Here is a 72,089-nt window from a genome sequence, read left to right on the forward strand (position 1 = left end):
GTGGCATATCAATTACTGGAACTTGAGAAAATCCTAAAATAAAACAACCATAACAATTAAAAAATATTTATTGTTTAATGATGTCATTCATTTCAATTTTGATGTTTAATTTGATTAAAATGTATTATATAAAATATAAACTAATTTGAAATCAAGTATAGAAGATGTTTCCATATATTAAGTTACCTTTTAAGTTGCTGTCACTTATCTGCCATTGAGACAAGCGCATTGGAGACACCATAGTTTTGGTAAATATATTTATTTGCTCTTCTAAAAATTTAAAAACATATTTGAGAAATTGTATTCTCTCTCTCTGTCTCTCTCTTTCTCTCATTTATATATATATATATATATAAGGTAAGTGTGGGTATTAAGGCCCACCTAAAAAAATGAAAATGTAAAGAAATGCTGATTTTTTTTTGCTGCCAGTGATAAAACCAGATAACTCTAATATTTTAATGTCGAAAAAAGTTTCACAATTTATTTTTTCCCTAAGTTTGGATTAGTGGGCCTTATTACCCGCCGGGCCTTAATACCCACACTTACCTTATATATATATATATATATATATATATATATATATATATATATATATATATATATATATATATATATATATATATATATATATATATATATATATATATATATATATATATATATGTATATAAATATATATATATATATATATATATATATATATATGTATATAAATATATATATATATATATATATATATATATATATATATATATATATATATATATATATATATATATATATATATATATATATATATATATATATATATATATATATATATATATATATATATATATATATATACACTAAACATGATTGTTGACTTATGATCTGCTATAAGAAAAAAGTTCATGAAATTTAATGACTTGAAACTTATTGTTTAACTGAGTCCTGGAGTCCTTGTCCACATGTACCTAAGGACTCCGGGTTCAAGAAACGATTGTTCCTCTAACCTAAAAGTCTTCATTTTTTTCCTATTAGTTCCTGGATACCAAAAACTAGGTTCAAGTAATCTTTTTGTGACTTTCAAATCCAGAGTCTTTTTTGGGACTCCGCATCTCTGATATATATATATATATATATATATATATATATATATATATATATATATATATATATATATATATATATATATATATATATATATATATATATATATATATATATATATATATATATATATATGTATATATGGAAAACCGTCTAAGCCATACACATGTGGAAGGGTAATTTAATGCCAAATCAGCAAAAGAAACAAAAAAATGTTTTATGATGACTCAGAATTTTTTTTTAAATGCATTTTTGTCATTAAATAGCAATATTTTTTGGACGAAATGAGGTATCATTCAAGAACCGTAAGGAGTTAGAGGTTCCAAATTTCAGATCATTTACCTCTCAAATTAGGAAACTCAGGGACATCAGGAGTTGTTGTGATTGGTTCTGTTCTCAATAGTTTCCTTTTTTTTGTTTTTTCTTGGACAGATGCTCCAATCTTGAAGTTGATACCATCATCAGATTCATGTTCACTTTCTACTAATCCGCTATAGTCTACTTTTCTAAAACAAAGCAAAATATCAGTTTTATTAATTTAAAAATAAAAATAGATATGCTTATATCATATGTTAACGATATGTTTCACATAAAAATACCGCTTCCTTAGGCGACTTTCATTTGCAATACTTTTTTTGTCATTCTCTGTGAGATTAAGATCAGACTCATAACTTGCAACCTTCTCTTTTTCTAAAGCCCTCTCATAAGTTGCTATAAATAGTACAATAACTAAAGTAAAAACTTGTATCATTTGTAACATTTTAAATACACAACAGCATTTGGCAAAAGCTAACATACCTGCTTTTCCAAGCACTCTAATTCTGTGCTCATGCCAAGTTTGTTCTGGTTCTACTTCATCCTTAACCATTTTGTTTATTTTATTTTGGTTTCTGAAAAAGGGTAGATAGCAACAACAATCTTCTTCTTCAGAACACAGCCAACCTTTTGGAATTATACCCTATTCACGGGTTTCTTTAAGGTCTTCTGGATAATCAAGAAACTCAACTATAATAAAAGCCATGATATACTTGAGATAAAACCTATTTGAAAAAAAGTTATTATTGTTTATTATTGATCAACTGTTAACATTATTAAGAAGTATTCCTGAAAAACAAATAAAATTTTCTGAATAATATTATTATTTTTTCTTTAATTGTACAACTAATAACACATAGGAAAAAATATGGAAAAATATTTCACAGGAATGTCGGAATTGTTATAATTAATTTTTTAATTTCTGTAGTTATTTTGTAACCAGGAAGTTGCATTAACTACATTATTTTTCAAAAAAGTTCAATATAAATAATATCAAAATACAGCAAACTATAAAATAAGTTAAGAAACAAAGTTTATTACAAATACAACTAAAAAATATTTAAGAGACAAATTTTGACTAGATAGTAATATAAAATAAAAAATAAAGTTTTTTGTAAAAGATTTAGCAACTCATACTCATGTACTAAAAATAAGACTTTAATGAGCTTTCACTTTGACAAACATTATGCAAGATAGAAAACAAAAAATAACTACCAATAATATAAGAAATTTATCATTACCAAACATTATGCAAGATAGAAAACAAAAAATAAACTACCAATATATAAGAAATTTACCATTACCAATATTTTACAACCTATAATAATGATCAAACTTTTTTAAAAAAAGTAATCATGGAAATATATTATAATATATAATATATTATAATATATTCAGAAATGAAGCATAGGTACAGCAACATAACATTGCTTGTGAGGTAAAAGAACATATTTGTGTTTTATTTCTGATAAAGAGCATTTGAAGAGCTGTTTTCTTAACAACGACACCATGAAAATTTCCAAATTTTTAGAATCACATGGATATGTGAAAAAATTTTTTCAAAAGATTTATGCAAAATAACAATCTGATCATCAGAGCATCTTGTGATATTTTGCACAACAATTATTGCCCCAGATAATAATCTAAAGCAGCTGTCACCAAAACCAACTTTAACACAAAATTTTGAGGTATATAGCTCTTTAAATTGATTAGAAACATTCATTCCCAAATTTGAACACAATGGACCATCAAAATGTTCTTTCTTCAGCTCATGTTGTACTGTCAAAATTGAATCAACTTTACTAAGCTTCTGAACAAGATTTTTTTCATACATTCTTCTCACAACTTGTTGAAGTGGTAAATTTGGCCTCCGAACTAATTTCTTCACGTGTTGCAAAAAATTCTCAAAGGGAAATGCTGAAATATTGTCCAGAGGGCCAAAGTGTTTAGCATCTTGGGCTAAATGAATCAATCCATGCATATTGTATGTTAAAAATTGAGGACAATATAAGTTTCCTATATCTTCAACAAAAATTACAAGCAAATTATGAGCATAATCCGCATATATGTGACACAATGATTCACTCAATAAAATATTTATTGCAACACATAGCAGCATAAAATTTTTATATAAACGCTCTGACAATATGTCTTTCAAGCAAACCATCCCTGTAAACAGTAAAAACTGCCTAAATTCAGATGCCTTCCATCGTTCAAACTCTCTAAACGATCTTGGTTTGCGTGCAAACTCTGAACACACATGTGGTCTCAAAATGACTAACTTTTCTGATAACTGCTGAATCACCCGAGGCCCGAGACGTGTATTTAAAGGTCCCTGTATCCATGCATATATCAACTTTCGCCTAACACCTAGGCAAACAAGATGCATGTAATCATGAGGAACCTGAGTAATCAAACCAATAGATGTTCTATTCAACGGGCTTTCCATTATGTGGTGACTGCAATCTGACATCGTAGCAAAAGACAAGTCTGTTCTTAATTTTGCATTCATTTCCGGAAATGTAACTCTTCCATTAAATTTACCACGTTGCTCACATTTGTCACAACCACTGTAAGCATTGTGAGCCTTATTACATTTTATAAATGATCTTGCCGGTGTATCACAAATAATTGCTGAAATTTTTACTGCATAATGGTACCCATTAATTATCAATCCATGATTTTCTAGTTCATTAACTTCGTCAACCAAGTCCTTAAGGAATGCACCTACATCCTTTGGTTTACTATTATTACAATATAGTGCAATCAAGAATGGTTCTTTATTACACTGAAGAATACCATTAAATATTTCTATTAATCCTAGAATCGGCCACAACTGCATCATTGAGCTTTTAAATAGTGGCAATCCATCTACATTGATTTGAATAGATATAGTTTGATCTACTAATTGCTTAATGTGTCCACCTGACAATATTCCATTTTTTATTCCTATGTAGCAGTATGAATTATCAATAACCAAATGTGGAAACTTTGATGTCTGAAGGACTGTTTTAGCACATTTTGGTAGATCAGGAAAAGTTTTTTGTAAAAGATTTAGCAACTCATTTAACGCTGATTGTGTAATGCTATGTTTAGTAGACCAACAAGCCAAATCAGAAATTAACTCTTCAGTTTCTTTGCTAATTTTACATTTGTTATTATAAAAAGATTCATCTGAATATCTATTTTCAAATTTATCTTCACTTGTATCAGAATTACAATCTTCAAAACTCTCAACAACTATCGGATTCAGTATCAAGTCATATGCGGTATCTGTACTTAATTGTAACTGATCTGGTTGAAATAAAAAAGCTGAGTCAGAAACACTATCAACTGTTTCCACATCCTCACATAGTTCATGTATATTTTTTTTACTAAAGCACTCGTCAGTAATAACTGCAACCTCTGCACGGATCCTTCTCCATCTGCTCCAGTAGCTTGACATACTTAACCTGGGAGTAACCTTTAATACAATACATTGTTTAACCAATATAAATAAACATTATTGTGCTAAATATGGTACCACACCTTTCTGCACATCACTCTCTGATGCACCTTTCGTTGAGGGATTTCTTCGTAATGCTCCTGCAAAAGTTCATCATAAAATAATACAGTTATGTTCAGACTTTGTTCACGTTATAATAGTAAAATTAAATATTACTAAATAAAATATTTTTATACACTATATAATTCTAGTAATTAAAATCTCTTTGTCAAATAGAATAAGTAGTTTTTATGGATTGAACAACTGTTTCTGAAAGTAATGTGCTAAATTATAAGTGAAGGATATTTTAAAATAATCAAGTTTCGCTTACTTTTCAAAACTTTTCGAAATTTCAAGTCACGAAAGAGTTTCTTTTCATTTTCACCAAGTCCGGAGCAATTAAAATATTTTACTACATCATTTTCCATTAGAGAGGAAACCATCCTTTTGATGGCTTCCTTCAGATCCTGACCACCCTTTAAAGCAACACCATGCATCTAAACATAAAACCGTCGAAATATAATTAAAATGATTAAATTGATTGATTATTTCATTTTCATTTTGGCAATACCATAAAAATCAATAAAAACTGTAATTAAGATCAGACTCTTACCATGATATTTTTTAGGAGAGGGGGTCATTTTTTGAAAAAAACGGCCTTTTTGATTAGAAAACAACAAACCCCTCTCTATGGGACGGGCCTGAAAATGAAGAAAAATTAAAACTAAGAGTAAATTCCACTATAAGTTGTGAATTATTGCTTAGTTCAAAAAATCTTGCATGCTTTTGATACAAAAGATGTTGTCATTACATCAAATTATTTAGAGAAATTTAATATAAAGTAAAGTACTTACAGGTTTTTTAAATACAAGATTGTCTCTAGTTATATTATCTTCAAGCTGCTGCAGCTGTTTCAGGTCACACACAAGAAGACCAAGTACTTCAAAATTGTTTCCATCTTCATGTATCCCACCTTGCGACAAAGTCTGCAACATAGTAGTGTTGTAGTTGGTCTGCTTCTGAAGATTATTTATTTGGCTTTTCAGTTCAACTAGAAGAGTAAATATACTAGCCACGGTTGCAGGTGTTGCAGATTGTTAACAAGCCACAGTTGTAGGTGTTGCAGACCGTTGACCAGCTATATGTGGTATTGATAACACAAAACCTCGTTCAATTGCTACAGGGAGTGGCTGTGAAGTTGATTCTGTTATGGCTTCCTCATTGACTACTGGAGACAGAGGTGTTAAAGAGCATTGACTAGACACAGGAAATGGAGGTGCTTTAGGAGCAGGTTTATGAGATTTCTTATTCAAACGACTGTTGCTCATTTTGCAGAATCTTCCCTTTTAAAAATTTGGCATTGGGGTTGTTTCTGTTTAAGGAGTTGCTGATAATCCTTGTCAGAATACTCATTAGTATCATAATTGCCATCTTCCATATATTTCTGAATACTAAACACACACAAAAAGCAATAATAAATTACATGAAATGCAATATTTTTAATATACTTGGAAATTTAATTACATTATTTGTCTTCTAATACATTTAAAACAACAACTATTTTGTTTAGTTAATATTAAATATTATATTAATATATATATATATATATATATATATATATATATATATATATATATATATATATATATATATATATATATATATATATGTGTATATATATTAATATTATATATTTATATACAGTTATGGCCATTGAAATCCGACCACTGCTGAATATAAAGAAAAACAGTCTATGCATGCGAATAATCAATTTATTTTCTTCCCTGACATCAATGATTAATTAATTAGCTTTTAGCCAATCACATTAGCATTTATTTTATTGCACTGTAAAATTTATTAAGCTATATATCTCATTGTAGGGTATGGATTATCATTTAACTGTCACAATCTAATTATGACTACGATGGAAGGTCTTCGTGCTAATATTAAACTTTTATGGGAGGATGGTGCAAGTGAGCGTCAGATATCAGCAAAATTGCGAATGCCAAAATCTACTGTTCATGATATTATACAACTAATCAAAGACACGGGATCCACTGCGCCCAGAAAACGTTTTGGTAAAGCTAGAATTACTAGCAAACAAACAGACAATATGATACGCAGGGCTGCTGTGAGAGATCCAACAATATCCAGCACACAAATCAGAGCAGATCTACCTAATGACGTTACAGTCAGCACTCGAACAATTAGAAGACGTTTATTGAAAGATGCAGGTCTACGTTCTCGTCGTCCAGCCCTCAAACCGCGACTGTCTTTAAAGAACATCCGTGATAGGATCGCATTTTGTAGAGCTCACAGACACTGGTCAATAACCAAATGGCGCCAGGTAATGTTTAGCGACGAGACACAAATAAAGCAATTCACTCCGCATAAGTCATTAGTTCGTCGCCCACCTAATCAGCGTTTTAATGCAAGGTATACCGTACCAGCTGTCAAGCAATGTCCTTCAATTATGGTGTGGGGCGCAATAGCTTCATCTGGTCGATGTGGTATTTATTTAATGCAGAAGGGACAGACTGTTAACTCCCAAAAATATCTAAAAATCCTTCAAGAAAAGGTTCCAAATTTGATCGAAATTCGTCGTTGCAAAATATTCCAGCATGATGGTGCACCGAGTCACCAATCTCGTCTTGTAAAATCTTGGTTAGAGGATCACAACGTTCAGGTTTTGGGTCCTTGGCCGGGATCATCCCCAGACTTGAACCCAATCGAAAATTGCTGGGTCAAGTTAAAGTCAGCAGTATTCAGAACTAATCCTACATCACTGGACGATCAAGCGCACAAAATTCGTCAAGCTTGGATTACTGAAATAACGCCAGAATATTGTCAGGCTCTCGTGGATTCAATGCCAGATCGCATTAATGCAGTCTTAAAAGCACATGGTGGTGCCACTAAATATTAAAAACATTGAATATGTACGATATGTTACATTATAATCATTAATTGTTGCTGCTATTCTTTTATTGCTATAATACAATTGTTTATTACTACATTAAACTAGTTTTAAGTAAAATGATACTGGTGGTCGGATTTCAATGGCCATAACTGTATGTATATATATATATATATATATATATATATATATATATATATATAAAAAAAAAAATATATATATATATATATATATATATAAATATATTTAAAAATATATATATATATATATAAATTAGTAAAAACACTTATCTAATTTTCGATTACTTCAACACTGTGTTTCACCATCAGTAGGTTCATCAGGAAGAATGTCTAAACATAAAAAAAATTTCAAATTATAGAATAATTATTTCACAGAAAGTTAGAATATGTTATAATTAATTATGTAATAACTGTAGTATTTTGCAACCAGGAAAGTGCATCAACTACATTAGATAATTAAAAAATCATGAAAAGAATTCTTTAGAATTAGGATAAATTCGGACTGGTCATTTGTTTTTATAATTTTTTAAAAAGAACTTATTTTCATGTTTGCATTTAGAAATTAATTCTGATTTTTTATTCAGTAAGTTTTCTTGATCTAAATAAGTAATAATTTCCAATTTTTCTTGTAAACATAGTATACATTTTTTGGAAATGTTGTTATAGGCAGGCGCAGTTTTTAGGATAGACCAGTTAATTTAAAATTAATATTTTTTTCTTTTAGTTGCCAAATATATTTAGACAGCACAGTCTCTTTTGAGTAATTTTTATGTTCGAAAGATTGTTTGTGATTGGCATAACGTTTTTTCAATTTGCCCTCGGTTAAGCCAATATAATGTTTATCAGGGTTGTTTTGCGAGGAAACAATGCATTTGTAAATAATATTTTTTGATAAGCATTTGGCATTCATAGGGCAGTCAAGTTTTTGCTTGCAGTTACAATTTTCAGTATTTTTTTCTTTGAGAAATTCATTTTTATTAATCAATGCAAAATTATGGCCTTTTATAATTCTTTCAATATTTTTTGTACAGCTATACTTTAATAGCTTACTTTAATAGTGTTTCTATTAAATATTTTGTGCAATTTATTAGAGGGAGGGAAATGTTTGTCAAATAATTTTAAAAACGCTTTTCCAATGTTTGTTGAAACATTTTTGCTGTACGGTGGGTTGAACCAAATTATATTCCTATTTCTATTTCGCTTTTTTGCAACTTTTGTTTGAAATTTAAGCTAAAAATTTTTAAATCCGCTTTTTTTAAAAGCATCTTCATACATGCGTTTGAAAGAGTTAAAAATATTTTCATTAGAGGAGTTTTGATTAAGTCTATTGTTAATTAAAATTGGAATTTGTTTTAAGATTTGAGGGAGATGATTCGAATTTGTATTAATATACGATAATTCATCATTAGGTTTTTTATAAGGCCTATAAGAATTTTCTGAGAGGTTAAATGTGACATCAAAAAATTTCATAATTTTTCAATTAATTAATCTCAATTTGAAAGCCAATGTTTTTAAAAATTTCTATAATTTTTTTTCTGACTTTATCAAGTTGAGGCCCTGATTTTTTTTGCATTATTATTAGGCCATCATCGCGGTACAAGCCTAATTGATTAAAATGAACTATTTTAGCTAGAGAATTTAAAATATATAAGCCTACAAATTTGCAAATTTCTGCTCTGTCGTAACTTCCCATTGTTACATCGAAGTATTCGTGCGTGGTTTTTTTTTTCCACGTCTCATTATTAAAATAGAGTAAAGTTTTTCTGCAATGTTTAGTTAGACGAATAGTGTCGTCTGTAATTTCAGTGTAGATTTTTTTCCACATATATCAAAAGGATTGATTAATAAAAATGAGTTTCTCAAAGAAAAAAATAGTGAAAATTGTAACTGCAAGCAAAAACTTGACTGCCCTATGAATGGCAAATGCTTATCAAAAAATATTATTTACAAATGCATTGTTTCCTCGCAAAGCAACCCTGATAAACATTATATTGGCTTAACCGAGGGCAAATGGAAAAAACGTTATGCCAATCACAAACAATCTTTTAAACATAAAAAATACTCAAAAGAGACTGTGCTGTCTAAATATATTTGGCAACTAAAAGAAAAAAATATTAATTTTAAATTAAACTGGTCTATCCTAAAAACTGCGCCTGCCAACAACAACATTTCCAAAAAATGTATACTATGTTTACAAGAAAAATTTGAAATTATTACTCATTTAGATCAAGAAAATTTACTGAGTAAAAAATCAGAATTATATATGTATATATATATAACACTAGATGTGATGATAGGGCGACAGTGTATATTTCGTAGTTCTAAGGCTACAGTTTTTATTTTTTTTTTTAATATATAAGCGACAATTATATTTATTAAATATAAGCTTCAGTAATAAAATATTATGTTTTTAACTTGTTAAATTGAAAATTTTGTAACATAATGAACATTTTGTAATAAAGGTCGCCTTACCGTTTTACAAACACTATTTATATAATAAGGCGACTTTTATTTGTCGCTTTATTATACCAGATTAACATTTTTATTCGAACTATGTATTCATTGAAAATTTTGACGTTCGAATTTTGAATTCAATTACTTACATTAACTTTATTGTTTACAAATATCGTTGTAAAGATTAAAAGTAAATAAAAAAGTTAGGTTTGTTAAAAAATATATAGTTTATTATCTTAGTTGAACATATAAAAATTTTATAATACTGAATCATATTTAAACATCATAATATTTTTAATCCAAAATTCATTTTAAACGTTTATTTAAACTTTAGACAGGGCCGTTTTGTCGCATTAATGTCTAAAAATATCTTGTATAAATCTATTTATATAAAAGATATCTTAAAACATTTTTGCTAATAAATACTTAACTTATTTTTCTTTACATAAAAATTTACTAAAAACTATGAAATTCTATTCCTTAGCATAAAGAAAAATATGCCTTGTTCTCCAATAAAGTAGCAAAATGTGCTATTATTTTTGATGAACTTAACTTAAAATATCTCAACAATAGAAATATTCTTTGCAAAATTCTTTATATTAGAGTTAAATTAAAATCAAATATTAACTAAATGTTATGTTTATGCGCGAATCGGTATCATGATTTATTACTCCGTCAGCTAAATACATTACGGAGAATATATACTTGAGTAGACAATTTTAACTCTATTTAGAATGTTGTCCCACACACTCCACGAACCCTATTAGGCAAATTTTAAAAAAAAAACAGAAGATTTTAAGTGGAAATCAGAAGCATTGGCAAATACAAAGGGGTAGAGGTTGTTTTTTTTTTAAAGTTTTATCAAAATAATATTGATAAAATTAAAAAAAAAAGGAAAATATAAAAAATTTTGTTGCAAATTTAGATTTTTAAAAGTTATTTACACACACACATTCAATATACTTATTAGAAAACTAACTTATAAACATTTTAAATAATGAAATGAATTAGTGTTTTTATTTGAGAAAACGGGGCACTTTGTTTTTTCTTTTAGTCGCTCTACTCCCCCTAGGACAATGACATGGATCCGCTACTGATTAGAAGTAGTCTATTTAGATAGATAGCATAAAAAAAGAACAAAGAACAATCATTTGAGAAACACAAGAACTATGAATTACTTTATGAAATAATAATAAAAAAGACTATGAAATACTCTATGATAGAGTATTTCATAGCTATCTTTTTATCATTATTATTTCATAGAGTTATTATCATATATTGTTTTTATGTTTATACATTGTTATATGCGTTATACATTGATTTTTTAAATTCGTTAAAATTGGTTGGGAACAAGAAAATTTTCAATTTTGCTTTTTAGGTATTGGCAGGCCATACTTGACTTCCCTGCAACAAAGTTAAACGTAACTCTAACTACAATCCAATTTGAAAAAATTTCAACAGCAATACATTCCAAGAAGAATTTGTCTTTTTTATTTACTAATTAGATTGCTTACATTTAAGGTGGTTTACCACGAAATAAAGTGAATGTTTTTAAAAAATTTAAAATTTTCATTTTTGATTGTTTTAGAACAATTTTTTACCACTAAATTTATTTCTAAAATTGATTTTTAAGTGTATTGAACAAAAAAGGTTTAATTTAAGTTTTAAGTTAGGTGGTCAAATATATTTAGCATAGCAACGGCCCCTAACAACACACTTTTCTCTCTTGTTTTGGACTTATTTTTGTATACAAAACATTTTATTTAAAGACTTGAATTCCAGTATGATAACCAAGTTTGTTCTATATAGTAGATTGCAATAAAATAAGCAAACTACATTTACTTGTGTTATATAGGCAGGGTCCTACCAAACGACAAAGACGTGTGCAGGGAGGGTGCACCTGAAAAAAACAAATTTTACTGACGAAGGTTTTTTTTTTTTTTTCGGAAGCCAAATTGTAGTTTTAACCAAAAGTCCCAAATCTACCAATTTACCGACAGAAACAGACGGAGGAGGGTGCACACACCTCCGTCGGTACGGCCCTGTATATAAGCAATAAATAAGTGATAGAACTTTATGTGTTAATGTATTATTATTAATGAAATTGTATACGGATTTTTAATTGTTTATTTATATTATTTTAGTTAATATAAAATGTATTGGGAAATAAAAAAAATCATACGAAAAAGGTGAAGAAAACATTCTCTGGTAACCAGAAGCGGATCTCCAATTATGCTGAGTAGGCTGAAGCCTAGAGCCCCAAAGAGAAAAGACGCCTCCAATAAAAAAGAATCTCAGCACTTTTTCAGATATTTAGAATATTTGGCTTCTGGGGCTCTAGGGTAGGTTCCCCAAAAATTCGATTAGCCTAGGGCCCCAAAAAACCACGATCCACCACTGCCGGGAACAAGTTCTTCAAAGCAAGTGATAACGAAAATAGTAGAAACAACTTTACAAAATTAATTATGTAATGATAGGAGGCTTTGCAAAATTAAATTAAATGTGAAACAGTGTTCAAATGATTTTAATATGATTATGTATTTCCCTATTCTCAAAGAAGTTTTGCAAGTTGGTAGCTGTCCAGATTGTCAAAGTGGACTAACTATAAAAAATTATTTCACGAAATTGGATTTATTTTATAGTTTGAAAATCAAATGCACATCTTCTTCATTTGAATATTGCACTTTTAAAAGTAACACCATGGACAAAAACACACAAAATAAAGATAGGAGTGCATTTGATAATAACTTAAGAACATTTGTTGCTTTTCATAAGGTTGGTCAAGGTTTCGTGAGATTGGTCAAGGGCATGAACCAATGAGTGATTTTGCTTATATAGCAAATACTAGTTGCGTGAGTGTTAATGATTTTCAACGCAATCATAAATTGATTCAAGTTGCCTATGATTATGCTGCTAAAGATTCTCGAAGATTACTGCAAATGAAGTTAAAGAAAACTCTGTTGAGATATTCCCTACTGGTGTTCCATTAATACTAGTTTCTCTTGATGGTACCTGGCAGTAACGAGGACATTCTTCTCTTAACGGTGTAGTTACTGCTAAAAGTAAAGGTGGATGCGTTGATGCAGATGTATTAAGCATGTAACTAAAATTCGCTATTGGAACTATTTTATTAAATATTCTGCAAAAAAAATCGTTTAACAAAATAAAATTATTTTATGGTAAACCACATTAATTATGTTTTGAATATTTTATAGAATTGTCTCATATTACGGTTCAATACTGCTTTTTTTTCATCAAATTTTATGTTGAAAATATATTTAACATGATACATTTTAGTTTTTTTAAAATCTTTTTTTATTCAGGAATATAATCATAAAACTGTGTCTATTTTTTGTAATTACTTTTCTGAAAATATCAATTTGATATTACATTATCAACTTGAGTGTATATTCCCAATATAAAATAAAAAAAATGGATTAGGCATTTATACCTAATATGATCAATACTATATCAATTAGGAGATTATAATTTAACCTGGTTATACAAATCCAAAAGATCTTGGTGTGGCCATGGACTCTTATTTAAATTACAATAATCGTATTGCAAATATCTTTCGTGGATCAAACATTCGACGATATTTAATCCTCAAGTGTTTTAAAAGTCGTAATCCACGTGTAAAAGCCTACACTACCTACATAAGACCAATTTTAAAATATTGCTCTCCGATTTGGTTGTCAAACCGCATCGAATTTATCAAAGCAGAGAAAAGATTGCAAAGATGTTTTACTAAGAGAATTGCTAACTTAAATAACTTTTCATATCCAAATCGACTTAAAATGCTTGCTTTAGAACTACTTGACATTCTGAATAATTTAGTTTATCTAATTATATCAAGTTTGTTTTTATTTAACAACAATATTTACAATCGAGGTCACAAATTCAAATTACGCAAACTAAAGTGTAAACTCGATGCCCGTAAATATTCTTTCTCACTCAGGGTTGTTAATACTTGGAATAACTTGCCGTCTGACGTCGTTAATGCCACAAAAAAAAAAGAGCTTTAAAATTAAAATTAACTCCATCAACTTCGAAAAATACTGCTCCGGCTAACTAGTTTTTGTTTTATAACTGTGATATTATGTATTAAATATAATAGATATACTTTTAGTAATAATCTAACACATGTTTTATATGATGGTAGGGCACGTTGTCAGAGTCCTTAATATTTTATGGACCTGCGTGTCCTTTAGAGCGTGTATCACTGTTCTAATAAATTTTAATCTAATCTAATGAATCATATGTTTGTTTTCTTATTAATCAAGTTTAATGCAAAAACATTAGTCCTGATGGTAACCACTAACAGTAAACTTTTGATATCGATTGGTCAATTAAAATTTTGTAGTTGTTTTTACATGGTTTCCATTTACTATAAATTTTAATTCTAAAAACACGCGCAAATGCAAAAGCTAGCAATCGGGAATTTTTTGGCCAAAAATTAACGCCGAGAAAACGATTATACGATAATTAACTCTCAAGAGGTTGAACTTTCTCCAGTAGTATTTCCTCCCTAATAAAAGTTTCGTTGCTACGGAGCTGATCTATAGCATAGGAAAAATATTAAAATTAATTAAAAGAGTTTCTAATAAACAGAGGCTAATTAAAGAATTTGGAGCCCATGGGCTGATAATTCAATAACGCTTCCTTCGCCCAGGCAACTCGTTTATATGAAACTAGTGCTAGATACCCTAAAATCTAAAGAAACTATTAGTACTAGTTATTCCTTTTTACTAAGTAACTTTTTATATTTAGAGTTCGCCGATAACTTCTTTATTTTGTTAAGAAACTTTTAGTTCTAGATTAGGGGAAAACGCCTTACAATAAAAAGTATAGATGGTTTTCAGTAAAAATTTTATTGTGTTGTTTATTTTCAGCAATATTACAATGGAATTGTTTCACATTTACATTAAATAAATTTGATCTTTTTTCCTAAAAGGGTGTACGTTTATGCTAAGACGCAACAGAATGTTCATGTATCTATTAGTGCTATATCTAATGCAAAAGGTGAAACGTCAACAGAGGGAATACATATCGCAAACAGACTTAACGAGCACTTCAAATCAGTTTTTGTAGATGATAGTAAAAGTAGTTAGTTACCTATTTTTGAGAGAAGGCATTATCAAGAAGACTTAGGCGATATAACTATTAACTTTGAAGCGACGCTAGCTTATTTGAAAGGTTTGAACCCAAATAAATCTATTGGTGCTGATAACATTAGTCCAAAGGTACTTAAAGAATGCGCAGCTCAAATGACTTACCCTCTTACTTTACTTTACAATAAAGCACTGTCCGAAGGCTCAACACCTACAGCTTGGAAACAGTCACACATCACACCGTTGTTTAAAAAAGGTAATCGTCTTGATGCCGCTAATTACAGACCAGTGTCTATGACATCAGCTCCATGCAAAGTAATGGAAAAGATTATCAGGGAACAGATAACTAAATATCTTGAAAAAACGAGCAGCATCTCACATAATCAACATGGATTTATGTCCAAAAAAGGATGCACATCTAACTTATTGGAGAGTGTCGACTACATCACGAAAGCGTTAAGTAAAAGAAATTTTGTCGATATTGCATTTTTGGACTTCGCGAAAGCGTTTGATAAAGTTTCTCACCGTAGACTACTTCATAAATTGAAAGCATATGGGATTAATGGCAATGTTCTAAAATGGATTGAGTCATTTTTGATTAGTAGAAAACAGCGAACTGTTTTAGGTGAACACTCTAGCGACTGGACCGATGTTCTAAGCGGAGTTCCTCAAGGGTCTGTACTTGGTCCAACATTATTTATCATTTATGTAAATGACTTAACGGATAAGTTAAAATCAGTTCATAAAATCTATGCAGACAATACTAAACTGTTACAAGAAATAAGACCTAAGTTTCACGATGCTGATTGCCTGATCCTACAAAATGATTTAAACATTGTCACAGAATGGTAAAAGGAATGGCTGATGGAGTTAAATGTTCAAAAATGTAAAGTTATGCACCTTGGTTATGGAAATAGTAAACATGAATATGTAATGAATGATGGAAATGCATCACTTACTCTTGAGGCAACGGATATTGAGAGGGACCTGGGTATCTTCATATTTAATGATCTAAAATGGAATCAACACATACAGGTTGCAACACGTAAAGCGAGTATGATACTTGGCCTATTAAAAAAGACATTTAGATCAAGAGATATGGAAGTTTGGAGTAAGTTATACACTACGTATGTTAGGCCGCACCTGGAATTCGCTATTCCGGTATGGTGTCCTTACTTAAAAGGTGACATCAAAGAAATCGAAAAAATTCAGCGCAAAGCAACACAAGTACCTCATGATTTAATAGGATTACCTTACGCTGAAAGGTGTCGTCGGCTCAATTTTATTACTTTGGAAACTCGCAGGAGACGTGGCGACTTAATCCAACAGTTAAAGCTAGAAAACGGTTTTGAGAGTATCAATTGGCATAATCCACCAATTCGCAGATCATCTTCCAATGTCCTAATGCGTGAATTCACATATAATAATGCTCGTCACAATTTTTTTACAAATCGTATTGTCAATGATTGGAATAACTTGCCGTCAGCATGCAAAAAGGTTCCGTCAGTTAACGCATTTAAGAATAGAATTGACAAGTATTTTTTTTCTCCAGCTGCAAACAGTACATCTTTTACTGAAGATGAGCTACACGTTTATTAATTAATTCGTGCTTTAGCAGCTACAAATATTGGCTTTTTAGATACTATTTGTCATAGATGTAAACTTGAATTAAATGAAAGCAATCTTTTTTCCCTTTTCCCAATTTTGATATCAACTTACTTGCTATGAACAACAATTGCTTTTTTTTTTACTTAAAGTTTATATTTCACAAACCATAAATTTTTGTATAATTTTGTTTGTTTGGTTTTTAATTATTTGTCATTTTATCTACGAGGACTTATTTAAATATATTACTATTACTATTACTATTTTTTGTCGCTTTGTTTAAAAATATCAAAAATATAAAAATCCCGCGCATCCAGTAGTATTTTGTGCGGAATCTTAAATGCGGTGAAATAATGCGGTATCCCGCGTGATTGCAATACCAATATATGTATTTAATGCATGTGTCAGCCATCTATCAGTGTATAATCTATTTTAAACTTTATTTTATGTGTGCAATGTTATTATTAAATGCAATGTTAAATAAAAAATGTTCTAATGATAAATGGATTAAAGGTGCCGCTTTGAAATTTTCACAGAAAGAAGGTTATTTTTGTATAAGAAACACTATTGTTATAATTTTAAAATGTTATTAAATACCTTTATAAATTATGAAGGTATTTAACAACATTTTAAAATTATAACTATAGTGAAGGTATTTAACTACTTTTTAAAATTATAATAAAGTTCATTATAGTTATAAAATATTTAAGACCTTTTATTTACTCACAAATATAATATATTAAATCATTAATTGAAATTGCTTGCTTCGTGATTCTTAGTATAAATTCTCCCCAATAGTCTTTTTTGTGCTACAATCTGTTATTGATGCCTGTTATTGATGTTTGGACTTACGATTAATTAAAGTTATTAATGGTAATATAAAATAATTATTTTGTTTGGCAAAAATAGAAGTATTTAAATACATTAATAGAAAGATAAAATACAAATATTAAACTTAACTTACATATAATATTATTTTTAAAAATATAAATCGTAGATATCAACGTAAATTTAACATATAAAAAAACCTTGATATATTAAATGTTCTTGAAACAAGTAATATATGTTTTATTAAACTTTTTGCTTAATATTAATTAACATTATTTAATTAATCAGTCCCAAAAATTATTATACAAACTACTTAATTAAATAATGTTTTACTTATTATACTATATATACTATATGTTTTACTATTATGCTCTAATAGTGACTTTTTATTCAATAAAGTTTGTATACATTCTCCTAAAATATAAATTCTTATAAATTCTTTGATGAATCGGACTAAATAGGTTCTTTGATGAATCAGACTAAATTAGGATAAATTCTTTGATGAATCAGACTGAAAAAAAAAATAGTAAAGAAACCCTTTAATTCTTCAAAACTTGTAAAAAACATTTTTCTTTTAAAATTTTTTTGTTAATAGAACTTACTATTATATGCTCGTCACTCTGAAATATGCATTTGTTTCATTCTTTTTTTTTGTAGATTTAAAGTTTTTCGACGCTCATTGTTTATTCTTGTTCTAATTTTGTGCAGATCAACATTGTAGCGCTTGCTGAATTCTTTCATATACTTCAATTCTTTAAAATAAAATTTTTATAATTATGTTAAAATAAATTGTTGTGATCATTGGGAAAGTGCTTCCTTGATAGGATTAGATATTTTTTTGTGGAAACGATAATAACTTCATAGAAAACCCTCTAACTTTTTTAAGCTCATAAAATTTTGCAGGGTTCTAGTTGAAGGTGCACCGGATATTGAACCTTTCCTTAAGTTCTATAAGTGTTCATAATGTGAAAACAAGTCTTGCAAGTCTATTATAAATGGATTTGAGAACTTGTTTTAAAAAATCAGTTAAGAACCGGTATAACACTGATAAATGTGCTGATAATGTACCCAAAATATATTTTACAGCTGATTTTTTCAATTGTTCTATACCAGTATTTAACTGATTTTTTTTTAATTCTTGAATACTGTTGTTTTCTTGTAAACTTGCACTACTTGTTTTTACTTTATAAACACTTATAGACCTTGAGAAAAGTTGACATATTTAGGAGACATATTACAATTAACTTAAAATATAAACATTGCATTTTAAATTGACCTGGAAAACAGTTCTGGTTTACACCATTAATAAATGAGCCAAATGCACAGTCAAAGTGATTTATTTGATATGTGTTCCATTGAAAGTATGAACGACCTAAAATATAAATATGTTCTGTTAAAGAGACTACCAAGTCCAAAAATATATAGATATATAATAAATATAAAATAGTTATGACAATGTTTATTCTTTCGCTCTTAGTGAATTAATCATGTTGTAGAGAATATTTTTTTGAGTAAGATGATGTCAAATTTTATTTTTAAATAAAAAAAAATTGTTATAAATTTTTAAGTTTTCAAATGCATAATAAGATTTTTATAATTTTTTTAAAAAGTGAATTTTTTAAGTTATAAAGTTATACAACTTTTTATGCAAACAAGAATCTTTTTTTAAAATTAAATTTGCTATTTAAGAAAAAAAGTTATGAGTTAAAAAGGAATATGGGTTTGAATGAAATACGCCAATAATAAGTGAAGAAATTGCTCACTTTTAAAAGCTGCTTTTATTATTTAAGTCTCAAGTGACCAATCAATCTCTATAGATTTTTTGTATACATTTTAAATCAATCTTTGTTCAATTTATTCTAATATTAAATCTATCATCACAAGAAGGAAAAAGTGTTTTTATTTGGTTGCTTTTTTAATTGTTTGTATTGATTGTTTTTTTAATTGTTATTGTGTTTTAATTACACATAGATCTGCATATTTCAATCTCCCCCAATGTCAGGGTAGAACTGATATTCTCTACAACTTCTACAAATATTTTTCTTGTAAAAAAGAATATATTAAAATTCTTAACTATTTCATTTTACTCTATATTTCACTGCGTCAGACTTTCTTTGACTAGGTAAAGAAATTAATTTTAATTGTTTTACGTTCATACTAGGTCTTGAAAATAACATCGCTGATCTTTCAGTTTTCTTTTAAAGATCTTTAAAACATTAAAAGTTAATTTAGACCGCAATCTTATTTTTTCATTTTTTTTAGTTTAAACTGTTAAAAAAATATGACATTTTATTTGAAATTGAACTAAGACTTTTTATGATTTTTATTTCCCACTTTATGATAAGACCTGATATTAAATATTATGTAAAAGTAAGCGTATTTAATCAGGCTTTTTAGTTAAGGCGTGCAATTGCACTCTATTCCTGGCCATGCATATAATATTCAGTTGGTACCACTTGGCCACAGTTTTTTAGATTTTTTGAGAACATTCAAGTTTATGTATGTTTCCATGTTTGTCCAGAAAATGATGAGTTCTAAATAAGTTCCCGCTATTAACTTCATAACTTAAATCTTTTCTTATATAATGTTTTTATATTATCAAATGCTTTAAAAGCATTTGCTTATGTAAAAATGATTTTATATTTTAAAAGCATTCGCTAATGTAAAAACATTAAAAATGATTAAACTTAAAGGTAATTCTTTTAGCCTGTATTTAAAAACTTTTCGTACATAGATAAACTACATTCATAAACTTGAATGTTCTCAAAACATTTTGGTGCAAAGGGAAAGTATAAAGAATATTCTCAAACATTAAAAACCAGTCAAATCAACGAAATAAGGTTCTAGAATATTCTGTAGAAACTTTCTTAAAAAAAGTCAAAAGAGTTTGACATCATTAATGGTGATATCTTACTAAAAAAAAAAGGAAAAATATGGAATAAAAAATATTACCCTGGATTGGTTTAAAAGTTATCTGTGCAACAGACATCAATGTGTTATTTCTAACGATAATATATATTCAAATTTACTAAAAGTAAAATGCGGAGTTCCCCAAGGTTCCATTCTTGGTCCTCTTTTATTTTTAATTTATATTAATGATCTTCAATAATCACTAAAAAATTTTGATGCAATAATGTTTGCTGATGACACAAATTTGTTTTATTTATGAGCATCAATTGAAAATCATTTTAAATCTGTGAACAATGACTTTGAGAATCTAAACATGGTTTAAAGTAAATAAATTATCTTTAAATACAGACAAAACAAAATACATTTCGTTTCATTCGTTTCATTATAAATGAGTTTTGTTTTTGTTGTGATTTTTAGTGTAAATGGTTATAAAATATATTATCAAACAAACTATTAGTTTTGTTAAGTTTTTATACATTTTTATTTTATTAGTATATACTAAGTTGATAAAAAAAAATCCTATAAAAAACTAAAATATATTAGTTTTTTATAGTATTTTTTTAACATTTTAAAGATACTGCTAAAAGAAAATAATGTTTTGATATTACCAAAGTAACTGAATGATTTAATTGTTTCTTTTTTCATTTTACTATTAAGAATTTTTTTGAATATGTTAATAAAAAATTTTGCGAGCTACGCTAAGCATGAAATTGTTAAAAAAAGCAACTTTTTTTATCTATTACATAACTCAACTAGCATTTGTTTAATTAGAATATTGTTGAAATAAAACACGAGTATATAAATTAAAATAAATTTATTATACTTTTTTATTATTATTATTTAATCTTTTTTAAAGTCAATATACACTTGGGCAACTATGCCGTGTCAGTAAAATCAAAATATATTTACTACAGTACATTAAATTTTTTTAAATTCAAAGAACTTTTTGTCGTTGGACAAAAAACCGACCCTTTTTCAAATGCTTGACTATGCCGTGATAATATTTATAAATTAGTGATATTAGTTATTGCTGAAAAAGTCTTTTTCTTTTATTGAAAAAGTTTGCTGCAAAGTATATAAAACTCTCATTACCAACAGTTTTACTGGACTTTAGTAGTTGATAAATATAACAAGACAGGAACAGAGTGCGATCGTGGTCAGGAACAGAGTGCGATTGCGCACCTTTCCTGACCAAGCCTGTATTAACATTAGTTTTGGTAAATAAACCCTCCCTCTATCTGTTTTTATACCCCTCCCTCTATGCGGGTGGAGGTCACTTGCTGTAAAAAACTTTTTTTCAGTTTGTTCCTGTTAGTTTATTCCAGCCGAGTGTCTGTTTTTGGTGCATTTTAAAATATACATGTTCAAAAGTGTGTTTTTTATATACAATTTTACTTGCAATCTATATTTTAAAAATTATTAGAGTGTTTTTAACTTATTTTTTCAAAATATTCTTTTTATTTAACTATAGAAAAATTTTGATAAAATTAAAATCCATGTTTAACCATGCCATGATTTTTTTTTTAATATTTATAATACAATATTTTTTAATAATATAATATAAATATACTAAATAATTTATTTAAATCTTATTATTTAGGGCAGTTTTAAAAAACATAAATACTTTTTTTAATATTATCTAACTTTAATTAATATATAAGTTAAAATATAAATTTAATAGTATATTTAGGTTATATTATAGATACCAGTGTTGCTTTCAGCTTCTTTATTGGGTTGGAAATCTGTTTTTTTTCTTTTTTTCATCTAAACCTGTTATTTAAAAAAAAGATATACAATTAAGTTAAAAAATTTTTTTAAGGGGATTCTATAGTCACAAGAATGTTACTGCTATTGTTACTATTTATTTATTAATTTACCCGATTCATTTTCCTCGTCTAAATTGACTCTTTTGTTTGTTTTCCACCCTGAGATTGCAAAATAATACTTTTATTAAATAGAGTGAGAAGGATTAGAGAAAATAGAGTGAGCAGGATTCTTAGGCTTTTTAATCATATTATACAAATCTGGAAAGAACTTAATTTTTATTATACTTACTGCTTAAAGTATCAGTATTTTTTCCATTCTCAATTGAGTCGTTTGTGTTTTCCTTCAAGTCTATTTTTAAATTTAGGTTTTTTATTTCATTAAACTATTTATAGTTGTAAAATACTCAAATAAAACAGTAAACTATTATAATAAAAATAATTTTTAATATTAACCATCATTATTATTTGCTGTTGATGTTTGAAGCACATTGCTGTTAGCAACCTTTTGTTTACCTTTGAAATAAAATTTCACAAAAATATAATTCAACCATTCTCTATCATTGATCATTTTATATCATTTAATGGATCAAGGTGTTATGGGTTAACAATTAAATTTAAAAAAAAACTCAACCCTGAAAATCTTAGCTTGATTGATCAATCTATTCATATCGAATCAATATTAAACTTTGAAATTGTATTTAATATATAGTTTTTCACCTAAATAATCCATTATTTAATTTTTTTTTTTTTGACTGCTTACAAGCAATTTCGTAGATATTGCCAACCCATGTTGTAAAAAATGTTGGGTTCATATTGAAGAGAATGTTAGCAATGTTTTATAGCAAATAAATAATAAATGTATATTAAAACTCCATTGTTTTAGTCAAAGCTCGTCTTCTCCATTTTAGCACAGTATTTTAGTCGTTATAATATATTATAATATATACAGACGCAATTGACTTAATTAATTCAATAATTATTAATAAATATTATAAATAGTTATTAATAATTATTATAAATAATAATTAATTCAAACGCATTTAATTCCTAAGAGTTTTAGTTTGTGGCATTTTTCTCATTAAGGTTTTTTTCTCAGTTTCCATTTTAGTATTGTATCAAAGTCTGTATAATATATGCTCTTTTATAGACCCAATCTCCATTTTTAGTTTTTGATGTAAGCTTTTTGTGGCTTGTAGGCTTTTGAGAGTAAATCTAAAAAAATGTCTTCTTACATTCTACAAAAGGTTGTTTATATATTTTATTTTATAATCAAATTTATCCTAATTTATTAAATCTACTTTATCTAATAATCTCAAAAAGAGGCACACGGCAATAAGGAGACTTATCTAGAATCTCTAAAAACGAAACAATTGTTTTTTAAACAAAAAAATTTTAAATATAAAAATCATGACTAAATTAGAGAGCACATAAAGAATAGTAGACACATCGGCTGTTGGTATGGGTTGGACCAGGATTTGGTCAAGTTAATGTCCGTTTAAAATACAATTATAGGTTTGGTTTGTTAAGTTTCTTATTTTAATTTTTGGATACAGAAATGTGTCACAATTGTTTAAAGCTTATTTATATTTTCTGATATTAAATAAGTAACAAGAAGCTATTTTGAGCTAATTTTTGTAACTGAATTTTGGGAAGATTTCCTCTTCATGATTTTGAGATTTAATTCTAATTTTTGAATGGGTTGTTCAATCAAGTTGGATTTTTTGGGTTCTGTTTTTTACATAAAATCTGCAAGATCCGAGATGATGCCCATAAAATCTTTTAAAAGCAAAGTGATTTCATATGAAATAACCTTGAATTTAAATATACATTCCAGTTTCATTTTGTTGTTATTGTTCATTTAAATCATAAACAATTTTTTTTTGATTTAATAAAACTATAATAATGAAATTTAAAAATGTAATAAAAAAAAATTAAAACCATCAGAAGTTGGAGCTTGAAGCACAGTTCTGTTAACAACCTTATGTTTACCTTAAATAAATATAAAAATTAAATTCAAATCTGCAAAAAAAAAATCATTTAATGACTTTAATTACTTTAGAATCAAAAAAATAAAGAAGCTTTACCTTTTTCAATATTATAATTTCTTTGTTTTTCTCTAAAAAATCTTCGTTTTTTTTTACATAAGATTTGTCATCTTCAAGATCTTTATTAGGATCAAACTGAAAATTTTTAATTCAATATATAAATTTTTCAAGTTATTTTGTTTATTATTATTACTTAAAGAATTTAGCAAAAGATACCTACACTAACTAATTTTTTTCTTTCATTTGTTGAATGAAACTCTTTTAATAGCTATAATATTAAAATATATTTTTGTATTGCAGATGCATATTTGTTATATAAATATATTATTGCTAGGAAATTTAGATTTCCAATTTTTAAATCAAAACTTTTTTGGGTTCACAGATATCAAGTAATCAAGTATTTGTGAAATCAAAATACCATAACCCTAATTACTTCCTAAGAGTCACACATTTATTTTCTTTATTTTTACTTTTTATAAAATATCAATTTTATAATTTCTTATTTACAGCTGTCTTATTTTTTTAGATATTTGTACAACTCTGGTAGGAAATGATGTTTTTAGAAAGCATATGGCACTCTTAATAGGTAAAATATTTAACAGTAACAAATTAAAAATACATTTTACAAATGAAAAACATTTACATTTTTCAAGGATATTCTTTCTTCTGGAAATGATTTCCAGCCCAACTGTATTGCTTTTGTTATTATTTTTATTTCTTTGTCATTGTCTTTATACAGAACACTGAGTAAGTCAGCATCAGGTCTTTCGTTGTTTTTGAGTGCCTGGAGAAGAAAAACGTCGTTGATAATAGGAAGATGGTTTTCCCATGGTGAACATAAATTTGAAAGAATTTCAAAACTTGAAATCGATAATGCATAAATATCAGTATACATTGAAAGTTTTGGATTTAGGTCTAAAAGTTCTGGTGCCTCATAGCAAACTGTTAATCCTTTTAAATAGTTGTTAAAAGTAGATGTAATTGTATTTTTTATTGTGGTCATATCACCAAAGTCTGATATTTTTATTGTTAAATTTTCGATAGAGCCACTTACCAACATATTACTTGGCTTAATGTCTCGATGAATGATGTTTTTTTCATGGAGATACATTATACCGTTGCACGCTTGAATTAAATAAGAAGTTCGTTCCTTTAAATTAAAATAATCATTGTCGTTAAAAATATTAACAAGCTCCTTTAAAGAATAGACAAGAGTGTCGTGGACTTTCACACAACATAATTCGAAACATAGAGCTGACGGTCTAAGACTATAACCAATGAAATTTACTATATTTGTATGTTTAAGTTGCCTAAGTTCATTGCATACTGTTAAAATTCGTTTTTTAGCAAACTGTATCTTGAATAATTTTACTGCTAATTTCTCTCCTTTATTAAATGATTTATATACTTTGGCAGCACTCCCTTCACCGATTAATTTTGAGAAATTTAATGGCAATTCAGAGACCTCCAGATGTTGAACTAATCTTTCCAAATCAGTAATTTTAAAAGAAAAAAGACTCATCTTTTTAACAAATTATTTATAATTAGAGATATGAATAATTTTAGGCTGCAGATCAGACAGCTGTTGCACGATCCAGATATCTAAAGAAAAAAAATCATTTTTATTGTAGTCATTTATTTAAAAAAGTCTTTTAAAATTTATTTGTAAAGTTTTCCATTAATGTTATTTTGCGTATATTTTGATAGCATATAAAAGTGTAAACGCTTTACTGTAAATCAGTGTAACTCCTTTATGTAGTTATATTATATTTCATTAGTCAGGGTTACCAATAATTAAAATAAGGAGAAGTAAGGAACTTCTTATTGCGCTTATCCGCGGTGTTCTGTGATAAGACCGTAAAGTACTTCTTTGGGCACCTAAAACAAACTTTAAAAAAACATGAACATTGAATATGTATTAGATTAGATTAAAATTTAATAGAAAAGTGATACACGGTCTAAACAACACGCATGTCCATAAAATATGAAGGACTCCGACGTGCCCTACAATCATATAATACATAAGTTAGATTATTAGAAAAAGTATATCTATTTTATATAATATATAATACCACAGTCATATATGAATCGATGTATACAAAAACGTTCTAAGGTCATGAAAACTATTTTTTTGGAGAACGAGAAAAAACTTATTAAATCCACAATTATTACTTTAATAAATTCAAATAAAAAAATCTGGGTGCTTTTTGACATCTTTAAATATTAGATTTGTTAAAATATATATCAAAATTTGTGATATATATATGTGTTATACATAGTTAAAGTTGTCTGACTTAAAAATAGTTTTTATGACTTGAAACGTTTTTGCATACATCGATTCATATATTGTATAAATTAGATATGCTTTTTACCGGAACAGTATTTTTCGAAGTTGATAGGGTTAATTTTAAAGCTTTTGATACATTCTTGACGACGTCGGACGGCAAATTATTCCAAATATTAACAACCCCGAGTGAGAAAGAATATTTACGGGCATCACTTTAGTTTGCGTAATTTGAATTTGTGACCTCAATTGTAAATATAGTAGTTAAATATAAAGAAACTTGATATATTTAGGCAAACTAAATTATTTAGAATTTTACAATCCATATTTACTAAATGATATTTTAAATTAGCTTTGAATACAAATCAATAATAAAATCTTTGAAAACAATCTGTTTAAAACTTTTCCATAAAAAAGGTCCCCGATACTGAATAGAATAAGAACATAACTTTAGATTAAATTTTGGAGTTACAAAATTGTTTCCGGAAAATCTGGTGGGGTATTTATGGCTTATTTTACTAAAATATTGATTAAATATTGTTGGAGATAGTTCGTGTTTTATTTTAGTTGTTAGTTGTTTTTCTTAAAAGACCGTATCTCGCATTAAAGCTTCATAGTATGGTATTTGGCAACAAACTATAATATTACTGTAATTACACTAATATCAAAAATAGGCGGCATAAATATGGTTTTATTTGCATTCTCTATGACTTAAGTTTCTAGAAGAGCTCTCTTCTCTTCCATAAACCTCTGGTATAGCTCGACTTTATTTAGATTTCTTATAAAAAAACTTGTTCATCTCTTTATCAAACCCTGACTACGCCTCTGTATCCCAGTAAACACACCACGTGTAAAACACGACTTTAACATTAATATTCATATTTTGTTTTTTGCTAATTAGCAAAATAAATTGTTTCACTATTTTTGTACATTTTTTAAATATAATTGCGATATTTAAATGTATTATTTAAATGGGTTTTTATGCAAAGATTTTACGGATTTCTCGGGGACATAAGGATACGCTAAATTAATAACGTTGAAAAAACCTTTATTTTAAGAATATTAACCAATTAATATATGTATTGTTAAAAGGTGTGCTTTTAATAAACGTTACGTTGTACATATTTTTAATGGTTATCAGTTGTTTGAAGTACTTTAAACTTATATTTTAAACTTTTCCAAAAGTATGGAAAAACGGGGCAAGATGACGAATGGGGTAAGATGGCTTTTCATATAACAACTCAACAAAAAAACTTAAAAATGGGTGAAAACGAAACTATAATTAGACTTTGTATTTTAAAACGTCAAATGGTTTTTATAAATACTAATATTACAATTTTATACGCATAAGTTAACTTTTTTCGCTTCAAAAAAAAAATACTTTGCTTTTTGGTTATTCATAACAAATGGTGTCCTTTGAGTGTAACTTTTTTAAGAATATTTTTTTTCGACGCGTGTTTATTTTATGTTTCTTTAGTTAGATTAGTTGGTAATTTTTAAATTTTTACAAAGTTGGAGTCAGAAATTGCATAATAAGTCATCTTGCCCCGGTCACGTAACCAGATGATATATTTATGAACTTTTTATTTTAATTTTCATTTCAAGTTTTTCTACTTTTAAACTAAAAATTCATGCAGGCAATGAATCATTATAATAAAATGAACATACTGACAAAGCATTACTGCTTCATGACTGATAGTTTTGCAATAACTTAGAGCTTTCAAAACGTTCGCCATCTTGCCCCGCTTTCCCCTACAATTCCAAATTACACAAATTGTTTTTTTATAAGAAGCTAGTACTAGACCCCAAAAAATTGTAAGACACTATTAGTACACCTTCTCTCATAGAGAAGGTTCCTCCTCTTTCTTCCATTAAAAACTCGTTCAGGCCCCAAGTTTTTAAAAAACCTTTTATAATTTTTCGTATTACTTTTAAAAAAAAGTAATTAAATTTTGTAAAGGGTCCTCTAAAATTTTAAATAAACCCCTAAAATAGCCGTGGCCTGACTCTAGGATTTTTACTTTCATATTTTTTACTTACGTATCGCATCAACTTAATATAAAGTTTAACTTATTTGCAATGGAAAAGAGCAGTTTGAATGGATGTTTAATTTGCAGGCACAATCGAATAGAATTCCATTCTCCAACGTATTCTATTTACTATTTCTTTTGATAAACCTAAAAAAAATTTAGGAAAACAACCAACTTTAAATTATAAAACTTCTTGTAGTAGTCTATTTGCTGGGTATCTTATTAAAAAAAAACCTTTACTTATAAAAAAGTTTATTATGAGTAAAGTCCCTGATAAAAAACTGAAAAAAAAGCGCTTAGTTGTTCTGTTCTGTAATTTTGCAAAATAGACTTTTTTCGAAACTAATAAAAAAGCGCGTTCTCTTTAGGCATTCTTTTTTGTATGCCGTTTATCTCTTTTTACATCTACTTCAAATGTGCAATATATCCTCTTAAATCTTTGAATCGTTTATATTTTGTTTATTTTAGCTTCTTTTTTTTTTTGTGGTAACAGAAAAGCTTAAATTTTCTCACACAAATACACTATTAAGCTATAGCTTTATTATAGACTTTGTTTGAAAGTTCTGTTATTGTTATCGATTTAAAAAACGAGTAATATTGTTGATGATGAAGGTATGTTTTAATTTTTATGTTATTATATTATGTAATGTAGTTAGTTAGTTTTTTAAAGTATGTTGTCTTTTTAGTCGCAGAATTGCTGAGAAGTAAGTTTTTTTCCATTTTTTCCTTAAATTGCAGTTTGCGTATATTTTTTTATTTATATAACTCACTATTATCTATTTGTTATTTATATATCGCTGGTTCATCAAATAGGTTAGCTTAAAATAACTTTAAATACTTTTAAGTATAATAAATTAAAGATTAAATAGTCTACTATAGTATCGTCAATCATTAATAATATGTAAAATAACATAATACGTTTTAATACGTTATAATACATTAATGATATGTAAAATAATATAATACGTAATAAAATAATATAACTTTCGTTGAAGTTTTGCAAAGTTTTTTTTTATTTACAACTAACCTCCCGTTTAAGGAGATAAGCATGACGGTATGCTCGATATATTCAAAATTTAAATATTATATTATGCGAGCAATGTTTATTTTACTTTTATCAAGGTTTGATAATTTTTTATCGGCTTTAAGTGTTTTATAGATAAATGCGATACCTTGAGTATAAATTTAATAAAGAATATCATTAAAAAAACACTTACACCTAAGAACATCAAATTTAAAAAAAAAATCTAAGGTGTGTGGGTTTTTGTTTAATTCTATATTTTTATTTAATAAGCTCGAGGTATTGCATTAATTTAAAAGGCGTAGAAACGTTGAATTTAAAATCAGTAGAAACCTGGTAAAGAAACGTCATGAACACATGAAATTTAAACTTTTTTTATATTGTTTTTCCTTAACGTGTTTCCCTTGGGAAAAGTAGGTTTATAAAAATTTTTGTTTGCTGAATTTTTCTACTATATTTGAAAATATTATATTTAATATATATAGTATTTCATATACCGCTTTCCTGACAATATTTTGATATCAAAATTATATAGTGTTATTAAAAAATACAGTTACAATCAAAATACTTTGTCGTAATAAATGTATAACTTATTTTGTAATGTTATTACAAATATACACTTTTAAACACATTGTAAACTTATTTAGACAATGTCTTATCAGCGTTTATTAAACCTTTTGTAACTTCTAAAGTCATATAATTTTCTTTATATATTTTTTGCTTTAAAACAAAAAACAATACTTTTATTTAGAAAATATCGGTCTTTTCCACTTAAGTATAATCGATTAATATTAATCCAAGTATTTCGAATATATTTATTTACGTTAACAAGTTTAAATTATCGCAATTTATTCAAGGTTTTTAGTAAAGTTATTTTATAAATAATTTAGTAAAATTATTTTTCGTATCATTTATTCATTCTTCATTTGCATTAACCTCTCGTCATTTGGTATCATTTATTCAATCATATTATCATTCGTTGTTTGTTTTTTTACTTTTTTCGCTTACGGTTTAAAAAAATAATAACTTTAAATAACTCAAAAAATTTTGTCATATATTTTATTTGTAAATAAATGTTTAAAACTTTATGAAATTGTTTTTCTAATGTCTAACAATGCCCTTAAAATAATTATGTAACTTGAAAATTTAAATCTTCAAAAAATAAATTCCCCAGTTTTTTAAAGCTATTCTGCCCATTATGCGCCGTTTAAATCTGTTCATAAATTCTGCTATAATAAGTCTTGTTTACTTTTTAAATTTTATTAGAAGGGTGAAAACGAAACTATAATTAGACTTTTATTAGAAAATTGATATTTTTATATTTTTTCTTTTAGAATATGCTAAAGTTACCACGTAACAAGATCTCTACAAAGTGTTACATCTTCATTATGACACATTTAATATCATATTGCTATTAATATCATCATCATGACCGATACAACTTTAATTTTTTTTTCCTAATAATATATATATATATATATATATATATATATATATATATATATATATATATATATATATATATATATATATGTATATATATATATATATATATATATATATATATATATATATATATATATATTTATTTTAATATTTTGTTCAGTTTTAAAATGTTTCTTTTTTTTAGTTGAAGTAGCAAGAAAAATACTTGACGTTTTTTTTTTTTTTTTTTTTTTCGTATGATGAAATCCTTTTTTGTTAAATTGAATAGAGTAAACAAAGGTAATATGAAGTAGCGGGTAAAATAAAATAGTTGTGGCAATATTTATTCTTTCGCTACTAATTATTCATTGATTAATCTTTTCGCAAATATTTTTTGATTGCGATATAAAATCTTATTTTTAATTTAAAAAAATTATTATAAAGTTTTTAACTTTTGAATACGTAATATGGTTTTTTTTATTTTGTGAAAAGTAAATTTTGTCGAATTTAAATTTGCGATTTAAGAAAAAAATTATAAACTGACTTATAAACGGAAACGGAGAGTTGTGGGGTTGAATGAACTACGCTAATAATATAAGTGAAGCAATTGGTCACATTTTATAAACAGCTTTTTTTAGTGAAGTCTCAAGTGACCAATAAATATCTAAAAAAATTGTATACCTAATATTAAAAGACACCCCGATATACTTTTTTATACTTTTCGTGGGATGACGTAAGCACAAATGTCGTTGTTTTAGTAAAGGAATGGCACCAAAATAAGTAATATACGTTGTTTAGTAAAGGAGTGGCACCAAACTAAGTAATATATGACTAAGGTGTATTAACAAATTTTGTGCAATGGCAAAAAATTACAATTTTTAATCGTAAGTAGACTAATAAAACATTTTTCGTAAAAAAATGAACTAATTAGAGTTACAGGTGGGCCGAATTCATCAGTTCTAGAAGAATCGTGACTAACAACTTTTTAATTAACGTAAACAATTTTTTTCTTTTAAGTAATTTATGAGTTTTCAAATATTTTCCCATATCCTGGAATAAATATTTTTTTAAATAAAATTTTTCGTATCTATTTTTATTTTGAGCTAAGCCTATCACGAAACAGTGGCCATCAATCTGGGAAAGTCAAGAAATTTTTAAATTGAGGAATAAAGTCAAAATAAGATGGTAAAAAAATATTTTGCTATCTTATTTTGATAAAAAGGCCCATTCTTAAATCATTATTTTTAAAACTAGTTAATCTTTTTTGGGTCAAGGGTAAAGTTATTGCTTCGCGTAATAAATTTTTCCATTGGAAAGTCTGGCAATTTTTATTATAGTCAGAGAAAATGAGCGTGAAATTTTTCTGGCCACCCTGAGAATTGTTAAAAGTTATAATTAAGCAAACTTAAATGTCGAGATTAAATTGTTTAAATAATTTATTTTTGTAAGAAACCTTACTTACTAAAATATACAATAGGCATTATAAAATAGACTTAAAAACGTTATTTAAAAAATCGTAGATTATACTTTAAAGAAAATCTTAGATAATCGTATTTTGTTAATCCCGAATAAAACATTTATATATCTTACTTAAGAAATACATAAATTATAAATATTTTTTATTAAAATAGAAAACTTAAGAATCAATATACTTAAGAAAACTTTAAGATTTTTGAATCTGTTTGTATGGATAGAAAATTGAATGAAAATATATTACTTATTTCTTTCTTTTTCTTTCTTTCTCGATTTTTTTTTTCCTTTATTAGTTTAACTGCGAAATTGTTTATTTGGGGAATTGTTACAATTCGATTTCAAAATCGAATTTGGAAAATTGATTTAAGCGCCTAAATTAATTTCTTGATTTAAGTGCTCAAAATAACGGTTTAGATTTGATTGGCTAGTTTTTATATTAAGATTTTGATATGCAAAATACCTACAAGAAATCAAATGTTAAAATTGATATTTGAGCTCTTAAACTATCTCATGTTATCAAGCAACATTTTAATTCGATAAATTTGTATAGATAAAGTTTTGAAAACAAAGTGATGTTACATTTATCCACTGAAATCGGGAGTTGGATAAAACAGCAAAAAAAGCGACATATTATAAAAACCTAGTTTTTTAGGTTTATAAAACAACCTTTAGTTTTACTTTTTAAATGACCTTATACGATTCCTGACTCTTTTTAAAATTGATGTACACAATTTCATTTCATGCATGTGCCTTTATCTTACTGTAAAGAATCTTTATATTACCTTTAGAATCTTCATATTATCATAGAATCTTTGTATTACTATTAAGAATCTTTATATTAAAGTATCTTTATTTTACTATTATGAATCGGAATCGTGGATGATTTTAATAATAAAAAAATTAAAGTTTATTATGAAAATTTTTATTAAAACTTAATTTTGGCTTTTTAGTTTAAAAAGATCAACTCATGCATAGTTCACTGTTATTTTTATTACGTAGAATTTATTAGGGGGAGCTTTTAGTTTTACACAACGTATCCTAAATGTAGATTTACGTTAAACCTACATATATCGTACGTTGTGATACAACGAATATTATATGTATATGAAAAATTTGTTAAATTTTTTTTTTATCAAATAATGTAACCATTCCAAAGTTTCCGATGTAATACATATATTAAAATATATACAAAAAGATGTTTAATATTTCATTTTATAATTTTTACTTTTAAATGACTATATTTATCTAGTGCTACATTTATGCTTTTATACTTTTATGACGTTTATACTGCGATATATTGAAGATTATATATGTTTGCTAAAATAAATTTATAGATCCGGCTTCCACTAAGCCATTTTATTTTACTTTCTTATTTGAATTCTTGCATGAGAATTTTTCGATATTTTAGATAGCGCTGCGCGAACTCCGAACTTAAGCATTTATTTCAAAAAATGATGTTTACTATGGAAATGGTAATAATAATGCCCACCTAAAAATCAACCCTTTACCCCAAATGCGAGGGCAAAGAGTAAGTTTATAAATATATATATATATATATATATATATATATATATATATATATATATATATATATATATATATATATATATATATATATATATATATATATATATATATATCTTCGATCCTTCAACAGATTTTAAATTTTATCAAATAATCTTTTGATTGGCAAAAGTTAATAACGTAATGTAAAGTTCCCACCACCTCAAAATAAAGATGTTGTAATATCGTAACTTTAAAGCGCTAAAATTTTATTATAGAAAGTTTTAAACCCGATAAAATTAATTAAAAGAGCATAAAATAGAAAACGTGTTTTTAATAACATGAACTTTTAACAAAAACCTTCACCCATTTTGGGTGAAGGTTCGACTATTATAGATATTTTCGTTTCCAGGCTCCAAAAACACATAAATAAAAGCATACAAGTAAGTAAAGAAAAAAAAAGATTGTTTAATTATAAAAAAAGGAGATTACAAATCAATATCAAACTTTATTACATCAATCAATTTGGATATTTTATTTCTAAATGAAAATGCAGATCAAATGTTCAGTTTACTAATTTCAAACTCTCGTACTGTTTGTGAAGATTTTATCCTAAAGGTTATCAAAACAAAAAAAGTATGATTTTTGGGTTACTTCACATATTTAAAGCCTAATCCGAACAAAAAAACTGCTTGGCATATCAACTTTAATCTAAATGGAAGAATAACAAACTTAAAACAAAGTATAATCGGCTTAATCGTTTCATAAAAGCTGAGATATTCAAAGCAAAATGAGCTTATGAAAAAGATAAAATATCAAAATCGCAGGGTAACCCAAAACTTCTCTACAAATACATTAATAAACAACTAAAAATTAAAGAACTCGTTCTCTCAAAAATACTACAGGTAAAATTGTTGAAGCTCTTCCCGATATAGCTGATCATCTAAACTCTTAATTCCAATCTATGTTTACTCGTGAATGCTCCGAAAATTTTCCAGTGTTAAACCAAAGTGATATTAAACCTGAATGCATTTATAATGAAAACTTAGGTTTCTCTGTACCAAACATTATCGATCTAAATCTTTAGGTTTCTCTGTACCAGAACTTACCAATCTAAATCCTTATAAATCTTTCGGATCTGACAGTTTGCATCCTTTAATACTTAAGATGTGTGCTAAAAGCTTTGCAATTCCATTTATAAAAATCTTCTATGAATCATATAATTCTGGAATAGTACCATCTCTCTGGAAATTAGCAAACATTAGTCCAATCTATAAAAAAAAGCTCTGTTGCATGCAAAACTTTTGAAAAACATTTAAAAAAAGTAATCTTAAAGCACATCAACGATAGTAACCTGCTCTCTACAAACCAACATAGCTTTCTTTCGTCATAAATCATGCGTAACCAATTTAATTGAAACTTGTGAAATTATTTCGTCCTCCATAGCATCCCACTAATCTATCAATGTAATCTATCTCGATTTCGCCAAATATTAACGTCAACTTTATACAAAATACGACCGCAGTTCACCCCTAACAAAATGTTCCCAGTTTAATCAATAAAGGAACCTTTTTATTTACCTTGGGAAAATAACTTTTGCTAGTTTTTCAGTTTGAGAAACGTTTAACGTTATATTTTTTTAAATTTGCTTATAAAAAAAGAGGGGGGGGGGAGGAGGTCAGCAACTTGTGACATAATATTCTAGAGGGGTCTAAATTTTTGTGACATCTTGTGACGAGGGGGAGGGAGGGGGTCAAAAGTCTGAAAAATTGTGTGACATCATTCATGGACGGCAAGATCTTTTTTGAAAAATAAATTTAGAACAAGTAAAAGTAAAAACAAATGAAAGAAAAAAGATATAAAATTGCGCTAGTGTGCAACAATTTACAAAAAATTAAAATTAAATTAAAGTCCGTAGATAAAACGTCCGTAAAACGCTCAAATTTGAATTTTTTAAGTGAATTTTTCTTTTTAGTAACAATCTGGCTAAGGGGGATTTCCACATATAAGATCCGCAGTGTTCGACTGTATATGAATTTAGTTTTAATTTGGGATGCCAAAGTTGTTATATAAGAATATGATTGAGACTTATTTTGCTAAAATAGAATTATAAAATGGATGGAGAAATTCCATATTTTATTTTCTACATACGCTGTAAAACAAGTTGTAGGTGAAAGGCGCCTATGATGGCATACTTAACTTTTAAGCTTCATTAACCAGTATCTTGAAAACCAATAATAAAAGTTTTGATACATTCCTTGTTACATGGAGAACAATAATAATCCTCGGAGTTTCATCAGTTTTGTTTTTTTATATGTTGTTCCTATTTAAAAAAGAGCTCAACTATGTCGTCATAGGCAACCACTGCTCCTATGATGGCATAGGGGAAGATAGGGCTGGTAAGGATAATGATTAACTCGAAGATATTTCTTAATATTACAATATTCCCTCCGAATTGCTAGAAATTACGCGGAATTATCCTAATTTACCATTTCATGCTGTATAGGAGCATTGTAAAGTTTCGGACATGCGCATAAGAGATATTGCGTTTTATGTATTTTTTTATCAAAAATTTTTATTGGAGCATAGTTTCTTTTTTACTTTACTTACAAATAAGTTGTTTTTATGAGTAAATAAACTTTTCCCAACTCGTCTATAGTATTAAGGCAAGCTGCATCTGCCTTGTTCAAAAGATGCAATTAAAATAAATATTCTACTAAATGCACAAAATTTGGATATAAAATGATTTCTGCACGGATTTTAATAAACAAATCTCAATCTTAAATATATTAAGTGATTAAAACTACAACACCCAAATAACTAAAACTAATTAAAGTTATTATCTCCATGTTGGTATAATCACTTTTTCACCAAAACCAATATTTTTGAAATTATGATCGGTATGCCATCATTGGTGTTTTGCCATTATAAGCAACTTAAAGTTATGTTAATTTTATATACATTCAACGTTCCATGTGTGCAGGCAGGTTCATATTAAACATTTTTACCAGCTCCAAAGAAAATTCTACTGGCATGTTATTGTTTATTGTATAGTTTTTTAATCTAAGTATAATTTGTGCTTGCCATAATGCTATATCTTGACTATTTTACCATAACTTAGGTGACTATTTATCAATGAAAAATATAAACTTTTTAAGCTCATGATATTTAGTAAAAGTTTGACTTTAAACATTAATGAATTTATTCTTGAGAGCTTTCTCCCTGAAGTGTTTATATGGAGCTTCGACAACAAATATTTATCTAAGAAACACCTAGAAAGTATATGAAAGTTTCTCGGTTTATATTAGTATAATTCATTTTTAGATCAGGTCTTTAAGATAATTATCTTCGTTTTTATTTAGTTTATAAAATTGTTATAAAACTATACGTCATTTGTTAATACTTTTTGTAACTTTTGGTTTTTTTTATTTGCCATTTATTAATTTTCTATGTAGTTATTTTTAAAATATATGCTTATTTATAATTTTATTTGTTTCTCTCTTTCTTTTTCCTCATATATATTGTTTTCTCTCTTTTGAAGATATTTTCACTTTATTTTATTTTTAAATCTATTATAAATTTTTTTTTACTTATTTCTACTTTGCAAGAGTTCCTTGTTTTGTTGCTGATTTTATCTACTGACTCTTTGAAGTGAAGTATTTACATCGTAACTGCATCACAGTTGTGAAGACCTTAAAAAGCAGTGATTTAAAATATTCTATTTCATTTAATTAAGTACATTTCAAATTTAATATAAAATTTAATTTGAAGTAAATCTAAAATACACGTTTTTTGAGGTAGAGATCAATAACTATATTGACTCAAATGTTTTGGAAATAATGAAGTAATAATTTCAACTAAAGCAACAACTTTCTTAAATTACCAAAGGAGCTGTTTTTTTCTTTGCAATGACATCGCAAATGGTGGACGCTTTTATCTAACGGATAAAGATAACTTAGTATAAGAAGAAAAAAAAAAAGGAAAATAAAAAATTTATAAATTAAACGAAAAATAAAATCATCTAAAAAGAAGAATAAATAAATGTTTTAAAAGAAGGAAAGAAAAAGAAATATCTGAAAGAAAATAAGTAAAGAAGTATTGAAAATAGACGTTAAAAAAGTTAATGAGTGAAATAAATAAAAAGAATGGAAAAGAAAGAACAAAAAACTATTTATATATCGAAAAAAGAACGGCAAATCAAGATTTATTATTTTTTCATATAATTCGTTAGTTTTATTTGATATATTTCTTTAGTTTTCTTTCATATATTTGTAGGATTTTTTATTTACGATTTATTTTTTAGTTATGCTGTTATTCAGTCTTATAGTAATGATTTTTCTTTAGTTTTTTCGCGTATAAAGTTTTACTTATTATTTTTTGTTAATAATTTATTGTTTTATTTTTAGTTTGGTTTAGTTTTATTTTTAAGTAGTTTAGTAGTTTATTTTTATTTTTTGTTTATTTAAGATTATTTTTTGCGAATTGTTATAATGCCTCAAATGCATTGAAGAACTACTTTAAAAACAAAGATTTTTAGTAAAAGTATTTGTTTTAATGCGGAAATAAAAAGTGTTTGAGAAACAACAAAGACTTCCAACATTCTATATGCAATGCTTCGTCATTATTGGAAATTGTTGTTTGATGAAAATATAAGGATGAAACATTTTATTAAAAGATTTTTCTCGGACAAGTCTTAGAAATAATTTATTATATATTCTATATTATATAATTTATTATATATTCTATTTTTTTATTATATATCCTCAATTTAGAGCATATTGATGTATAACTTTTGAAATTTTGAGAACAATTAATAAATTATTATTCTGTTCCACTTTATCTACATATATATATAAGTGCTGGATTACCCAATAGGCTTGACTATGCTATGGCTCAGGGACACCCAATAATTAGCGGCCCCCAAAAATTTTAAAAACTTGTTTTTCAATTTGATCAATATTTAAATATAATATTTTGTTGTAAATTAATCAATAATACTAGTAAAAAAAATAATAAATAACATATTTCTCACATAACATTTTATATTTATAAAGAAAAGACTTAAGTGCATTAAGGCATCCCGTACTTTTCAAAAAACATATTTTTTCATTATAAAAACTTGGCCCTAAGTAGTTTTTTGCCTGAATATATATGCATTTTAGTTCAGTTTTAAAAAAGATGATTTAAAAAAGTCTTCATTTGCAAAAATTGGTCTTTTGTTGGACCAAAAATTTAACTTTAGACAAAAACAGATTTTTTTGCGGAAGCAACGAAATGCCCAAGAAACTTCTTGATAAAATATCTAACACTGAGGAATGTTTCGGGAATATAAATTATTTTAAATATTTGTTTTGAAGCATTTTTCAATACTTCATTTTACTATTCAGTCATATTGTCATATAGTCGTGATAAAAAATATATAATCAGTAATGAGTGGTATAAAAACAAGAAAAAAAGCAAGCACATTAATGTCCGATTTAATAGGTAATAAAATTGTTGTGAATATAATATTTTCTTTATATTATTAATAATATTTTAATAATATTACTAAAATAATATTTATAATACAAAGATAATATTATATTTACAACAATTAAATCATTTAATGTTATTAATTTATTTTATTACTATTATCATGAGTATTAAAGCATGAATATATTTTCTTGTATAAAAATTTTGTCAACAACAACATTATGAACAGTAACCATTTTATCAACAATAATAATAAGAGTAATAATAATAATAAATTAAAAAAACTATATATAATATGATAATATTTTATCTCCAGAAAAAGGAAGAAACTTTACTCCATTTGAGCTACCAACTCTTGGTGCTGTTCTTCGTAAAGCTATACTGCTTAAAGAGTTGAAAGAAAAGAAGATATATCCATTGGATGATTTGGTTAGGGAGACAAGATTGGAAGTTGTTAATTAATGGAAAAAAGCAAATTCAGATTTTTCATCTCCAGTAATATTTACAGATAAGTCCATTGACAGAAAGATCAAAAAAAGTTATTGTGATGTTCAGGATATTTGCAGAAAAAGATTAACCAAAAAGGAAAAAATTGACAACATAATGGATTTTATGTCACGGCTGTTTGATATAACTAATCTTAAATGTGCAATTTTTTACTGTAATGAATCAAGTTGTCTGGGATGTGAACGAAAAATTCATATTAACTGTAAATGTGAAAAATCAGTAAGGATTCCTTTGATAGAGTTAGAATTTATTCAATCACAGAGAAACAAAGAGGGGGGCAAAGCTCAAGTTGTGATAGGATCAATAGATTATAAAGAGGTTGAAAGGAAGCGAAAAGCAATTAAGCGGAGCAGTAAAAAAGAACATGATCGGAAAAAGTTCAAAGAAAAGAAGACAATAAACATTTGCTATTTGAAAAAAAACGTATGATGAGTTTTTGGAAAAATTTTAATGAGGAAGTAGAGTGGTCAAACAGTGAGTTAGAGTGTTCTTATAACACAGAAAATTCTCATGTACTAGATAAAAGCAAGGATTTGAAATTAAAGAGAAATTATATGAAGATACAAAATACAGCTATTGCTGCAATTAGGTATGAAGTTTCAAACACTGCTATTGCTTCAGGGTTTTTAAAAGATTTGGTGGAGGCTAAAATTATTCCAGAATCAGCTATTTATTTGCTTAAAATTCATTGATTGTGATAGCACGGCGACAAATACAGGTCATAATGTAGGTGTTATCCATTGTTTAGAAACTAGATTAAAGAAAATTAGGATGGCTAATATGTTCTCTTCACACAAATGAACTTTGTATTCAACATTTAATAGAAGATCTTGATTACCTCAAAGGCAGGATTTTCTGGACCCATTGGGAAGTTGCTTACAAAGATTACTGAAATGAAAAGAAATTACAGTTTTAAGTCAATATCTATAGGTCCTGGCCTAATTGAACTTCGTGAAGAAATAGTAAAAGAGATATCTTCAGATCAGAAATAGTCAGTAATTAATTTGAACTCTTAGCGAAGATTTGGCTAACCAAAAACCAGGTACTTTAGTCCATTTAAGGTGGCTCAATACAGGTTCTTCCTTGCTTTTATTGTTGGTATGCAGGCATGGGTTAGAAGGGGACAACCTAAAAATCTAGAATTAATTGTTAAGTTTCTTGTATTAGTTTACTTCCATGTGTGGTTCCAAATTAAAGTGAAGCACAGTTGGATAGAAGGGCAACGACACATCTTGAACCAACTCACCCAAATAAAACTTCAAGATGAAAATACACAAATGATTATTGAAAAGTATGTGAGATCTTCTGCATGGAATTCTCATTTCAAAATTTTATTGCAAACATTACTCTGCAGCGAAAATAAAATTGAAAGAGAATTTGCTGTTAATAATATTCTGGAAAATAGAAAAAATTTAGAAATGGGAAATCTAGCTTCCAGAACATGCAAGCTTCCGTATTTAAACTTTGATGCAACCATATTAACTGAGCTTATAACATGGGAAGAGGCTTATGAACCCATCTTAACCAGTCAAATGAACATAAGTGAGCTAAAAATGATTGTGGATTGTCCCATGGTAGTTCCATATTTCCCTGTTCACACACAAGGAGTTAAGAGGGCAGTTAAAGAGGTAAAGGGCTTTTCCTTATACTTAATAATATGTTGTACCAACAGCAAGACAACGTTCACATGCATGCAAGCCATTGTGACCAACAATATTTTTCAGAAAAGATCTTGCAGGAGCATCACAAATAACTGAGTGCAAAATAACTGTGTAATTTTTACCATTATAAGTGACACCATTACACTTTAAAAACTTATACTCATCTATAAAATCCTTTAAAAACTCATTAACAGAATTTGGCTTACTATCTCCTTGATATAAAGCAACAATCATGGGTGAATTATGATTAACAGCAGAGAGAATCGGCCAAAATTGCCTTTTAGACGATCTAAACAATGGTATACCGTCAACATTTATTTGCAGATTGAGTACATCGCTGCAAATGTCGTGATTTATTGCATTCTGTAAACATTTGGTAAGGTCAAAATAAATGTATTGGCCACCACACTTTTCCTGAACTTGTATAGCTAGAGGTGTTTGCAAAAGAGTTCGACTATCTTTAGGCAGCTCGCACCCATATCTTCTCAACAAGGCTAGTAATCCATTACATGATAAACGTGTGAGTTTTGCATTTACAACCCATTGAGCTAGATTGTATTGAAAAGATCCATTGTCAACAAGCTCCATATCACAATAATGTTCATCGTCTGAGCTGCTATTGGGCGGTATTATGTCAATATCAATATCATCAATATCACAATAATTTTCATCATCAGAACTACTATGAGGTTGTACTATGTCATTGTCAAGTTCATAGGAATCATTATTAAGTATATAGTTAGTGCTATTATCTGAAATAGAAGATAAACCACACACATTTTCTGCATCTGTTAAAGAATTTGATAACCCAGGAGGTTCACATTCACAGCAACTATTTGCATCTTTAACAACCTTTCTATATTTTCGCATATACTCTGCTTTTGCACTCATAACTCATACGAATGAATCTAAAGAATCAATAAAACAAAATATCAGATGATGTAAAATAATAGGTAATAAAATAGAATTAAAAAGAAAGCAAAATTATTAACCAAATCAATTGCCATTCATAGTTATAAATTACCTAATTATCAATTTGAATCCTCCTTTTATAATATATATTATTATTATGAAACATTGATGAAATAATTGATAATATTATCAAAAGGATTATATCCCTAAAACATCCGTTAACTCAATTTAGTTACTACCAAATAAAAAGTTATTTTATTTTTTTTAAACCACAAACTACATAATTTAAGATTCATATAAATTTATAGTTTTAATACATAATAAAAGATTCAAAATGTCCGACTCCTTCTGTGCGAACTTAATTAAGTTATATAACTTAATTAGTTCCGTACGGAAACTGTGTGATTTAGCTTTTAAACTCTAACTAAACATTCAGAACTTGTTTAGAATAGATTCCTACGGAACTGAACGTGTGATTAGGCTTTTAAACGCTAACTAAACATTCAGTACTCGTTTAGAATAGATTCCTAAACGTTTAGAACGGCGTAAATGTCATATAAACGTAATCTAAACCAATTTTAAATCAGCAAATGCCCGTTGGGTCATATCTCAAAATGAGATTTTTGGTTATCTCATTGTTTTCCCTTGGATCCTTCCGATATATATATATATACATATATATATATATATATATATATATATATATATATATATATATATATATATATATATATATATATATATATATATATATATGTATATGCCGACTTAAAAACCAACGTTGAACCAATGTTGTTATTTGGTTGTTGGCGACGTCGCATTTGTATCACAACATCGTTCTAACGTTTTATCAACGTATGTGTGCTAGCTGGGTTGCTCAACCTAAAAATTTTTTTTACCTTAATCTGAACCACCCTAATATATTAAAACCACCCTCCCACCCTACTGTTCTTGTTTTGCGATATTGTTGGTCGCCAGGTATGGCAACGTCTGATAAATCTGTGAACCAAGTTTAGGTAAAAAAAATGACTTGTGGCCAATTAGATTTAGGCAGAGTAGATAGTCTTGCCAACAACTCTTGGCGTTTGTCATTACTGAGTGAGCGTGGATTGTTTGACCAGTAGCGTAGATGAATTGGTGGAACGGTGGAAGCGTTGGTGTGGGTTGGTTTTATTTTTGCTTAAATCATCAGTCTAGGACGTCTAAATGGCAGTGGAGATTTCTAAGTTAAGAGCGGCTGTGCGACTAGCATAGTTAACCAGGGCTCTGGCTGGGGATGCAAACATATAGCACTGATTGGACGTTGATTCGATGACTTTGATGCAACTGATATTATTTCAATAAAATTATGGAATAGACATATATATATCTATTTTAATTCAGTGTGAATTGTAATATGACAATATATAATAGAAGAAGAATTAATTTATAAATTGTAAAACTTTTGAGTTAAGAAAAACTTTTAAATTTGCGTTTATTCTTTAAGTCTGCGTTTTTAAACATTTAAACATTTTCTGCGTTTTCAAAATGTTGAAATAACTTCGAATAATTGACTTTAGTCAAAGAAAGTCAAAAAAATTGAATATACTCAAAAGAAACAAAAAGTTACTTCAAACAAACGAAATTTTAAATAACTGCAGGTTCAAACTGGACGATAATTACTAACATTTGTTATATAAAAATAACTTAAGCAACCATTAGAAAATAATTTAATTTATCTTTTCTTTTATATTTAAAATTTTATTCAAAAAGTTTCGTATGAACTAATAACTATGTTTTCATTTATTTTGTCAAAATAAAAATTATAATCATTATAATGCCTCTTTTTTTTTTTTTTTTTGCAACTTTTTTATTACACTCAAATTGTTTGACATAATTTTTGTATTTAATTAGACTTGCAATTATTTTGGTAGTTAACTATTTTATATTTAGTTTTTAATTAAAATCTTTAAAAATTAAGTAAAAACTAGAAATAAAATACTTAACATTGTCTGTTATAAATTAGGAGTTAAAATTCTTTATTTATCAATGGCGACTTAAGACTTTAATCAGATGAAAACATTTCTTTTTTTGGAAATTTTGAGTATAAGAGTTATAAAAAGTTTCCTAGAATGCATCACAGCTAAGTTTGCTTCAAGTGTAAGTTTGATATTATTCCAAATAAGAAAAGAGAAAATTGATAATTAATTTCCATTTGACAGGGGTTTACTTTGTTATGCTATTAGGGGTTGTCCGCAAAGTACGTCACGTAAGGGAAAGAAGGTCAGCAATTTTGTGATAATTTTTTACAGGGCTAGTGGCGATTCGGTTTTGAGACGCAACTTTTTTTTTTCAAGTTTGAAACCTAGAAAAACGTCTATTGATTAAAAGAGTGCCTAACCTGAAATGTAAACCCTCATTTGTTGTACCCACGCCTGCGGCTGTTCCAAGTTAACACAAATTGGAATTGACCTTTTAAATTGACTTAATCTTTATTGTAATTGACTATTTATATATTGACTTAAAATTTAGTTGAGTCAATGAGTCAATGATAAAGCAAATATATCATCGATGAAAAAAAAGGTAATAACAATATAACTATTAAATGAAAATAATGATATAATAATTAATAAACAACAGTAATACTTAATACGCATTAGCATGGAATATTATAATATTAATATAACCTGCACAACGACATTAAATTATTGCAAAAGAAATTGTTTAAATAATATATTTATCAAAATATTTTTGGAGATTATTTGTCCGTTTAGTCATTGTTAATTTGTTAACAACTTTATATCGAACTATAGGAATAAAAAAAAGGAGGGCTGCAAAGTCCTATTAATTCTGAAGGACTCCGGAGTTTTTTGGGATGAAATGATAGAGTAGGGTATATCACTGAAATGATAGAGAAGTCTATACAACGTTTCAATTATGCTGTAAAAAAATTATAATTTACTATTGATTTCATTTCTTTGCTCAAAAAATAACTGCTTTTATTAGGTTGAAGGTATTTCTACTAATAAACTTCAGATAACGAATTTGTTAACTTCAAATTTACACGCCATGTGGCGTGTCAACCAGCGCTCTGGCTGGGGATGCAAATATATAGTACTGATTCGAAGTTGATTCGATGACATTGATGAAACTGATATAAAGCTGTTGGCCAGACATGATTGGCCATAAAGCTGTTGGCAAGGCTATCTGGCGCCAAAGTATTCGCAAGTGCCGGATTATACTTAAGCACAATTGTTTACTCAATCAAACCTGCATTAATTCGATGGCATCAATGCAGGTTTGAGTGTGTAAACATTTGTGCCTAAGTTGAATTAAACGTCAACAATTAAAAAGCTTCATTTCTTTTCCTTTTAACCTTTATTTTAAACATCATTACCCAAAAAAATAATAACATTTTTAATTACAGGGTTAAATAAGTACGTTTTTTATTTTTATTTTATTTTAATATTTGTTGTTAAAAACTTTATTATTGTCGTTAGAGTTATTCGCATCAGGCTCAAATAATGTATTGCAAGTTTTCTTTTATACAAAAAAAAAAGAAAGGCCGCCTCGTTTTTTTGTTTTTTGAGCTAACAAAATTTTGTTTAAACCTTTGAGACGGATATTTGTGAAAGATTTGGGGCAGAGTTGCACCAAATTTCAGTTAATCGTTGTATGTTAAAAACATGCAAAGTTTTCTTTCAAAATAAGTTTTTTTATTTAACTTTTAGTTTTAAGATGAACAAAAATAATTCCATTCTAGTGACTTTTTTTTTTTGTTATATACTTCAGATCAGTTGCTTTGCAAAACACCTGATTGAATAAAAAAAAAATTGATTCAAAAAAACCAACTGATTCAATAAAAAACTCAGACCTCGATTTCAACCAAGTTCAATGACTAAATTATTTGTTTTGAAATAAATAACATGAAATTAAACATTTATTGAACATAAGGCGCTATAATACTCTAACAACCTCTGCGCACGAGAGCCAACATTCTCCGACTTCTTGCCATTAGTTAAACTTAGCGTGACGTCCTTTATGGATGACCCCTTATATACTACTTTACAAAATTTATTTTTTGAATTCAACTGTTTTCCTTCTTTAAACAATATTTTTCTTACTTGAATTATTCGTTTGCTTAAGTTTTCATATATCTTTAACTTTTAATTTTGTACAGTGGTGAACTTGGTCTGCGGGGCACCGGTACATTACCAAATGCCGGTCTAATTGGATGTTGCAACGTCGGTGATGTTAGAACTATCAAATTATTATTTGTTTTTATGTTTAAAAAAAAAAAACAGTATATGGATTGTTTGTCCACAAAAGAAAAAAAATTGTTCTATATTAGGGTAGATTAGGGTATTATGAGCACCTTAAGCAACCATTGGAACATTTTCAAAAATAATAATGCTAGATCCAAAATTTTAGCGAAAAAATAATTTTTATGGAATACTATTCATAAACCACTTAAATATTAAGGCCCCTGAAATTTTTATTAAAACACAGAGGTTTGAAAAAAGTAGCGAAAATATTCATATTACACAGACCACTTGATAATATAAGCACTTTAAATTAGCCAAAAGAAAAAAAAAAGCTACATTAATTAAATAAAGAAATACTAACCTGAGTAATAGAATATTATAATAATGATTAGTTATTAACAGTTAATAACGAATCATTGTTATTACTCCGAGTATACGAGTATACGGAAATACTTAATTAATTTAGCATAGTAAAACATAATTTAATATTCTAAATTATGTTTTACTATGCTAAAATTTTCTTTTATATAGTTGTTTATAATAAACTAAATAGTTATGCATTTATATCAGTTACTCCCAAAGTGGTCTATGTCAAACCCCAAGGGTTTATGACAACCTGCAAAGGGTCTACGTCAGCAAAAAAAAAATTTGGGGGTCTGTCAAATGAAAATGGGGGTCTACGATAGTGGATCTCAAAATTTTTAACTTATCTAATGCATAGGCCCAAAAACAGTTTGTTTATTACACATATTTTACAGTAAATTAACTGCTAATAAATGTATGGTGTTATAATATAAATGAGATGTCAGCGATTAGTAATAAAATATATCGTATTTATGAGAGAAGTGGAGACAAAACAGATTGTAAACACTTCCTTTATAAACACAATTTTTTTTATTGCTTAACGCTGTCAACTCAGCTTTTTAGTTTTCTATTTTATTCTATTTTATCAAAATTTTGTTTTCAACGCGTTTTATGAGTTCTTTTTTTGGATTTCATCAATTGTTATTAACAAGTAAACTATAATAAAAAAAGCTTTTTGTTTGTTTTTATCTCATAGTAGTAGCCTGCTTTAAAATAACACTTTTCAATAATAAAAAACTATGATGTTATTTTACCAGTAAATTTTAAAAAAATGTGTGCATTAAGTGGTTAAACAGATTAGTTTTGCCCACAGATGACTGATGCTATGTCCGAATCTAAAAAGAAATGTAGTCAGTGCAGTGTTGATTATTTGAAGTTTGACTTCATTCCATCATTGTTTGACAAACAATTGTTTATGGGCCTTTTATGCAACAAAGTTTTGGGCAATGACGTTATGATACCACCTAAGCTGCAGGATCATCTGAAAAGATGTCACCCTAATAAAACAGATAAAGATTTGAAATACTTTCAAACACTCAAAGATAAACTTCAGAAGAGACCGAAAGATCTAACAACACCGAAAAACATGGCAAGCGGTCTACGACACAAAAAAAGTTGGGTAACCACTGATTTATATGTTTATTTTGTTGTTATTGTTGATGCCGATTCACCTGAGGTTATCCAGACCACCTAAAATTCCCAGTTCGTTACTGATTCCATAATTTTAGTTTAATAAACCAAGACTACAGTTTTTTCTTTGAAAAAATTGTGCCATCTAGTAGCATTTTTTGTCGCCATTCAGAATATCGTATTGCGAAATGGAAAAAACAATGCCAATCCTGCAATAAATGGAATAGTTACTTTATACGCACTTAATATACGCACACGTTTTTATCAGTTATAAAAGTTTCTTATGCTCTTATCTCAGATCTGAGATTTTTGGTTATCTCATCGTTTTTCCCCTGGACCTTTCAATTATTTGGAATTGAAAGTAAAAGACGACTATATAAAATTTAAAAACACTTCATTTTGAGGGGATTGGAAACTTTAAATAGTTGATAGTTTTTTGATAGCATTTAGGGCCAACATTTTAGGGTTTTTATTACCATATTCCAAGTTTTTTTGGAAACTTTGCTATTAATTCTAGCTTATTGAGTCTGTTTATTAAATTTTTTTTATTATTAAATTATTAAATTAAAAATCTGCTTAATAAGTTTTACTTGTTATCAACAAGGAAATTATATCTTAAAACTAAAAAAAACTTTTAAAAAACTTATTTTGGTAAACCAACCTTAGAAATTATAAAATATAACTGCACAAATCAAGATAAAAATTCCCACCGACCCCACAGTCAAGCGAAATGTTCAAAAAGCGGCCAAAACTCAAAATTTTGTAAAGTAATAAACGTTTTATTAAATTATTGTTCCAATTTTAAAACAAACTTAAAAAGTGGGTAATTAAAAACTTTTCAAGTTGTAGACCCCTCCCCTTACCCCCTCTTCCCTCAATTTTTTTTTTTTTTAGATTCTAGAAATATTCTAAAAACATTTTCTAAGTGAAAAAAATATTTACCTTATTTATTAAGCATTAATATGTAATCTCTGATTATATATAAACAGATAAGTGAATTTTTACATGAAAAACTTTAAATTTGAAAAGATAACATTTATTAAGAAAAAAAATAACTATTCATCTCCTTTGAGAAGGTCTTGTATGTCAGGATCAAGGTTAGGACCAGAAAATGTCTTAGGGTTCCTGAAAGCAATCGAAGAGATGACAGGGTCGCTTCTTATTAGTAAATAATGGAATTGGTTCTGCATCACATTAATTCTAGATATTTTGCATGTGTGATTGAGTCTTGCATTTTGTATGGCCTTGTTTTGTACTTCCTGAGCCTCCTCCGAATACGCTCCAACGGGAAGATCCAAATGCTCAGCAATTAAAAATCCATGTTCTAGAACCTTATGAAGTGTAGGTGGAACAATGTATCAAGGATAGGTTTCTACTATCAGCTCTGAAGTTTTATAAAAGTATGCTTTAAAAGCATCCAAACTCATTTGGAATCCACTGCAAACGACATTCAATATGTTTCTTAATCTTAAAATGATGTCCAAACTAACTCCTGTTATTTCAGAGAAAGATTCTGCTGCTAGAAATGCCCTCCTTGCAGTGTTTCCTGTATTAGTATTTCCAAATCTCTGCTTAGGATTTAGAGAGGTGTTAACTTAGTGGTATCAACCACTAAGCTAACACCTCTCTAAACTTTCTTTTGATTTCTTTTTTTCGAGATTTTACAGATAATTTATCTTCTGGAGATCAGGACTAGTATATTTTAATATCCATTTTATATCCCAAGTGTAGAATGAATTCAAAAAGTCGTATCCAACAGTGCAGTGTGGATAATCCTAAAGCTATAGCTTGCTTATTGCAAACTTTTCCTCTAATTATATCTGGCTTGTTCATTTAACTAGTCTTGGCAGAACAAACATTGCAAGATTGAGTTGAGTTTGTATCTGTTATAGCATTCACTGCCTTGCACTCCAACACGGTCATCTCAATTTTCTGGTTAGAGAAGGGGATTTTAAGTTCAAAATCTTGAAGACTTTCTATTTGCTTCCTAACATCTAATTCTTCAGCTCTTGTTGACTGTTTTGTTTCTTTTTGGTATTGCAGGTGAAGAGGCCAGCAAAAGTGGGGGCTTGAAGACATTGGGTTTGACCATACAGTGATGGCCCCTATTTCCAGTTTCAACGGAACAGTTGCAGTTTGGAACAAGGACTTTTAGTTTTCAACTCCTGTTGAAAGATCTGTGTCATCAAACCTTTGATTGTATCTCATCCATTCCAGCTTTTATATAGAGTTTTCCAGTTGTTTCCGATCCATCTAGACATTCAGATCATCATACCATCATACCACTATCTAGACACTCAGATCATCAGACCATCTAGACACCATCTAGACACTCAGATTATCATACCACTATCTAGACACTCAGATCATCAGACACTTCCGATCCATCTAGACACTCATTCCAAGGCTCCATCCATTCCAGCTTTCATATAGAATTTTCCAGTTGTTTCCGATCCATCTTGACACTCAGAATTAGATATGTTTATAATTCTTGATAAAGTGTGGCTCACCATTGACTTAACATAACATTTGGCAGATGTTTCTAAAATTTCCAAATTTTCTGGATAACATTTGGATTTTGCATCAAATATTACTTTGACTGAAGGGTATATCTCTGCATTCTGTTTCAGTGAAGAGTTTCTAATAACTTGATATTGTGAATCACTGAGATCGCAAATTATCTTTAATGCAATGGCCTCTTCTGCTTTCATCATTATTGGATTCGTTTTTGTATTTTAAATGATTTTCCTGGCTAGAGCTGGATTTTTAACAGAATGTTTAATAACTTTTGAAAAGTCGGTCTTTCCTGAACTTGATTTAGCTCTCAACGCAGCAGGACAGGCAAGTTCTTCAGTACAATGATCACCAATCAAACTAAAAAAATACTTTATATTTTTAGAAAAATGTACTCATTTAAATAAAATTAGCAACCAAAAACGTAGCATATAGGTTTTAATATACCTGGATACCTTTCTCCTTTTAGTTCTCTCCAAACTATCAGTCCATGGTGTAGCTGGTCTTTCTGGTCTTGATGTGGGAGGAGCAGGTCAAATTTTTTATTTTAATACTATTGTCAAATGAGGATGTGTTACAAAATATAACGGTTATTGGAGCTCGGGAACATGAAGAACCCAAATAACGGCCCCCTCCAACCCTTTGGGAGGAGGGACAGTATTTTAAACATAATTGTTTTCAAAACTTAAAACAAAATTTAATTTTATCAATAGAATTCAAATTTCATAAAAAAATCTTTTGGCGTTCAGAAGTAATGACCTCGTACAGCCCACAACCCCCCCCCCCCATCGTGGGGGGAAAAATATTTTACACAGATTTTTATTTTTTATACTTATGCCCATAAAGCCATTTCGGGCAATTTGGGGCAGCTGATTTTTTTTAGTTATCCATGATAACATTTCCTAGGATAAAGTTAGGAAAGCCCCTAGGAAAGTCATTTCAGGGTGGAACTCCGCGGACTTTTGAGATATATTATTTTCAAAAACAATATTTATCGGAAAATTTATATTTTCACCTAATATTTTAATTACTCATTTGGCAAAAGCTATATTCAATATTTTAGGCTTTTTACTTTTGAAAAAGATAAAAGAATACCTAAATAAAGCTTTATGATAAAAAAAAATCAAAAAATTATCTAAATGAGTAAAAAAAACAAAAATTAGAAAAGTATAAAGTTCGCGAATTTTAGCGAACTTTTTTTACCTTCTACTAGGTAGGAAAAAATGCTTCTCTGACTAGGTTAGTAGACATAAGAGAACCAAAATATATATTTTTCTTATCATTTGATATTTTTTCTAATAAGTTGTAAAAAAAAATTAATGAGAATGGTGTATTAAAAAAATGCCACTTATGGCCACTTTTTGAGCTTTTCGCTTCAACTTAACAAACGGGTGCACTACCGTTTATTAAGTCCGCTTACCCAGTTAGAAATTAATAAACAAAAACATTTACTTAGCACCTCAGATCATTTTTAATTAATATATATTTTTGAGAGTATATAAAATAAGCAAGTATCAGGGAGGGTTAAGGTTTAGTTTTCACAAAAATTTAAGGTTTTGTTTGCTTTTTTTTTAATTTATGTTTATTAACTCAAAGTTTAACTACAAATTGCATATTTAAAACCCTAAATCTTTATGAATTAAAATATTGAAAAGATTAGATTGAAAAATATTTTACATGAGTATTGAACTTTTCTAGAAATTAATGTCTTGCTTAAGCATGTAAATCTTTTTCTTTTTTTTTTGAGCCACCTTTCCCCTTGTAATCAAGTTTAATCATTCAGTAGACTCACTCTAACTTCAATTATCAATTACAACTCCAATTCTCTTATTTAGATACAAATAGAGATCAGGGGTGGATCCAGCATTTTTTGGTCTTTAAGAGAGCTAACTTCAAGACACGGAGCAAACTCCAAACATTCGTTTATACTCATGTCAAATATTTGCAATATGCTTTACAAAAAATTGCGATGATTGGAGCAAGAGAACAAAAAAATCCCAAAATTTCTGCCTCTCTGCCCCAATCGTAAGAGCAACAAGTTGGCAAAATATTATTTGTACTATTCTCAATTAGAAATATATTCATCAATAAATTTTCAATTTCATAGTAAAATATTTTAGCGTTCAAAAATTAAATCCTTATAAAGTTTGAACCTCCCTCAATTTAAAGAGGATACAAATTTTATATGGTCATAATTTTTGAACATAAAGAGATAAAACTTAAAAATTATTGATGAATATAAGTCTAATTGAGAACAGTACAAAAAATATTTTATCAACTTTTTGCCCTCACATTTAGGACAGGGGGAAGAAAACTGCTATTTTTTGCGGAGCATCCTTATTTGACATAAGTATAAACATATAAATGTTTGGAGCTTGTATCATATCTGGAAGTTAGCTATCTCAAAGACCAAAAAATGCTAGATCCAACCCAAATATTTTGTGAAAGCAGCCACAAAAATTCAATGTTTGTTTTCAAAATAATGCTTAACAACGAGCCTTTTTTACACAAATGATTTGTTTTGACTAAAGATTTTAGGCAACTGTATAAATAAAACACTGGCTATTATCTGTTAAAATATCTGAATATTTGAAAAATATAATGATTAACTATTTTTAATAGTTGATAATTATGAAATTTTAGCCTTAAATTGTCTATTACACTAGTGCCCACCCTGCTTATACTGTCAATCTATTCAAGCAAGAAAAGGAAAGAAATTTTATATAATTACAACCTAGTATGTTACTTAAATGTTAATTAATCTTTTGTTGATCAAATCAATTAAGATAAGGTCATAAAGTATCTGTTCATTTAGCTGATAATGTGTTTCAACAATTTGTGGCTATGAAAATAGCCGTTTAAACAGGTGTATTATAGAGAAGTTTTTATTTGCTTTCTGCATGGTACTGGCTCTTCATTAATTTCAAAGTGAATATCTTCTTAGGAATTACCATCTTTTATCGGTCTGAAGACCTTTTGATTTCGAATCGTGTTAACATTATAGCTAAAATCACAGACGTATGGATGATTATCTTTGCGAGAACCAATTTGGCATTGATGTCTATAATAATTTTCTTGTAAATCTTGACAATATCTTTCTCTTAATACATAAGACACACCATTAGAAAGTAAAAATTTTATAAACTCAACAGCAGAATTAACAGTAATTTTAATTCCTTCATAGGTTTGCCACGATATAAACATTTTACTTTTATCATTTAGAGTAAAATTACCTTGACGGTTATTGATGGAATTTAACCACTTTTCAAAATTTGGCAAAAAATTCTGTTTTAAGCCAATTAAATTAAAGTCATCAACAGAAGAAAATGGGACTGAGAATTGCTTTGACTTTTGAATTTATTCTACATGATTACTAATATTCATAATACCAAAAACACTGTCAATGATTGAACCTAAGTTAACTGTAGCAAAAGCATCTAAAGATTCATAACTGGTGATGCGGAAGTTATTGGACAAAATAAAAACGTCAATAACTTATTTATAAATAAAAAACATACTACTATTATATTTTTTTTAAATAAAGCATTTATCTTTTAATAAAAATATATTATTTTTTATATGAAAAAACACCACCATCTGCAATTGATCTCAATTTTGCTCTGACGCCTTTCATGTGCGACTGTAAAAAGTTTAAATCAATTTCTTGTAGTTTTAGTTTAATGCGATCAATCAAAACTTGCTCTGTTGAAGCTTGCCAATCTCCCTAGTAAATCTTCTGTGCCAAATGTCCCCAAAATTGGTCGTGCTTGAGGCACATTTGGGGGATTGGATTCTTTATCAACGTAATAGACATATTGGTCCAGCCAATTTAGAGAATCTTTAGAATAATGAGAACTTGCTAAATCTGGCCAAAATAATTAGTTAAAGTCTCCATGATACTTGTGAATAAATGGAAGAAGTCGTTTTTCTAAACATTCATTAATATAGATTGATGAATTGATCGCTACAGCCTGGGAAGTGCGAAACAATGGCTCGGACATACCACGGTCAGATATGGCTATCCACATTAATAATTTTTTTGGAAATTTCTCTTTTCCTATAGGAAAAGAGAAATTTCCAAAAAAATTATTAATGTGGACTATTTATAAAACGTTTTATATATAAAACGAACACTTTCTGGGTATGTCTTTTTGTTGTTTGTAGTATCCAGAATTTCGAGGCATGTTGTCCCCTGCAAAACAAAAGTATTTTTCGTCATCGATTACTAGAAGCGATTTTGTGTTATAGAGTTGGTTAACTAGTTTCCTGCTTCTTTTCTTTGCCTTTATTTTTGTTCTATAGTGTATTTTGGAGTCTTTTCACGTTTTCTATATTTAATATTCATTTTTTTTAACTGACGACCAATTGTCGATTGATTTACACCGAATTTATTATCTATTTTTTTCTGACTGACCCCTTTTCGATTGTTGACAAGTCTCGTTAATTCGGTTTTCTTTTCTCTAGTCCAGGATGTCGGACGACCAGGGTGCTTTCTATCAGAAAATGATTGAACAGTTTAAAGTCTTTTTAGGTTATCATAAATTGTACTTCGAGCAAATCCTTCCTTTTCAAAATGATTTACGATTTTTTTTTTTTTTTATTCTAGGTTTATTTACAAAAAACATTTTTAGTCGCTTTCGAAAAGATTCTCGTTCAGCTGCATTTGACCTCATTTTAAATAATTGTGTTTCAAATAATAAAGTTTATATTTTATAGAACGTTTATGCCTACGCATAAAACCACAAAAACTAATTATTATGCTCAAATAATGAAATTAGGATTTGTCCGATAACTTCCGCATCACCCGTTAGTTAAGAAGGACTTTACTAACAGAAGTGCTAAGAACTTGAGCAGTATCTGCATCCTTTTTTTCATTAGAATTAGATAATTGTGAATGCATTTAAAAATTATTGGTTAGGATCAGCACCATCACAAGTTATTGCTATAACTTTTAACCTGCATTTCAGTGCACATATACCAACAGCTTTCTAAAATTATGGAAAAATTTGGGCTGTATACACTTACATACACTTGAATATGTGAGCACTTATCTTACTTCTATTAACTTTGTGTTCTTCAAAATGTCTCTCGCATACATGTAAAGATTCACTAGCAATTTGTTTTCTTAAAGCTGAATCAATCAAACGACCTTTGTGATAATCTCTATTAATTTTCTCCTCTATTGAACATTATAGTCTGTAACTCTGACCTTTAGGAAGACAGAATATAGCTATACCATGCAAATAACGAGAAGTAGTACAACCATATATTGAACAATTTACTGCAGGCATTGTTTTTTTTACACTTTTATTTAAACTCTTTATAAAAAATTGTTTGTTTTGCACCTTAAAGTAGGCCAAGTACAAGAGTCTAACATCAACGCAAAAACTATTGTTTCCAGGCGGTGTTTCCAGACTATTAATTTTTATGACTATGATCCTGTTTTTTGACCTAAAGTATAATGAATCAGCACAAGTATAGTATTTTTAAACAAAACAATAGATAAGTTTAGTTTCATTTTTTCTAACAATAGACGATTAAAAATATTTAAAGTAACTCTTTCTTTGCGAAGATTTTGATCCAAATTCTTGACTGGTACTTTAATTTTATGTTTAATACTTAATATGAATAAGTTGGCTTTTCATCTCTTCATCTGAAAGATTTACTTTATCAAACATTTCAGCGGTTCCTAAATATGACGCAGCCAAGGCGCAGTGTTTAGAGTTCTGGCTCAGAACCAAGAGGTCCAAGGTTTTACGCCAGCTCTAGCCCAATAAACGACATTGGTGAGAAGGGAAGCGTGACCCGGTAGGAAATCGGCTAGCGAATAGCTCGCTGTAATCGTAACGGTAAGGACAGCAATTTGGCCACGAGTATCGATAGCTTTTTTAAGTTAGCAAAAAGCTATCGATATTTGTAAAGATAAAGACAGTGATTTTGCTACGAGGAGAACTAGCTTAATAAGCTAAAGACCCACTGGCTATAGTAGCTAACGTCATATCGTAATAAAATTGCTGTCTATAAAATTTTGATATGTAGTTATCAACCAGCTATAGATTTGTAGATATTTTGTAACTAGCTACAAAGCTACGATATGTAGCTAGCTACACATGACTACGAAATCGCAATGTTTAAAGTTCAATTATTCTTCAAGTATAATAGACTCAACACTAAAATCGTTCAAGTATAATAAACTCAACACTAAAAGTCGAGTTTTTAAAGATGTTAAAGACATAAAGAAAAAATATATTAAAAAAAATTGCTTGAAAATCGCTATATAACTAGCTAGTCGCTCGCTAGCTCATTTCCCACCGGAGAACTTCCAAGTTAAATGCTCTCCGTGGTGCTCTGTGATAACACCGTAAAAACTTCTGAGAGCACCTTAACAACCAGACTTTCAAAAAAAAAACTTTTACATTTTCAATAATGACATCCACATAATTGCTCGATACTACCATACTATTGATATCCTTAACAACTTTTATGCTTTGTTGATCGAAACGTTGTATTATATATAATATAACACCAAATTGACACCAACAAGTGAAATATAATATGACGTATTTTTGTTACAAAATACAACATCTTTATAACTCTTGCCAGAAACAGTTAAAAACTGCTAAAAAGCACCCGCTGGACATGTGCATTTTATTTTAGATTGTAGCTTCTACTTTATATAGTTTTGCTGCCGACTTTCTGTGAAAAACGTTTGTAATGGGTTTATTTTAATTTAGTATCAAAAATAAACAAAAAAATGTGCACGTTTTGGATTTTTTGGGAAAATTTATTATTCTAACAAATTGACGTTAAGACAGATCTCAAACTTAATGACAGTAAATAAGATGAAAATAATGCAAAATGAAGATTGTTATGTAAAATTGAATCTATACTTTTCTATAATTTTGCATAATGTCGAACTATAGAAAGCGTATTGGTAGCTCGAGTTTCTTACAAAGTTAAACAGTATGAAAAATTCAAAAACAATACAGTTCATCAATACACCAAAGTATTTAATTACTCTCGCAGGGTAATAGCGGTTATAGTTAATTATAATTTTTTTTTAATTATTAATTTTGATTTTTAATATTATTATGGAAATAGTTTTGTCAAGGAGAAGAAAATGTTTTTTTTTTGCTAAGAAATTTTTTTTTTAATTTTTTACATCGAAAACGACTTGTTGATTTGAAAGAGGTTTGTTTCATCAAAAAATGGATTAACTGACAAGATGTGAACAGAGCTTTATTTTTATATCATTAATTTATTTTAAAATCAAATAAGAACCAAGGAGCACAAAGTTGTTGAACACAGCAAAATACAGATTTATTACTAAAACCATAACCGTTATTACTGAACCCATTCTGTTACATGCCATGAATTCTAAAATGCTTTAACTTAGAAAATCATGTGATCCACAGTATCAAAAGTTTATTATAACTTTATAAAGATGTCCTAAACAAATTGACTGGTACCAACAGTTTACATGATTTTCAGTTATGCTTAAAAGAAAATAAATTTAATTATTAGTAGAAATGTAAAAAGTAAAAAAAAAACTTCCATTATTGTAAAATCCGTTAAACTTGCATATTGAGAGACTAAGTATATTAATGACTAAATTCAAAGAACTTCAAGTAATTAATAAGTTTAGAAAGGAACATTTTTTATTCACTCAAATATGATGACGACAAATATAACCATTAATAATGAACATAAATAATGAACATAAATAATGAACATTAATAATGAACATAAATAATGAACATTAATAATGAACATAAATAATGTATTTGAATAAATAAAAACTTGTTTGCTGAAAAGTTATTTTTTGTTAGAAAAAATATATATTGCTTTGTTATTTACTTTTATAGCATTTTAAACTGCATGCTAGTTATATTTATTTCAAAAGGAGATAATTATATGTTTGAAATAATGATAAAGAAATAAAAAATCTGAGGGGCCACTATAGTCATCACAGTATCCGGTTCTTTTTATGATTCATCCCTTTACCCGGTTCTTTTACCGACAATATTGATTTTTAAAAAGAGTTTTGCTAAGTGGAAAAGGTAGCTTTGTATATGTTACAAAGTAACAAATTAAAATTATGTATGTAATATTCTTGGATTTTTTATTGCCATAGTTAACTCAATTTACAGAGGACCAATTCATAATTCCATAAAATCCACACGAACAAAGTCTGATCATGCATTATCTTCAGGGAACCTAAGCCATACTCTAAGGTTTAAAAGTTTACCATTTTTTTTGATAAAAAGCTAAAAAGTGGTAATAAAAATGTGAAAACTTATTTATTATTATAATATTCTCATTAAAATGAATGAATTCTTAAGTATTATTGTTGTATGTTGCTATTGATGTTATTGTCGATATCTTTGTTGTTACTGTTTTTGTTACTCTTAAATAATAAACGTGATTTAAAAGAAAAAAACATAAGATTGAAAACTTTATCAATTTTCAGAGGGACTGAACTTATAAAAAAATTAACAATTAGGAATATTTTAGTAAAGAGCATGAAAATGTGTATTTGCCCAATCACAGTTTTTTAATTTACCAAAATATACCAGAGCATTCTAATTTTACTACAGCATTCTAATTTTACCACAGCATTCTAATTTTACCACAGTATTCTAATTTTACCACAGCATTCTAATTTAACCACTAGATTTAAATTTATAACTTAAATTTTTTTTCTACTGAAAATTTTTGGTTTTCAGTAGAAAAAAAATTTTTAAAAAATACTTCAAGTGTTAAATGGATTTTGGAATATAATTCCTAAAGAAATTATAATCTATTTTGAATTAAACGAATGTTTTCACCAAACTTAGTTTTAATTGACTTGAAAATTGATATTTAAAATTCACATGAACACATAAACTTCTTCTGAACTAAATTTCACATAAACTTTATACTTTATCCAATAGATTTAGATCAGGGTTACAGATAACCATCAGGAATTATTCACTGAATCAGCAAAGCTTTTTAAACCTTTTTAGGACAACCTGGCTTTCTTTTTTGGTGCATTTGAAAATTTTTGGCTTCAGAAGGTGGGCATGGTTATGATTCTTGTAGATCATAATGTCTTCTTTTTTAATTACACTTTTCTCCCCACTTGGCATATAATAAAAATTTTCTGCTTCTTTTTTTTCTTTAAGAATTTCTTTCTTGGATTTTACCCATTGGCATGCTGATGTCTTGGTAGCCAAACTGATTGTTGTTGTTTTTGAAAACAATTTCAGATTAATTTTGTAACCAAAGGACCAGTTTTCAATCATCTGCTAAGCAACAACTTTGCACTTGCTTATAGAAAATCGTTCATGAAAGGTGTGCTCATCTTTAATTACTCTGTTGCGTGATTCAAGACAGTTGTTAGTGGTTGGGATGAAATGCCTATAGCCCTCATACCAATTGGAGTTAGTGTTGACCCTCTCTGTTTTGAAGTAAAGTAAAAACAAGTGCTCTTAGTCATCCCACTTTTTGAAAAACAGATTGATGGCAATTTTCGAAAGATTCTGAGCTGGATAACTTTTGTAATGTTTCAATATCTGTCAAAATTGATGTTCTGTTTTCTATTTTCACCATGGATTTAATTTTCTGTGAAACATTTTGGTACATGTGTGCCCAACACATCACGATTTTTTGTTCTTCATCAAAAACTAACTTAAAAGTTAACTTAAAATTTTGAATGGATTTAGCAGCGTCAGATACCAAAACCTTAGGAGTCATAACAACTTCAAAAATATTTTGGACACCTTTTCTCAATACTTCAAATAAAAATATAAAATCTCCAGTTTTTTCAGACATACAAACTCCTATGCCAAAATGATGAAAACGGCTGTCAGAATTATATGTACCAACAACAAAAACTAAATAGCCTTGCCAAAGAAGTTTATAAGTAGCATCAGCATGGATTATCTTTGCATCTTTGGCAACACTAAGTAAATTTTTGGTTGAAACAAAGAATCTGAAAAGGAATTCTTCATCATATGTTACTGTATAGGACGCAATAAATGCTGTATGTTCATCTTTTGGCACTGAAGATAAGCCATTTTCCCATTCACCTAGACTGATGTTAGTGACTCCAAACTTTTTCTTTCTCTATTTTGCAAGGATTTTATTCAGTTGTGTTTGAGATGGTACACAAAAGTCATTTTTGGCCAAACAGTTACGAATTTGTTTAGGTTTTATTTGCATATCAAAAAGTCTGTTGATTTCTAACTGAACTTTTTCAGAAAGTTTACCTCCACTTTTAGTGTCAATAGAATCATGTATGTGTTGTGAAGTTGTTCAGTATAATAATACATTTGATGAGAAACTGTCATACAAAAGATAAATGCTTTCAGCACATTGAGTTCCTTTAACTTCCACAAGATTACATTGGTAGTAGTCTTTTTGACCTTCTTTAGTTTTGTTTCGAAAACCAAAACTCTAAATTTTTTCTTTGTTCAAAAATTCTTTGACTTCATTTAAATTTTCGAATTTGCAGTCAAGTTCCCATTGCTTTTAGGTTGCTTTTTTTTTGGAGAACTAGGTGAATCAGTTTTACTTTCTGATGAGTATTGAGAAATGGAACTCATTATGTATTATGATTAAAAGAAATATAAATATTCCCCTAAAAATTGAAAAAATCTTACATGAAAGTAAAATGATGTACCTAGCTGCAATTGCCTGCTACAACAACAACAACAACAGCAACAACTACTACTACTACTACTACTACTACTACTACTACTACTACTACTACTACTACTACTACTACTCCATTTATATATATATATATATATATATATATATATATATATACATATATATATATATATATATATATATATATATATATATATATATATATATATACATATATATATATATATATATATATATATATATATATATATATATATTTATATATATATATATATATATATATATATATATATATATAAATACATATATACATATATATACATGAAAATGATGTTTTTTTTAAATGGAATTGGTAGAAAGCGAAACCGGAAAAAAAGCTATTTTTTACTGGTCATTTAAATTGTTGCGTTTTTTATTTAAAACTCAATGTGTTAGTTTTTGGTTTATGTTTGGTGTTTGCAATATGTATATTTAACGGAGAAATTATGTAAATTAAATAAATAAATTTGTATAATTGTATCATACATTTTGTTTTTCTCTATAAATTTTAATGTAGCGATGAAAATCATCTATTTGTAAAAACGACCTAGTGTTGCATAAAACGAAAGGCCGATACACAACATTTGTTGTTGAGATTCAGTATATAGCTAATTTAAAATAACATTTGCCTAACGTTTTATACAATATTGGCCCAATGTTACATACGATATTGGGTCAATGTTGTATACAACGTTAGGCCAATGTTGTATACAACATTGGGCCAATGTCTAACCAATGATCAAACCTGGATTGGGCCAACATCGAATTTCAACTTTGGGTCAATTCATCACCATGTATTGGCCCAACGTTGGTCCAATGTATGCTTGCTGACTGGGATTGTATCAATTTTGTAACAGTTTTCAATTTAAGTAAATTAAGTTTTCTAATGCAAAATTGTAAATTGTGTTTAACTAAAAAAGATTTAAATCATGTAAAAGAGAGTTTTGAAGACAATCGTACAGTATTTTTGATCGTTTTATGGAAACGGTTTTAAGAAATATACTTAATAATATATTTAAATACATAGTTTTAAGAAAGTTTGAGGTAATAAACATAACAACTAATGAATTTGTAAATTAAGGAAATTAGTGGCCAAACTAATATTTAAATGATTAAGTAAAACTTTTTGTTTTATTTGTTTTACATTAAAATAATATATTTAATAAAAATACTAAAAAAATTTTAAAAAATACAATTTTCTTTAAAAATACCATATCAAGTAAAATACTACATTTTTACTTTACTTTTTTACTTAATATTAAGTATGTCATAGTAAAGTCAATTTTTTAATGTTCAAGAAATATTATAACACTATCTCACGTAAAATTACTTATTTAATAAATATCCTGTTTTAATCAATATATAATTTTTGTAAAATTAGTTTGACTCTAAATTATAGACTTTGCTCATTGCTACTTTTTACTTGGCTGCAGTATGAAATAGGTTGACTCATTACATAAGTCATATTTTATTCAATTATATAAAAAAAACCAGAAAGGTCACATAACTTAGTTGTACTAATTAAATCTATAAGTTAAGTTTATTGTGATCAAGCTCACGATGCTTATATTTATCCAATAGATTTCCCTTGCGGTTTAAGTAATTACTGGTAACTTGTTCCCATGCTACAAGAATTAAAATATATAGAGAGCCTTAGAGTGAAAACCTTTTAAAAAGGAGCAGAAAGCCACAAGCGCTCAACAAACGCAAATTATCTCCGTCATAGATTCTTTTGGTAAGTTTTTTAGTAGTTACGACAATCTCTAACAATGATTTATTTTATTTTAGTTTTTATGAGTTTTTATTATTTATTTTTTTTAACTGGGTTTAAGTTAATTAAAAGTTTCAATATTCTATAAATGTTTTATTTAAAACTTAAAAAACTTATAATTTCGTGGTGGGGGTAAATCACTATCTTGGGTGGAGGGGGTACACCTCTCTAGAATCGCCATTGACCAAACTGTTTTAGGGTTATACTTAAAGTTAAAAAGATTATATTTAGGGTTAAAAAGTGTTATTTTATGAAGAAAAATTTTCATTAATCTCAATAAGAATAGTTTGTATAACAATACAATATTCCGTTAGAAAAAAAAAAAAAAATGGCAGCCTCAATGCAACAAAACAGTTTATCAAGCTTTTTAATCTCATATTGTACATATCATATTGTAACTTGGTAGATGAAGGGTTTTTGCTATGTTTATACGCATGTTATATTGCGATATTTTAATAAAAACTACTTACATTTAACTTTACACTTTAATAATTTAAACTCTAATTACTATATGCAAGTTTTTGACTACGTAACTTACGAATCGTCCCTAACGTACTTACGAAACTTATGAATCGTCCCTGATGTACTTACGTAACTTACGAATCGTCCCCTAACGTACTTACGTAACTTACGAATAGTCCCTAAGCTTTGAAATTATCAAGTAAAAATTATCTAGATATTTAAGAAGCACTTTGATGTTCAAAAAAATAAGTTTAAATGACGCGCACCAAGTAAGTGGTGGATTCGCCTATAGATCCCGCCCTTAGTGTGTTCTAGTTTTGAAGGAAGAAAGTTTTGTCAGAAAAGAAGGATTAGAAATAAAACTTGCATTCAAAAACTTGGAAATAATAAAAGAAAATTTAAGTCAAGAATGTATTGAAAATCTAATTTTAAAAGAATTACTATAAATATATTGCTATATAAACAGAAAATAAACACGGAGAAAAAAAAAACTAGTTGTATATGTTTTTATTAATTATGACTTATAACTTGTTATTTTGTAACTTATTTAATTTTATCATTGACTTTAAATAACTTCGTTCTTTTCTTTTTGACTATTTATTTAATTTATTTTTAGTCAACTGAAGCCAACATGCAACTTGTCATTTTCGCTCTGATGCTTTCAATAGCTGCAGCTGTACCAACGTATGAATTTGTTGTAAGTAACCTATTGCATAACACACTAAAATTATAAACTTATATGAGTATAAAATGATTGTATGAGGATTATGCAAATCCGCGTAACTAGAATTGGATGATTTTTGAGTTTAAAACTCATACTTTTGTTTTGAGTGATTTGTTTTAATATTTTTGAAGTTAACGTCTCTCGTCCACGGCGATCTATACTGAAGGCCTTGCCATCGCGCAAACAGCGTATTTGACTGGGGGCCTATTTTAAACTGTACTTAACTATAATCGCCATTTTCGTTATATTGAAATATGGGTAAAAAGTGTTGTATTTATGGCTGTACTACAAATTATTTATCTGCTAAAAAGAAATCGGATAATTTGAAGATCTCAGTATATCGATTTCCTAAAAATGAAGAAGAAAAACAAATGTGGATTAAAGTAATTCCAAATGCAAATCTAAACGTAACAAATGACACTGTAGTTTGTGAGTTGCATTGGCCGATAAATTTTGAAAAACAACAAGTCAGAGGAAAATATCGTCCTAAATTCCCACCATCTGTTTGGCCAGACATACCTTCTTGTCAAATTCCCACTCAATCTCCTCCATCACGTTCAACAAATTGTGCTTCTTCGTGTTTTCGAAATTTCGCTCAAGATAAACTATCAACCTTTTTAGAAAAAGATAGAGTAACTTTTGCTGAAATGAAAAAAATTATTTTAAGTAATGAAAGAGATTTAGGTATTCCATCGGTATGTTTTATGATTAATAACACTATTCATTTGCAATCACAAGCTTATTCAAATGGGGTTCCATGTTTTTTAATCAAGATTAGTGACGATTTGCATTTTGAAACCTATCACTATGGAGTCAAAATTAAAATTTCTACAATTTCTAAAAACAGAGTTTCCAAAATTAATGCATGGTCAATATTAGAAGAAGTCTTACGTTATTTAAAGAATTTGATTCTTGGAAGAAAAGAAATTGTAATTCAAGAACATTTGGCTTCTATGGGTTCACAGTGTATTGGTAGTAAGATTTATTCTAAAGAAATTATTATTAGATCTTTTCAGTATTTTGCTATGTCCAGAAGTTTGTATAATCAATTGCGAACAGATTACCAATTGCCTTCTGTAAGAACTCTGACAAGAATAACTTCAAAAGTTTCTAAATTAAACCAGAAGCTTTTTTTGACAAATATTTTCCAATCTATTGAAGAAAAACAGAAACTTTGTTTGTTATTGCATGACGAGGTTTATGTTAAAAAAATGTTATTATATCATGGTGGTACATTGTTTGGAAAAGCAATGGACGATTCAACTTCTCTTGCAAAAACTGTATTGGGTTTAATGGTTAATTGCTTATTTGGTGGACCATCGTTCATTACCAAAATGATACCTATAAGTAAATTAAACTCGCAATTTCTTTTCGAACAAATTAGCATTACTATCCAATCAATAAAGGAATCATTGGGTCAAGTCAAAGCCATAATATGTGATGGAAATAGAATTAATCAGGCATTTTTTAAAATCTTCGAAAGAACAGTTCCAAATAAACCCTGGTTGACTAATGATGGTATTTTCTTAATATTTGATTATGTACATTTGCTTAAAAACATTAGAAATAATTGGCTTACTGAAAAAACTGGTCAGCTTATGTTTTATGATAAAGGAGTACATAAAGTAGCACAATGGGATCATCTTAAAAAGCTTTATGAACTTGAATCCAAAAATTTAGTTAAATTATCTAATTTAAACGAGGTTTCAATATTTCCAAAGCCAATTGAGAGGCAGTCAGTTTCTACCTGTTTAAGGATATTTTGTGACAAAACTTACCATGCTTTGATTAACCATCCAGGACTGCAGCATATAAAAGAAAGACAAGAAACAGCAGATTTTATTAACATTGTTGTATCGTGGTGGAAAGTTCTCAATGTTAAGGGAACAGGTGCAGATATTAGATTTAATGATGAACTTCAAGCAGTAATTAGAGATCCTAATGATAATAGGTTGGATGATATTTTAAAATTTGGAAATATGGCTTTAAAGATAGCTGGAAAGCAAGGTAAAAGAAAGAAACAACTTACTTGTGACACTGCACAATCAATTTACCACATGTGCAATGGTGTTGTTGAATTATGTCGATCATTATTGAATAGCTCACATCAATATGTCATTCTTAGTGAGTTTTCTACTGATCCATTATAAAAAGAGTTTAGTAAATTGCGACAAGGTTCCGGAGGCACATATTTTATAACAGTACAGCAGGTGATTGAAAAATTGAATATTTCAAGAGCCAAGCTTTTTCTGTCACTTGATAACCTGACTGTTGACATAAGTCTTGATACAACCCATTCTTGTCCAAATTGTGGCTTTTTATTGGATGAGTCCTCTGCTGAGATATTCGACAACTTACCAGATCTTGAATCTTTCATTTCTCCTGATACAAATATGGCACTTATATACATATCGGGATATTTAACTCGTAAAGATATCGAACTATCAGAAAATGAGCTGCTAGAAAAAACAACTTTTTACCACCAAAAAAATGGACAATACATAGACTCAATTGACCGTGGTGGACTTAATATTCCCACTGATAATACCTGTCAATGGGTAATATTTTCTTTTATAATTTTTAATGCGATCAAGGATCAAGTATGCAGAGTTTCATTGAGCAATATTCTAATGATGGTATCAGAGTTTTACAACTTTGAGATGCATCGACATCACGGAAATATTCTTTCAAACATTTTTTTAAATAATTTATGTAAACTTCTGACTCCTCATTCAAATAAAGAACCAGCTCAAAAAATATTAAAATTGTCATGAATTCTTAAATTATTATTGTAATCTTATTGCAAACTTTTTATTGTAATTTTATGTATAAGATTATTAACTTGTGTTTTACAAATAGAGTGTTCAATGTCTTTTTTCTTCAACTCTGAGATTTAGTAACTCTTCCTAAAGAACCAGTAATGGCAAAACTCAGAGTAGAAGAAAAAAGATAAGTGTTTTTACTAATATATATGTGTGTGTGTGTGTATATATATATATATATATATATATATATATATATATATATATATATATATATATATATATATATATATATATATATATATATATATATATATATATATATATATATATATGTACAAATATATATATACATAATATATATATATATATATATGTATGTATGTATATATTTATTTATATATATATATATATATTTATATATATATATATATATTTATATATATATATTTATATATATATGTAAATAAATATATATATATATATATATATATATATATATATATATATATATATATATATATATATATATATATATATATATATATATATATATATATATATATATATATTTATTAAAACACACTTATCTAACTTTTATCTTCGACTTTATTTTTCACCATTGCTGGATCATCAGGAAGAGTTCATCAGGAAAAGTTAGATAAGTGTTTTTTACTAATTAATTATTGCTCTGTTCTTTAAGAACATTGAGCACTCTATTTGTAAAATACACTAATATAATTTACATATATATATATATATATATATATATATATATATATATATATATATATATATATATATATATATATATACATATATATATATATATATATATATATATATATATATATATATATATGGCATGACTTTGGTCTTTATTTTATTGTTTTGTTTGATTAATTTGAGAAAAATTTATAAATTAAGAAATATTTTGTTGGAATTTCAGTTTGTTATTTTAAAATAAAATGTTTTGAGAGTGAAAAGTTGATTGAGTTAATATAAAATTACTTAAACAAATTTTTGTTTTGTTTTCGCCGTTTAAAAAATAGGCCCCCAGTCAAATACGACGTTTGCGCGATGGCAAGGCCTTCAGTATAGATCGCCGTGCTCTCGTCCCAAGCCTTTCGTCTTTAAATTTAAGATGCAGAATTTCTTATAAGCTTTGATTGTTTTTAGCGTAAATTATTTTTGGAAATATTTTTAACTTAAAAATAAGTTATGAACATGTGTTTGCGCGTTTCAAGTCATGAAAATGGCTTGAAACGCGCATGTTGAAAGTTTTTCATGCTTTACGGATTTTAAATTTGCAACGGTAACAAACTTGCTAGCGTTCGTACTAACACCGAATGAAGATAACGTGTGTATGCTTAAACTCAATAATACCTATTGTTAACATTACAAAGAACATGAATAAAACTCTATGACATTTATGTCAAAATGAGCCCAAAATCAGTTGAAATTAATAAAAAATTAACCTCCTGTAAGACTACCTGTAGTGCAGATACGCGGTAATATCTAATGCTAGTTTTCATTATACTATCATACTTGTGAAAAAACTTAAGAAACTAAACTACATTTTTTATTAGTTATTATATATATAATAAAATATCATATATATTATATAATATCATATTTATTAGTTATTTTTTTATCAAAACATTAATAAGATATCTAGCACGTACTTAATTTATAATCTAACAAGAACCTTAACAAGCACTTAACAAGAACCTTAACAAGCACTTAACAAGAACCTTAACAAGCACTTAACAAGAACCTACTTATTTTTCATCTTGAAATTTTGAATCAAAAAGGTCTCGTTTGCGTTTTCTCCATATATAATTTAGTAAATCAACCTGTTATATGCAGAACTATAGTATAGTTCTTAAATAACTTAATTTATCTTAAGATAATTTAAGTTATTTAAGATTTTATCTTAAGACAAATTTTATCTTAAGATATTTTAAATAACTAATGATAAAGTTATAAAAACAATCAAGAGTATTTTGTTTTGTTTATAAGGGGTCTAAATGCTTATAAGAGGTCTATATGTTTGTTTATAAGGGGTCTATATGCTTATAAGAGGTCTATGTGTTTGTTTATAAGGGGTCCATATGCTTACTACTGTTATTGCTTTACTACTTTCAAACACAACATGACGTTACTACTTTCAAACTCCTTTCAAACAATATAAATACATGAAAATTACCTTAATAATAAGCTTAGTAAAAAAATGCATTTTAAAAAGTTCTTTACAGAAAATGTAAAAAATCTTCGCGAAATTTGGAAAGAAATTAATAATTTAATAAATGTCTAAAACTCTAATCACTCTTCTCCCAACTGTTTACAAGATAATGAAACATATATAACTGAACCAAATCTTATCTCTAAAAAATTTAATACTTTTTTTACAAACTTTGCACAAAAACTTAAATCCATTGTTCATTTGTCTTACATATACTATACAAAATATCTTAAATATCCAAATTTACATAGTCTACTCCTATCTCCAACAAATATTCCTGAAGTTTCATCTCTTATATCAAATTTGAAGCCGAGAAAATCAATAGGCCTAAATAACATTCCCACAAACATTCATATCGATTTTAATTATGAATTTTTAAATATTCCTTCTGAACTATTTAATATATCATTCATAAATGGAACTTTTCCGAATGTTTTAAAATTATCTTGTGTTATTCCAATATTTAAAAAACGGCTCTAAACTTTTATGTACCGACTACATACCTATTTCTCTTTTATCTAATATTAGTAAGTTGAAAAACTAATGCATTGTAGAGTAGACTTTTTTCTTAGCTCTTAACTTTTTAAATGAATTTTAATTTGGTTTTCGTTCAAAACATTCTACCTGCCATGCATTGATAAGTATAACTGAAAAAATCAGAGTCATTTTGTTTGTAGTATTTTTATAGATTTACAAAAAGCTTTTCATACAGGTTCTGTTCTTGGTCCTCTTTTGTTCTTAATTTATGTTAATGACATAAACAACTCTATTCGCTTCTCGTCAATTCATCTATTTGCTGATGACACAAACCTATTGCATATCAACAACTCGTATATTTCTCTATGTAAAAACAAATTCGGATCTAAAAGGTACTGTTCACTGGTTAAATGCTAACCTAATATGTTTTAACGCCAAAAAAACTGAACTAATCTTATTTTCATTTTCTAGAAAAAAACACAATCTAAACAATTCTAAAATTTAAATAAAATTAATAAGAAACAGTTACATCCTACAAAAGTTATCAAATACCTCTGTGTTTTGATTGACTGCAATCTTTCGTAGAATTTTCATATTGATGAGCTACGCAAGAAATTAACTCGAGCTAATGGCGTACTTTCAATAATTTGTCATTATGTCGATAAATTCACACTAAAGAATATTTACTGTCAATGATTTTTATCGCATCTTAATTACTGCTGTCAAATTTGGGGTCTAAATGGCAACTATCACATCAAAAAATTGATGCCCTCTCAATGTCAATCCATAAGAATCATTTACTTACAGCCTTTTAAGTCAGAAACATCAGAATCTTTCAAAAAACTAAAAATTCCAACCTTTCCAGCGCTTCGTTTCCAGCGCTTGTAAAATTTGCTAATCTTCTTTGTGTTTTGACTCTCTTAATAAAAATTTACCCTCTTCTATAATAGACTTTTTTACAGAAAGTAGAACAATGCATACATACTCTACTAGAAATATATATAATGGAAAACTTAGTGTACCATCTTTTAAAACTCAGAAGTATGGTAAACATTCTGTTGTCTATCAGTGCATTTGTGAACGGAACAAGAGTCTCGTATGCATAGTGAATGAGTTCAAAAAACTACAACTTCAAACACCTTTATCTTTATATTATTATTATTTTTATATATACTAGCATTAAGCAACCCGTAATACGAGTTAGTAATAAATGAATAACAATTTAACTTGATATATTATCTGAAAAATATAAAATACAAGTTTATCTATTTATATGGCTGCCATTGTCCCGGTTTTTCCGCTAAAGAACGCTATTAAAGTTTTAATTTGTTTAGTGTCGTGCTCTTCTCCGTAAAAATCGGGACAATGGCAGCCTTATTTATATTTTATAATCTTTTTGGTTTTGCTCGCTTTTATTGGTCTTGGCATTTAGTAAAGACCGCTTAACTTAAGGTATTTGGTTTACCATAAAAAGATTTGATTTACCAAATCTTTTTATTACTTTAACTTTCAAAATTTTAATTATAACCTAATTATAAAATAATATTTTCATATTTTTTTTAAGGCTTCGTAAGTAAAAAGAAAACTTTTACGCACCCTGGTCTAACATGATTGTTACCAAGGTTGCTTACATCTTCATGTAAGGCATCATATTGCATGCTTTTCAGTTTGGTTTGGTTCTTTCTATACAAGCAAGACACTGCTCTTCAATTTTAACATATGCATCAGCTGCATATTTCTGAAATAGTTTCTTGCCATAAATTATCGAACAGAAGTTTTGTCTTAAGAACCATAATTATAAAACTGAGATAATTTGGTTTCTAACCAATGTTGCATGTTCAGGGTTGCGAACCAATTATGCCATCTCTT

At 27.8% G+C, this 72,089-nt stretch overlaps 3 protein-coding genes and 1 long non-coding RNA gene across 5 annotated transcripts in view; 1 reads left to right on the forward strand and 3 right to left on the reverse strand.

Annotated features, from left to right (window-relative positions):
• LOC136080056 (uncharacterized) overlaps positions 1-2,207 on the reverse strand; it is a 3,313-nt gene extending 1,106 nt beyond the window's left edge. Inside the window, exons 1-5 of the mRNA XM_065796678.1 lie at positions 1,891-2,207; positions 1,692-1,803; positions 1,435-1,598; positions 187-270; positions 1-33 (exon numbers count right to left, since the gene is read on the reverse strand). The exon at positions 1-33 is cut by the window's left edge and continues 63 nt beyond it. Of these exons, the coding sequence (XP_065652750.1) occupies positions 1-33; positions 187-270; positions 1,435-1,598; positions 1,692-1,803; positions 1,891-1,960 (463 nt within the window). The 5' untranslated portion in view covers positions 1,961-2,207. The remainder of the gene's footprint in view (positions 34-186; positions 271-1,434; positions 1,599-1,691; positions 1,804-1,890) is intronic.
• A 15,912-nt stretch (positions 2,208-18,119) lies between these two features.
• On the reverse strand, positions 18,120-24,505 carry LOC136080870 (uncharacterized). 2 transcript variants are annotated; one of them, XR_010638698.1, is made up of 7 exons: positions 24,438-24,505; positions 22,953-23,012; positions 22,789-22,848; positions 22,440-22,503; positions 19,100-19,195; positions 18,426-18,575; positions 18,120-18,334 (listed from the first exon to the last, which is right to left on the reverse strand). XR_010638698.1 is itself a non-coding variant. In XM_065798213.1 (5 exons), the coding sequence occupies exons 1-4, from the start codon at positions 23,065-23,067 to the stop codon at positions 18,439-18,441; spliced, it is 408 nt and encodes a 135-aa protein (XP_065654285.1). In that variant the 5' UTR covers positions 23,068-23,128; the 3' UTR covers positions 18,120-18,334; positions 18,426-18,438. The 2 variants fall into 2 exon arrangements, 1 of the variants encoding a protein (XP_065654285.1); XM_065798213.1 differs by lacking the exons at positions 22,440-22,503; positions 24,438-24,505 and having other exon boundaries at positions 22,953-23,128.
• A 7-nt stretch (positions 24,506-24,512) lies between these two features.
• Positions 24,513-33,066, reverse strand: LOC136080384 (uncharacterized). Its single transcript, XM_065797000.1, has 5 exons — positions 33,022-33,066; positions 25,188-26,146; positions 24,765-24,812; positions 24,584-24,679; positions 24,513-24,518 (listed from the first exon to the last, which is right to left on the reverse strand). Exons 2-5 carry the CDS (start codon positions 26,064-26,066, stop codon positions 24,513-24,515), a joined length of 1,029 nt encoding a protein of 342 aa, XP_065653072.1. The 5' UTR covers positions 26,067-26,146; positions 33,022-33,066.
• LOC136080057 (uncharacterized) lies at positions 29,225-31,337 on the forward strand. The gene is made up of 3 exons (XR_010638418.1): positions 29,225-29,470; positions 29,545-29,562; positions 31,214-31,337. It is a non-coding gene; the product is annotated as an uncharacterized LOC136080057 (long non-coding RNA).
• Positions 33,067-72,089: the final 39,023 nt, after the last annotated feature.

The sequence above is a fragment of the Hydra vulgaris genome, chromosome 05 (genome assembly GCF_038396675.1).
Source record: "Hydra vulgaris chromosome 05, alternate assembly HydraT2T_AEP".
NCBI lineage: Eukaryota > Metazoa > Cnidaria > Hydrozoa > Anthoathecata > Hydridae > Hydra > Hydra vulgaris.

Bases quoted from the DNA above. Each gene is read 5' to 3' on its own strand.
- LOC136080870 (XM_065798213.1), bottom strand. From the start codon at position 23,067: ATGATCAATGATAGAGAATGGTTGAATTATATTTTTGTGAAATTTTAT. The intron at 22,849-22,952 runs GTTAATATTAAA...ATTTAAAAATAG, and splicing joins AACAGCAAATAATAATGATG to ACTTGAAGGAAAACACAAAC. The intron at 19,196-22,788 runs GTAAGTATAATA...TTTATATTTTAG, and splicing joins AAATACTGATACTTTAAGCA to GTCGTTCATACTTTCAATGG.
- LOC136080384 (XM_065797000.1), bottom strand. From the start codon at position 26,066: ATGAGTCTTTTTTCTTTTAAAATTACTGATTTGGAAAGATTAGTTCAA. The intron at 24,813-25,187 runs GTAAATGTTTTT...TTAATATTATAG, and splicing joins AAAGAATATCCTTGAAAAAT to CTATTAAAAGAGTTTCATTC. The intron at 24,680-24,764 runs GTAGGTATCTTT...AAAAATTTTCAG, and splicing joins AAAGAAAAAAATTAGTTAGT to TTTGATCCTAATAAAGATCT.